Source organism: Zingiber officinale, unplaced genomic scaffold, assembly GCF_018446385.1.
Source record: "Zingiber officinale cultivar Zhangliang unplaced genomic scaffold, Zo_v1.1 ctg224, whole genome shotgun sequence".
In the NCBI taxonomy this organism is placed as follows: domain Eukaryota; kingdom Viridiplantae; phylum Streptophyta; class Magnoliopsida; order Zingiberales; family Zingiberaceae; genus Zingiber; species Zingiber officinale.
Genome location: NW_024589900.1, coordinates 411,008 through 483,096, shown reverse-complemented (window position 1 = coordinate 483,096; position 72,089 = coordinate 411,008). Strand labels below are relative to the sequence as shown.

The window sequence follows — 72,089 nt, the reverse complement described above, 5'->3', positions numbered from 1 at the left end:
AATTCGACTGATCTGAATATCAGTTGATTGATTTGAATTGGCGTTAGACAAGTTTTTAAAGCCAACTAGTGTATTTCAAAATCCATTTGGCGGCTTGCCCTAACTCCCGATTTCTTATCCCTTCAAACCCTAAATGCTTTCAACCTTCTTCAGCGACTGGTGTTGGTGCTCCTTTTCCCTCCGACGCCTAATGCTCTAGCAACTTAAGGTAGGAATCTATACTGATTCTTCTCTTTACCAACCCCAAACCCTAACCCTACTATTCCTCATTGCTCTCTCTCTCTCTCTCTCTCTAACATCTATTAGGATTTTAGCATCTTACCATAAGCTCCTCTGCTCATCTCTTGTGTCTCCTGATCTGACCGTGCCCACTTCATCATCATAAATTCCATTACCTGATGATTCATATCATTGTTACTAATCATCATTGATGCATTCATGCATATATATGGACCCAAATGTAGGCAGATTGAGGCTAGTGAAGGTCCCTCTAGGACTTCCTCTAAGGGAAAGAGTTCTAGTGGCCGGTCTCACTCATTCAAAACCATTTCTGCCTGATATCTACATATAGAGTTCTTTTATGACAAGAGTCTTGATATCTTAGAAATTGTAGTCCATTATAAATTTAAAAAAAAATATGTTTTGCAATACTCCTATCCATCTAGACCTAGTGGCCAAATTCTATGATAATATGCATTTTGTTAATGATGGTTCGGTCTCGCGTAGGTAAATACTATCTCAACTTTACACCAAACATTTAGAGGTCATTCTTAGGTTGTTGTCCAACCGACAATAAATTTGTGTTCTATCCTACCTATAGAAAGCTCTTCTAGAGCTTTTTTTTTCCATTTGACCATAAATGTCATGTTTGAGCACTTTTACAGTCAGTTTAGACAGTTCAACAAGAGAATTTTCACTACTCAAGGCCTATAAGCTCTTGGCAATGTCCTTTATAAAGTCATTGTCGAGTGCATATTGCCGATAGTCACTCGTGCTCTAGCCTGTATTAGACTGAATTATCTATTTCTGTTGTATGCATTTCGTCATAGGTTAGATGTAGATGTGGGTCTGAACATGTTTCATTACATTGTGCATTACACAAAACCCATCCAAAAAAAGATCTACGTGCCTTTCCCACACCTCATTATAGCATGGCTTGCATCCATAGGCATTGATGTCACATCCCGGGGAAGTCCCTGTCCGAAGAAAATTTCGGCAGCACCCCCCTGTACGGGTGACAATCTGAAGCATTTCTACAAACACAATATACATCAGCCACATGCGGCTGGAATATATACACAACCATGCAGTTAATAATCTCAGCCTATACGGCTAGACAAATATAACAACAACCACGCAGTTATATATGTTTTTATCAACCCACTCGCTTGAAATCAAAACCAACACAGCGGAAAAATATAAATACAAGCCTATATAAAACAAAAGAAAACACTGCTAGCCGGCTAGGCTTACACCACATAACAACATAACACTCCGGAAACAAAATCGGAACACAAAGCCAAATACACACATTCATCTACCAAAATACAAATAAACAAAAATGGAGACAGGTCTTCTGATGTGACGTGGGGACCAGCAGGCAGGATACTCCAAGTGACTCCATAAACAACTTAGTACCTGAAAAAGATAGTGTCCACGGGGGTGAGTTCAACAACTCAGCGAATACCAATAGGCACGTCTAGTAAGATATATCTAACAACAATAAACATGGAATACAGCTTCCTAATCATATATAGGAAAAATGCAAAACTGAAAGGTAACTGAGGAAGCTGTACTCACCAGGAACTCCTATCCAGAATAAAAGGGTTATCAAACCGAGAGTGTCATAAATCCTGTATGCATGTCACACATATGCATCCAACCAAATGAGCAAATAAATGCAGCAAGCACAAGCAATAAATGCATCAATGCGTATGATGCCAATGACATGGTCACCCCTGACGCAGTCAGCCATCTCACACACAATGGTGGGACCGAGTGGGTAGAGCTGTGACAACCGTGCACTCTGACGTCACTACTCTTGATGAGTGACCGAGTGGACGGGATGCTGTCGGAGTACACCTGTCCTCCTACCCCAAATCATAAATGGGGGAGCTCAATGCTCTCATCTCCCGGTACACGGTGACGGGGAGGAAATCTCTGTCGGCTACCACGCTGCGTCACACTACCCATGAGCGGACCAACGGAGCCAAACAGAGTCCAACCGTCTGTCGGCTACCACGCTGCTATACTAAACCAGCGGAGCCAAACAGAGCAGAACCGTCTGCCGGCTACCACGCTGAGTCACCAGACCAACGGAGCCAAACAGCAGAACTGTCACACACCTGTCTGATTACCACTAACCCATGAGTGGTGGTGTGTACATATACATGTAACTAGCGATGTGCTCGACAATAATGGAGCAAACTATCACACAACATACAATCATGCGAGATGATGCATGACACTAATCTTGGCAATATCCTGAATAGCATAGCAATATGCATACATAAATAAAAAAAGGTGTACCATAGAACAATGAATCAAATCAAGGTACACAGACCAGATAAGGTATCAAAAACCCTAGGTCCTGAACATATCCACCTCCATAAAATATGTACCAACAATATACATGGATCAAAGAAAAAGGGTCCAGGTACACAGATCAGATTATAAAAATCCAGAATCTAGTCCTAAACTCAGTAAAGCATGGTATGTCACTTACTCTAGGAACTAAGGTACTCATGGCAATAATCACGAGGTATAAACATGGATACATAACAAGCGACAAAACAAAACATGCTATGGGTATCAAACCGTGACATACCAAAGGCAAACATGATCATTGCTTGTAGCTATAAAATACTATGCATGTTCAATTGACAATATCATAAAAGATAAGTCAAGAGGTACCCTCCTCCAATGTAGATCGAGCTAATCAACCTCTATGTCGATGTGCTCGTCCCAAATCCGAATCCTCGTTCCAATGAAGATTTCTAATTGGATCAACTCAGATGTAATCTAATAACATATACAGAATCTGTACAGAACAGACCATCCTCAATAGGAATCTAAAGAAAATCACTGAACATGCTCACCTAAGTGTATTAATAATGATCAGATTCCTCATCTCTGCAACAGTTTAATCCTATTGATACCAAACATATCCATGAGTTGATTATACATCCAACTAGTAGGCAATTAGGGTTTTGAAACCTTAGAGATCAAGAGCATAACTTACCCAAATTCGCAATTGGTGGATGGTGGTACAAGCCAGCCACAAAGGTTTACAATTTCTTCCTCCCTGCCTTCACGTCCTAGCCTTAATCCAGTACAACTTTAACCGTAATCTTACCCTAACACCAGATAGCCCCTATTAACCCACTGCCAAGAGGAGTGGCGGCCGGAAAGTGCTAGCCAGATCGTACTGCTGCCACAGATTTGTTGCCGATGGATCAAGGAAGCTAAATCTTTGTCCCCCAACAGATTTTCCTCTCCGATCCAAGACAATGCAAGCTGCTGTTGAAATCGACATGGAAGAAATCAACATTTGTAGATCATTATCATGGTACAAGATAAGAATAAGGGAAATACCCGTTTGATAGGCCGACCACAGCCAACCCAGTAGAACTAGGGCATGGCGAAGGGGCTCTGTGCGTTGGCGTCATTGCGATGAAGAAGGTCGGCATCAGAAATCGAGGCTAGGGCAACACCAATGCTCTAGCGTCGGCCCACATCAACCGAGGGTGGCTTCCCACAGTAGGTGGCGATGGATTTGCGCCGGCAAGGAAGATGAATCGGGTGGCGCGGCGCTGCTCCGAGTGGGAAGAAAGAGACTAGGAATTAGGGCACGCTGAGTTGGTGTCGACGCGCAGAGGAGAAGAGAAGCGACGGTGTCGGCGCTAGGGCTGTGGAATCGACGTCGCTGGTGTGGAGAAGGAGGCAGCGGTGCGAGAGGGCAAATCGCAGAAGAGTGCTTGAGCGTCGCCAGTGCTTAGGCTGTGAACCGGCGTCGGCTGCAGCACAAAGGGAAGAAGGAACCGTCGTGTGAGAGGAGAAGAAGGTCGCGAGGAGGTTAGGGCACGGCGTCGGGTTCGGCAGGGGGAGAAAGAGGGAAGCACGCGAGAGAAAAATAAGGAAAAAGAAAATTAAAAGAAAAAGGAAATAAACTTTTCCTCGTTAAATCAGGGTAGCCTAAACAGGCTTTCCCCGGACCCCATTTTTATCCCCGTAAACTCGTTCATACGGTCTCCGAAAAATTCTAGAAAAATTTCTAAAAATTCCGAAAAATTCCCTCATCATTATTCACCATTTTTCGGTATTTTACAATTGATGTTGCTAGGGATAAGGCAAACATTAAACCTTTGACTGAGTACAATGGGATTGACCTACACAACTTTTCCTTGGCTGGGATAAAGGAGGACGATGGGACTATGGTGTAGGAATCTAACCATAATTGTCATGCCGACGAGCTTGGTGGTGAGGCTGAGGAGAGCGCACCATGATTGCCAGTTCCAGCGGGCACAGATGATGATCACTCCTCGAAGGATCAAGACGATCGCTAGGAGGCAACCTTCTAGTCCATTGATACGCGATTTCAAGAGTTGAACATGGATCATGAACATGATATGACTGTAGTGCGTACAAAACTTGGGGATATTAAACGCGGATACATTGATCTTCAGACAAGCATAGCTTCATTGCATGACCTAGTGCACTCATGGATGTTGAGTCATTCTCCTCCATCACTTCCTCCTACCGATGATGCAACTGATGTTGCCGAGCATCCACCTATGGACTTAGAATATGTGTCACATGTTATGATTGATGTATTAATATGGGTTCACCTAGTACTTTGTATGTTGACTTGTTCTGATTATGCCTTGCGTGGCACATTTTTGTATGACTATTATATTTTATATCGATCTTTTGGTGGTGTATGTGCCACATCTTTTATAGTGCTTGCTATGTGTGTTATATAGGGGAGTGCCCCGTCTTACATGTTATGCTTGCATGAGTTATGTGGGGGAGTGCCTCATTTTGCATGCTATTCATATCTTCTACCATATTTGAGATCCTATGGATGAAATGACAAGTTTCTATGAGCTTAGGCTAGTCTCTTAAATGTGAAAATGCCCTCTAACATCATTAGGATGCACTTTATCGAGGGCAACAATATTTTGAATATGATTTAGTTACAATAAATAATATCAAAAGCTCAATAAAAATGATACGATGATGATGATCACTCAAACACACCATATTTGAGATTATTGATCTCTCCTCTTTCTTAAGATATGAAAATTTTGATTTTTAGAGTTGGTAAGGTCCATCAGCCGATTTTGACCAAAATTAGTTGATGGAACAAATGACACTTATGAGCTCGAACTGGTCTCCTGAATGTGTAATTGTCCTCTAACATTATTATGATGCCTCGTATAGAGAGCAATAATTTTTTGAACATAATTCAACCACAATAAATGATATCAGAAGATGATCACTCAAACATACAATATTTGAGATCCTTGATCCCTCCTCTTTCTTAAAATATGAAATTTATGATTTTTAGAGTTGCTAAGATCCATCAGCTGGTTTTGATTAAAACTGGTTGATGGACCAAACAATATCAGATTGACATAGGACCAGTTCTTATGAGCACATACTAGTCTCCTAAATGTAAAAATGTCCTCTAACATTATTATGATACACTTTATCAAGAGCAGTGATTTTTTTTAACATGATTCAGTTATAATAAATGATATCAGAAGCTCAATAAAATGATAAGACGATGATGATCACTCAAATACACCATATTTGAGATCCTTGATCTCTTCTCTTTCTTAAGTTATGAAATTTATTATTTTTAGAATTACTAAGGTCCATTAGCTGATTTTAACCAAAATCAACTGATGCACCAAACAACATTTGATTGATATGGGATTAGTTCTTATGTGCTCGGGCTGGTGTCATGAATGTGAAAATACCCTCTCACATCATTGTGATACCCTCTCACATCATTGTGATATTGTAAGAAGATGAATAGGGAGAGAGCAAGAAATAATATGAGAGCAATAAAATCTATTGTTCATTGATATTTGACCTAAGGACAATACAATATATAATATTCAAAAAGTACTTGGTCAATTGACCAATTAATAAATAACAGAATTATTCTAAGAATAATTATGAGAATTATTCTAATAATTATAATAGAATTATTAGAATAATTCAAATACTAATTTGATTTGATTTGGTGATTTGATCCGGTCAATTCTAGTAATTCTCTTTTATCTCTTTTACCCCCCGACAAACTCAACGGGAGATCTTTGACGTTGAATTTGTTTGCTAACTTGTTGAAACGTTATCTAGATAATGGCTTAGTAAAGATATCAGTGATTTGATCTTTAGCAGAAATATAAGAGACAGATAACTACTGAGTTGGCACACGTTCACGAACAAAATGAAAATCAATTTCCACATGTTTTGTATGAGCATGAAAGATTAGATTTGTTGTGAGATATGTTGCTCTAATATTGTCACACTAAATTTTTAGTGCGATATTTGATGCAAGATGAAGTTCAAAGAGAAGTGATTGAAGCTAAATAATTTTTGACGTTGTATTTGCTATAACTTTATATTCTGCTTCAGTGCTTGAACGAGATACCGTAGGTTGCTTTTTCGAATTCCATGAGATAAGATTTCTTCCAAGAAATATTGCATATCTACTAGTAGAGCGTATATCTTCAGGAAAACTTGCCCAATCCATATCACTATATGCATGTAAATCTTGAGACGATTGGCGATATAAAAGAAGACCATGTAGAATAGTACCTTTGAGATAGCGAAGTATTCTTTTTACATTATCCCAATTTTGTTCAGTTGGAGGATGCATGAATTGACAAGCACGATTTACCGCAAAAGTAATATCAGGGCATGCGATAGTGACATATTGTAAGGCCCCAACAATACTTCGATAAATTTGTGGATCAAACAAAGCAGGATAGGATGAAGTTGGAGAGTTGTTTATAGCAATTGGTGTAGAGATCGGACACGCTCCATCCATTTTGGCTCTTTGAAGAAGTCCAGTAATGTATTTGCTCTGAGAGAGAAGATAGTCATCCTCATATGGAATAAGCTCAATACCAAGAAAAAAAATGAGCGATACCCAAATCTCGAGTAGCAAATTCTTGATTGAGAAGACTTAATAAAGTTGTGATACCCTTGTGATCATTGTCGGTTATCAGAATGTCATCCACATAAATAAGAAAAAAAATATGATATATCCATCATTATATTTGTGAAATAGAGATGAGTCAGTCTTTGATCCAAAAAATCCTTGAGCTTTTAACCAATTAGATAGTCGATGAAACCATGCATGAGGAGCTTGTCGAAGACCATATAAGAATTTCTTAAGTTGACAAACATGAGATGGAAATTGTGGATGAATGAACCCAGGTGGTTGCTCCATAAATACAGTTTTCTCAAGATGACCATGGAGAAACATATTTGAAATGTCTAATTGTCATACAAGCCAATTAGAACTAACAGTTATTAATAATAATAGTATGACATATGTAATTTTGATGACTGGGCTAAAAGTGTCATTAAAGTCAATACCTAGTTGTTGACTAAATCCTTTAGTTACAAGTCGAGTTTTGTGTCATTCAAGAGAACCATCAGCTTGATGCTTAAGACAGAATACTCATTTAGAGCCCACAACATTCATTGAGAGAGTGGGTGGAACTAGACTCCATGTTTCATTGCAAAGAAGTGCATCAAATTCTGTAGCCATTGCACTATGCCAGTTTGGATCCTTGTTTGCTTGTGTAAAATAAGTTGGTTCAATAGATTTTGAAGATACTACTAGAGTTCGTGGAAGGGGATATCGAGTTGCATTTGATGGGTGATACGAGCTCGAGTGTCATACTACGGGATCTTATCAAATTACAATTAAAGTTACCGAACCCCTCTACACTAAGGTAGTATAGAGATGACTCGGGTCGTCTCCCAATAAATGTAACAGTAAGTGATAGACTTAAGATCGTAAGTTATTGTTTAGAGGGGGTTTTGATATGAAAACGGGGGGTTTGGATTTTGGATTCTAAGACTAAGAAATAAAATAGCAAAACAAGTATGAAATTTACCCTAACAAAATGAATAACATCCTATCTATCCATTAATAGTGATCTCACAGCGCGTTGTCACTCTGCGCTACAATTTCACCATCAACAGAATTAAACTAAGGAATGAAATAGCAAAACATTAAATGAAATCTAATCTAGTAAATGAAAGACAATGCAAGTAAAGGAAAGCTAACCTAATCTAAATTACAATTGCACTAGAATTACAGAAAACATAAAGTGAACACATAACAAACTAAGCATAGAATAAAACCTAGAGCATGTAACGAAACCTAATCTAATTGCATTCAAATGAAGGCATAAACATAATGGATTCAACATTAACAAAGCAATGCAAACAACTAACTAAGGAATTACCAAACTAAAGTCTAAGAAACATTCCAGCGAACACGTAACGAGCACCAATGAATTAAGGCTAAATGCATGACATCTCAACGTGAGCATAAACCAACTACAATCAATCAACATGAATCAAAGTTAAGCATTCAAATCTGAATCAAATCTAAAACAAGGGGAATTTAACCTATGACAATTCATCCAAAACATGAAAATCAACACATAAGAAGGAGAACTCAATGGTGCTGTCCGGACGAAGAAGATGATAACCAGATTCGGTAGCGCTTTGTGACAAAGGAGATAATGGCGGAGATGACTGAATTGTGACCAAAGCTTGGACATAACGAAAGCGGAATAGAGAAGTGAACCCCATGACCCTACTCCAAACGTGGAAGGAACTCTAGTGGCAGGTGGAAAGCAGATGGAGAAGATGAAGTCGCGTCCTCTCCTGTGCGCGTCTGGACGGTGAAGATGGTGGCTTGCGAATGAAGATGAGGATGGATCGGGACTAGCTAAGAGAACCCCTCTTACACTTCCCGATGGTTGGTGGACTCCGGTGGTCGGCGACGGAAGGTTGAAGAACTCCTCTATTCCGACGATTGCATCCTTCCCCTTCGTCAAAATCGCGACCCTACACTATAGCTTTCTGCCTCATTTTAAATCTCATCACAGATCTGAACGGATGGCTGTGATTTCTCCTGATTGATCTAATGGTGGAAGTTGCTCAAAATCTGATCCAAAGGTTTTGGTCTTCATCAAAGGTACAGATCTACTCCTCCTTAGGTTAGATGGCCCGGATCAGGACAAATGGTTCAGATCTCCTCAAGTCTTGGATGGACAATCCAGATTACTCTAGAGCTTGATCTCTTCATTTAAGCTCAGATTTGAGCCCAAATTTGGTTTGATCTGATCAGGTCCATGGCCCTTTGATGCATGCAAAGAATACATCCAAATATTAACACCAAATACCGTAAATATAAGATAATTTGAAGATCATGTCCATAAATGAATACAACTCATGAAATGTGATATAAACATGAAATTAACACATGAGAAGATCAAATGATATGCTCATATAAATCAAAATATCATGATCGAATGATAGTTATCAGTGGACAATGCTCATAAATGTCACTAATGGGAACCATACGACGAGGAGCATTATCATCTGAATCACTTGTTGATGACGATGAGGAAGTAGGCTGACATGGTGATGTAGATGATAGACTTGCATTATCCAAGGATCCAGAACTAGAAAGCATATTATCTTCGATCGACGAGGTTTTCAAGATTAGAGCAGCAACCTGAGGTGATTTTGATGGTATAGGAGAGTTATTAGAGATCTTCGGAGCAGGACCTAGGATGTCATCACTTCTGACAATGTTAGGTGGCATTAAGAAGGTGCCACTTGTATCTGGAGGAGAGATAGAAGAAGCTACCGAAAAAGGAAATAAAGACTCATCAAAAGTAACATGTCGTGGAATATAAATTCGTCCTGTTGGTATATGCAAGCAACGATAACCATGGTGCAAATTGTTGTAACCAAGAAAAACACATTGTAGTGAACGAGAGTCAAGTTTGTGTTTAGAATAGGGGCATAACCATGGATAACATGCGCAACCAAAAATTCGAAGGAAAGTGTAATCAGGGGGTTGATTATAAAGTTTTTTTCAAAAGGACACTTATGATTGAGCAATGGAGTAGGAAGTCGATTTATGAGATATACTGCAGTGCTAACAGCTTCATCCCAAAATTTACGTGGTACCGATGCATGATGAAGAAGAGCTAAGGCAGTTTCAACTATATGTCTATGTTTTCTCTCAACGGAGCCATTTTGTTCTGGAGTGTGAGGACAAGAAACTCAATGAATAATTCCACAAGAGACAAGATGACGATGGAGAGCTTGATATTCGCCTCCCCAATCAAAATGAAAAGAGAGTATTTTATGATTAAAATATCGTTCAACTTGAATTTGAAAATTACAGAATATATCAAATAAATCATATTTCCTTCTCATAGGATAGAGCCAAATATATTACTAAAATGATCAATGAAGGTAACATAATATTGGAAACCTTGATTAGACAAAATAAGTGCAGGACCCCAAACATCATAATGGATTATTTCAAGTGGAAAATCAGAAACATGATCAGATGAAGAGAAATGTAGCTTATGACTTTTAGATTCCATGCAGGCCCTATATGAATGAGATGGAGAGGAGGTAATGGAATTAGGTAAACCATACCTATTGATAATTGACTGAACAATATGAAGGGGAGGATGACCAAGTCGAGCATGCCAAGCTGATTTATTTGTGCGTTTACCAACAAAAGTTTTGATTGAAGAACTCTGAAGATAGTAGAGGTTATTTTTGATTCTCCCATAAAATACAATAGCATTTATTCCTCTATCCTTTATAAGATAATGATTATGATGAAACTCAAAAATGACATTGTTATCAAGACAAAACTGGCGTGTAGAAAGTAAATTTTTAGTGATAGATGGAACATAATAGATATTGCTAAGGTACGTAGATTATATACACTTTTATGTATGTTTGGACGCACATCTACTTGTATTTCATTGGCATAATCTGTATTTATTGCACCCTATAGCTTTATAATGTCATATTTCTATTATATTTTGTTCGGAGATATGCTCTTCACTTGTTTAGATTGGCAGGACGTGATTTGGAGCAAAAACAGAGCTTAAATGAAGTCTAGAGCTTCCAGAGTGTCACGGGCATGCGAAAACTAAGTTCTTGCAGGTTCTAGCCGTGCGAAGACCACACGGCTGTGTGAAGGCCATGTAGAATTTTTAACACTGCAGACCAAAAGTAAAATAGCCATAACTTTGTGTTCGGTTTGAGTTTGGACTGTTCTTTATACCAATGTATAGATAACTTCAAGATCTACAACTTTGATGAAGACTTCAACCAGAGAAAACCCCATCTTTATGGTGTAAAAGATGTTGCAATGAAATATAGTCATTCGGAGACAAGACAAGAGGTGTGCAAGAGGTGTGCAAGGGGTGTGTGAGCAGTGCATGATCGTGCAACTCTTGCATGGTCGTACGGCCAAACAGAGATGGATTCGTGCATGGCTGTGCAGACCTGCACGGCCGTGCAATCCTGCACGGTCGTGTCCCAGGAGCAGTGCCCCAAATCCACACGGTCGTGCCAATTGGACATTCTCTTGAAAGGGATTGTTTCTTTGGGGCACTGCTCCTGGGACACGATCGTGTGGATTTGGGAATACGATCCTGCATGACCCATTCCCTTGTCACTAGGATCGTATTCCCAAGGGGCCCTAGTGACAAGGGTAACCCATTCACGGACGTCTAGGACATTCTCTTGAAAGGAGAGGCAATTCCTTCATAAGGAAGTAGGAAACTGTACCAAATCTCTACCTTTATCCTTTTTGTTATTTACTAGATATGTATTCCTGTGATCTACCGAGGCGCCCTCGTGACAGGGGTTAATCGTTACAGGATTTCACATGAATCATCTATATTCGATACTTAGGGATATTGACCAATTTAACTTCTTGCAAGAGCATGGACATAGAGGATAGAAACTAAGCAATCTATGTAATATCTCCTAGCATTATAATGAAACTGAAATCTTAGAATCCATCTCCCAAAGCTCATTCCCTCCCAGATCAATTCTCTCTCTCTCCTCTCTCTTCGTCTCAACCTTCTTTCCCTCTCTTTAATCATACTCGTTAGTTCGTAAGCGTCAAAGCCAACTTTCGACCGTCTAGATAACTCACTTTGTGACATCTCTAGTGCTTAATCAACAGTCCCTGTGGTTTGACAATTTTATATATTACTGACGACGAATCCGTGCACTTGTGGAATCGTAACAATTGCGCATCTGAAAAGTTTGATTAGATAAATAAACATATGTGTTTCCAAGATTAGCAATTTGTAAACCTGAACCATCGCTTACTTGAACCGTATCTGAGCCATAATATGACATTACGTCTGTAAGGATATTATAATATGATGTGACATGATGAGTTGCTCCAGTGTCAATTTACCAATCAGTAGATGAAAACTCTGGGGTTTTACCACAAGTAGGCACATACGAGAGGACTTTAGGATATACTTGTGAAATAGATGATTGTCTTGAGGTTGTAGGACCACCAATGAAATTTGAGTCAAATTGACTAGGACATTGAATACCAAAATATCCATTTTCGAGAAAAATATGACATTTTACCCCCATACCAATCAAATCTTTTAGGGCATATGTTTTCAGTATGACCAACGATGTGACAAATCTGACATCTGTTTGAACTTTGCTTTTGGCCTCTTTGATGTCGTTGAGTATTTGACATCTAAAGTAAAAAATAACTTATCCGGTGTCAATGGGAGAAAAATCATGGAGATAGAATTGTTAAGGAAACCTTTTTTTTTTGGAAGAGAAAAAAAACAGAGATTGAGGAAGAGGAAAGAGAAATAAAGGGGTTGGCAGCGGAAGAAAATAAGTATTTTTCGTTTGTTCTGGAAAACAGAGAAGAACAAGAAAATTAAAACACATAGGAGAGAAGAAGAGGTCTGAGGGGAAATTTTTTTTAAAAAGGTATGCCATTTATTGGATCTCCGCCTCGAGAAGTTGAGAGAAGATAAAAAGAGATGGCTCTGATACCATGTAAGAAGAAGAATAGGGAGAGAGCAAGAAATAATATGAGAACAATAAAATCTATTGTTCACTGATATTTGACCTAAGGACAATACAAAAATTAATAAATAATAGAATTATAACAGAATTATTAGAATAATCCAAATACTAATTTGATTTGATTTGGTGATTTGATCTGGTCAATTCTGGTAATTCTCTTTTATCTCTTTTAGATACATCGTATTGAGAGCAACGATTTTTTAAATATGATTCAGCCATGATAAATTATATCAAAAGCTCAATAAAAATGATATGACGATGATAATCACTCAAGCACACTATATTTAAGATCATTGATCTCTCCTTTATCTTAAGATATAAAAATTTTGATTTTTAGAGTTGTTAAAGTCTATCAGCCGATTTTGACCAAAATTGACTGATGAACTAACCACATCGGATTAATATGAGACTAGTTCCTATGAACTCGGGCTGGTCTCCTGAATGTGAAAATGCCTTCTAACATCATTACGATATATCATATTGAGAGCAGCGATATTTTAAAAATGGTTCAACCATAATAATTGATATCAGAAGCTCAATAAAAATGATACGGCGATGATGATCACTTAAACACACTGATCCGGCGGTAAGATAGGGCCCCCGCCCGACAGAGGGTCCTAGGCCACGTGTGACGTCAAAGTCAACAGTCAACGGTCAGCACCTCAGCTCGGCTCGGGTTCGAGCTCCCGACGCTCGGCGGGTGACTAGCACGGCTTAACAGCAGGGGACGAGGGATGAGCGGTTTTCGTCTCGACCGAGCGGGAACCATGACCATCAAGGTTCTCCCGTTCGCCCGGGCAGCGCCAGGGCCGCCGTATGATTGGCTGAGCAGATGTCCCGCTCAACCAACCACGACGTTAGCCGAACGGTTCTTCCGTCCAGCTTGGGACAAGACAAAAGGAGCAGGTAACTCTATCTTCCTCGAGACAAGCGTCGCTGACAGGAAGCATGGTCGGCGGCTGGATCAGACTGAGAATCGTACGACGAAAGTTTCCACTGTCACGTAAGGGATATGCTCGTACTATTGAGGTATGGCGTCAAGCGTGCTTTTCTGACACACTCATTACAGGTATGCTTTGAGAAGCGTGCACGTCTCGGTAAGCATGCACGCACCTTCAGGGAGCCCTATATAAGGACCCCCAGACTCCAACGGAGGTATGCGTTATTCATCACTGTAGCTACAGTTCTCGTCATTCTCTTTCGATTTCTTGCCGTCGGGAGCTGACTTGAGCATCGGAGGGCCGCCGCAGGGAACCCCTTCCCGGCTTGGTTTTGTGCTTGCAGGTTCTCGCCGGAGATCTACGTCACTCAGAGGGCCACACGGAGTCAACGAGAGCGCCACATCCCTAGCGACCATCGACTCAGCACTCGGACAGGATCACACACCATATTTGAGATTCTTGATCCATCCTCTTTCTTAAGATATTAAATTTATGATTTTTAGAGTTTTAAAGTCCATCGGTCGATTTTGACCAAAAATAGCTGATGAATCAAACGAAATCGGATTGACATGAGACCAATTCCCATGAGCTCAGGCTAGTCTCAAGAATGTGAAAATGTCCTCTAACATTATTACAATATATCATATTTGTTGGTGCAACATCCCTCAGGTCAAGGTTGACCTGGTTGACCAAGCTGAGTCTTGGTTTGGGTTTAGATGTTTGACAATAAGATATTGATTGAAGAAGAGTCAAGTAGGTCAAGGTTGACCGGATACTTGACTGGGAAGTCCTAACTGGCATGTTAGGCAGAAGGAAGTCCTAGTGAGTGAAGCTAGGCAGAAGGAAATCCTGGTGAGTGAAGCCAGGTGAAAGTCCTAGTGAGTGAAGCTAGGCAGAAGGAAATCCTGGTGAGTGAAGCCAGGTGAAAGTCCTAGTGAGTGAAGCTAGGCAGATGGAAAACCCTAGTGAGTGAAGCTAGGTGAAAGTCCTGGTGAGTGAAGCCAGACAAAGGAAATCCAGATGGATCAAGGATGATCGGACATCTGGTGTTTGGAAGTCCAAGTAGGTCAAAGGATTGGCTGGATACTTGGCAAGGAAGGAAATCCAGATGGATCAAGGATGATCGGACATCTGGTGTTGGGAAGTCCAAGTAGGTCAAGGGAGTGACCGGATACTTGGCACGATGAGTAAAAGTCCAAGTGGGTCAAAGGGATTGACCGGACACTTGGTGGGGAGTCCTGGCAGGTCAAGGGAGTGACCAGATGCTAGGCATGATGTACCAACAGGTCAAGGTTGACCGGATGTTGGTTAGGGAGGTTTGGGACTTGGTTTTGGGCAAAAACCAAGTGCTGGATCGATCCGTGGATCGATCCAGGCTCTGGATCGATCAGTGGATCGATCCAGATTCTTCCCAGCGAATAGAGAGCTTCTGGATCGATTCGTGGATCGATCCAGAGGTCCTGATCGATCAGCCGATCGATCGGGACGATGCTGCTTCGCGCGATAAGCGCTGGATCGATCCGTGGATCGATCCAGGCGCGTTTCCAGAGCACAGAGGCGCTCTGGATCGATCCGTGGATCGATCCAAAGCCTCCCCGATCGATTCAGAACATTTGAATCGATCGGGTTCCGACCGTTGGCGTCGATTTAAGCTGCAGGCGTGCGATGGCTGCGGCATCACTTCACCGATTCATTCCAGATTCAACACAGCTCCTCCCCAGCACTCTCTAAGCTCCTCACCGCCAGTTCTTGAAGGTTCTTGGAGGTTCATCCAAGTCAAGAGGCGAGTTGCAACGAGAAGAAGAAGAAGCTAGGGTTTTTACTGCATTTCTTGTAAGCTTTTGCTTATTCTTTACTACCCTTTCTTCTTCTTGTACTGAGAGTCTTGTAGGGCTTCTCCGCCCTCGGTAGTTACCGAAAAGGAGTGTTTTCATAGTGGAGGGTGCGTGCGTGGTGTGGATCCTTGGATTAGTCATCTCTGTTGGAGGTGGATACCAAGTAAACTCCTAGTGTTAGCGTGTTTGTGTTTGTTTATGTATTTTTCGCTGCGCATTCTTGAAGAAACAAGCAACACCAAGCAACGAGCACGCGACGAGCTATTCACCCCCCCCTCTAGCTACTTTTGGTCCTAACAAGTGGTATCAGAGCGAGGCCGCTCTTCACCGGAATCATCGCCGGAAGGGTCAAGCATATCAAGAAAAGCTAGAGGGTGAAGAAGTTGGAGCAAATTCTTCAAGTTCAAGACTTTATCAAGCTCAACTTCAAGATGCAATTCCAAGATGGGCTTGGATTTGACACAAGGGTGGCTCCACCATACACTTCTACGAGTTTCGATTCTTGGAAATCAAGAATCGAAAATTTTCTTATGATGGAGATAGAGCAATGGTTTGCTCTAATGGAAGGCTTCAAGGCTCCAAGAAATTCAAAGGGCAAAGTTCTAAAGAAAAGCAAATGGAGCCCGGAGCAAGTCCAAAGGTGCGAGGCAAATGACAAAGTGACCAAGCTTTTGGTCAATTTATTGCCAAGCACCATCCTTTGCAAAATTGGAGAGTTTGAAGATGCAAAGGAGCTATGGAGCAAATTGGCCAAGCTTCATGAAGAGATCCCCTCCACTGTACAAGATCATGAAGAATCCAGAGAGGGTGACTCTTTGGAGCAAGACCAAGAGGAGGACTCCGAGGTTGAGAGATGCTCAACCTCCGAAGAAGAGGAAATCCAAGAAGCTTCATCCTCAAGGGAATGCAACGAAGGGAACAAGGAGGGAGCATACTCCTTGTTTCATGTTCAAGATGATGAAGCCTCCACCTCTAGGATTGAGGGGGAGCAATCCTTGGTGACGCCGGATCAAGAAGAAGGAGAAGCTTCTACATCCGGGTCAAGTGAAGAAGAAGAAGATGGTGCCACCTCCGAAATTCAAGAAATATCAAATGGAGGAGCAAGTGCCATCCCTACACAAGAAGGTATAAATGTTTCAATTAAAAATAAAAATCATATAATATGTTTTGAGTGTAGGGAAAGTGGGCACTACAAGAGCAAGTGTCCCAACTTGGCCAAGAAGAAGGGTCAAGTGACGCAAAAGGGCAAGGAGAAGCCCGAGGAGACCATTCCCGGAACAAAGAAGAGCAAGGAGCATATCATATGCTTCTCTTGCAATCAAAAGGGGCATTACCGGAGTCAATGTCTCAAGGGGAAGAAGATGGTCAAGGCTCAAGGAGGCATTAGTCAAGGGGGAGCCTCCAAGGTAAAGAAGAAGGTAACATTTATTGAGTCTACTCCTTTACATTATGGTAAAAAGCATGATAGTTCTAATTTTTATCATTTTAATGCGATTTACCATAAGAATAGGAAGCATGAGGGCTTTAAGGAAAAGTATGTGGCCCTACATGCCAAAACTACTACACCTAAGGCTAGGAATGTAGGTAAAAGTCTAGGCAAGAACTCTAAGGATTGTAGCTACAAGACTAGAAACAAAAATGCTCATGGACTTAATGGAAAACCAAAAACTAAGGACTTAGTGATGGAAAATCAAGTCTTGAGGTCAAGACTTGATAAAATGGAAAAGACCCTAAGAAGGATGGAAAATATTTTATTAGGCCAAAATGAGCATAGCCTGGGTCTAGGAGCACAAAGGTCATCCAATGGTCATAGAGGTTTGGGATACAAACCCAAAGCTAAAAAGGATGTGCCTAGTTATCATAGGGTTCCATATAGCTATGGAACAAACCCTAAGTCTAGAGGTCAAGTCCAAGATACAAGGGAAGATATCCCTAGAAGTATCTTTGCAACCAAAGTGACTAAGACTTCTAAGAAGTCTAAGAAAGTCACTAACAAGGTCACAAGAGAGGCTATCCCTAGAGTTGACCTAGAAAATGTGACCAAGGCTTCTAAGAAGCTCAACAAGGTTACTAGGAAGGTATCTAGGGAAGTTATCCCTAGTGAGTACCTAGAGCATCCAAGGAGCACCAATAGGTGTTGGGTTCCTAGGAGCATCTTCTCTACCCCATAGATGGGTTAGAGAGTGTCAACTCCGATTAGAAGGGTAGTTAACCCAACTTTGAGGAAATTGACACTCAAGGAGCATTTTCAAGGTTTTTGTTAACCTTTGAAAATGAAATGGAATTATTATTTACTCCTTGAAAGAGTAAAATGTGCCTAATGGTGGAAAATTGATTTTATCTTAAAAAGGCATAAATTGGGAAAACCTAGAGAAATACCAAGTTGGGATTTTGGTATTCTCTTATAAATTTTAAGGCACTCCGGGCCTTGATTTATGTGATTACTCTTGAGGAAAAATGGAATATGCCAACATTTGAGGATAAACTTAATTTCAATTGGCATAAATTAATCAAGAGAATTAGAAATGCCCATTTAGGTTTTGGCACTCTCTTGAAGTACTTTGGGCAATCTAGGGTTTAAGTTTTAGGATTAGCTAAGATTAACGATACTTAGATAGGTAATCTAGGTATATTTTATTTATGCTAAACCTTGCCATGATTGTTTGCTCATAATATGCCATGACATCATATTTTATCTTATTTGTATTTTGCATTCATGACTTATCATGAAAAATACAAAAATACCATGTCATGCCATACATACATCATGTAGTTATAGGAATCTTTCTTTTGAAAGCTATTTTATTTTGATGTATGCCATAACATTATCATGCATTATGTTTATTTCCTTAAAAATTAAGGACATATGACATTAGTTAAACAAGTGGCATTTGTTTACAACAAGTGGAATAAACAAGTGACATTTGTTTAACAAGTAAATCAACAAGTAACATCCTTTGTGGATGTCTACCTCTCAAAATGTCTAGATAGATATGCATGATCCCTAGAATAGGGCAAAACCAAAATCTTACATCTCACAAAGACCTATAAGATGACGTGTATGTGTTTCAGTGCACATTAGATACAGGTGAGATGTTAGGATGATGAACAAAACTCAAGATGTTGATTTAGTGCATTCTTTTGAGTTTTAAGTTCATCAAAACACATAGTTATGTGTTTTCCCATCATTGGGAAAGCTAATGTACAAGTCATGTGCATTATGCCCAAAGAACATGATGGGATATTGGTTTTGAAAATGTTTTTAAAATGTTTTTGGAAAACTTTGGTGAAGGCTATCTTTTGATAGTAATCACCATTGAATAGTTAGACACAAACTTGAAGAAAACGCTAAAGTTTTTGCAAGTTTTCAAGTTTGTGTCAATCTTTGAAAATATAAACTATTTTCATAGAAAGCTATTTTTCCATGATTAAGTATGCCCTAAATAATGTCTACACGAAATTTCATGATTTTTGGATTTTTGTAGAATTTTCTAGGGGTTTCTGAAGTTGACTGAAATGGAATTTCAGCAACTATCAGAACTCCGATCGATCCATGGATCGATTGGAGTTCCTGAATCGATCCGTGGATCGATTCAGAAGGTAAATCTCGCGAGCAGAAGCTCGCTGGATCGATCAGTGGATCGATCCACACATACTGAATCGATCAGTGGATCGATTCGGTTGGTTCAATCGATTGGATCCCAACTCCAATCGATCCAAGTTGCTGATTTTGGCTGGGAAGGCCTGACTTCAGCATCTTTGAACCATGGTTAGTCTATGTAACCATTCCAAACCCTTAAAATACATTTGTATACATAAAAAGGGTGTTTTCGTGTTGAAAACAAGGATGGAATGGTTAAGGAAGACTTCATTGAAGTTTAGGTTGAGGTTTGTTTCAAATTTTGAACATTTGAACCTCAAAACTTCTAAATCTGGGTTTCCTAAAGGTTTAGGGATTCCAAGTCATTGTTGGTGCAATGACAGAAGTTACCACCATGTCTTTAGGGGGAGGGACTCTTTAAAGGCATGAAAATTATTTTTCATGAACCTTGGAAGGTGGTTAACCTTCTTTAAAGAAAATGCTCATGGACGAGCTTTTGAACTTGAAATGGGGAGTGGATATCCTCATTATTTCAAGTGGGAACTCAAGATGTTAGAAAATGCTCAAGGTTGGGTATTTGTCTACATTGAGGAAGAAGTTAAGGATAAATGAAGGGTATGGGACCTTCATTATCATGTTGGTTCAACGAGTGAAGTTGTAACCAATAATGAGCAACTCTTCAGGGGGAGAGTTTTCAACAAATGGATTTGTTGAAGTGTGCCCAAAGAGGGGGCATAGGTTGATGTGTGCCAATAGGGGAGAATGAAAGGACGTGTGAAAGGGAGTAAGTTAGGCTTTCATTATCTAAGAGGGAGTTTTCCCTCTTGGGGGAGAATGAAAAGCTTAACTTATGCTTTCATTACCTAGTGGCATGAAGAATGAGGCTATGGGATTAGCCTAACTTACATGTGGCATTGTAAGTGTTATTGTGGTATTGTCAAACATCAAAAAGGGGGAGATTGTTGGTGCAACATCCCTCAGGTCAAGGTTGACCTGGTTGACCAAGCTGAGTCTTGGTTTGGGTTTAGATGTTTGACAATAAGATATTGATTGAAGAAGAGTCAAGTAGGTCAAGGTTGACCGGATACTTGACTGGGAAGTCCTAACTGGCATGTTAGGCAGAAGGAAGTCCTAGTGAGTGAAGCTAGGCAGAAGGAAATCCTGGTGAGTGAAGCCAGGTGAAAGTCCTAGTGAGTGAAGCTAGGCAGAAGGAAATCCTGGTGAGTGAAGCCAGGTGAAAGTCCTAGTGAGTGAAGCTAGGCAGATGGAAAACCCTAGTGAGTGAAGCTAGGTGAAAGTCCTGGTGAGTGAAGCCAGACAAAGGAAATCCAGATGGATCAACGATGATCGGACATCTGGTGTTTGGAAGTCCAAGTAGGTCAAAGGATTGGCTGGATACTTGGCAAGGAAGGAAATCCAGATGGATCAAGGATGATCGGACATCTGGTGTTGGGAAGTCCAAGTAGGTCAAGGGAGTGACCGGATACTTGGCACGATGAGTAAAAGTCCAAGTGGGTCAAAGGGATTGACCGGACACTTGGTGGGGAGTCCTGGCAGGTCAAGGGAGTGACCAGATGCTAGGCATGATGTACCAACAGGTCAAGGTTGACCGGATGTTGGTTAGGGAGGTTTGGGACTTGGTTTTGGGCAAAAACCAAGTGCTGGATCGATCCGTGGATCGATCCAGGCTCTGGATCGATCAGTGGATCGATCCAGATTCTTCCCAGCGAACAGAGAGCTTCTGGATCGATTCGTGGATCGATCCAGAGGTCCTGATCGATCAGCCGATCGATCGGGACGATGCTGCTTCGCGCGATAAGCGCTGGATCGATCCGTGGATCGATCCAGGCGCGTTTCCAGAGCACAGAGGCGCTCTGGATCGATCCGTGGATCGATCCAAAGCCTCCCCGATCGATTCAGAACATTTGAATCGATCGGGTTCCGACCGTTGGCGTCGATTTAAGCTGCAGGCGTGCGATGGCTGCGGCATCCCTTTACCGATTCATTCCAGATTCAACACAGCTCCTCCCCAGCACTCTCTAAGCTCCTCACCGCCAGTTCTTGAAGGTTCTTGGAGGTTCATCCAAGTCAAGAGGCGAGTTGCAACGAGAAGAAGAAGAAGCTAGGGTTTTTACTGCATTTCTTGTAAGCTTTTGCTTATTCTTTACTACCCTTTCTTCTTCTTGTACTGAGAGTCTTGTAGGGCTTCTCCGCCCTCGGTAGTTACCGAAAAGGAGTGTTTTCATAGTGGAGGGTGCGTGCGTGGTGTGGATCCTTGGATTAGTCATCTCTGTTGGAGGTGGATACCAAGTAAACTCCTAGTGTTAGCGTGTTTGTGTTTGTTTATGTATTTTCCGCTGCGCATTCTTGAAGAAACAAGCAACACCAAGCAACGAGCACGCGACGAGCTATTCCCCCCCCCCCCCCCCCCCTCTAGCTACTTTTGGTCCTAACAATATTAAGAGCAATAAATTTTTGAATATGATCCGACCATGATAATAATATTGGAACCTCAATAAAAATGATACAGTAATGATGATCACTCAAATACACCATATTTGAGACCATTGATTTCTCATATTTCATAAGATATGAAATTTTTGGTTTTTAGAGTTGCTAAAGTCATCAATCGATTTTGATTAAAATCAGTTGATGGACTAAACAATATTAGATTGACATGGAACCAATTCCTATGAGCTCGGACTAGTCTCCTGAATGTGAAAACGTCCTCTAATATCATTACGATACATCGTATTGAGAGTATCAATTTTTTGAACATAATTCGACCATGATAAATGATATCAAAAGCTCAATAAAAATGATACAGCGATGATGATCACTCAAACACACCATATTTGAGATCTTTGATCCCTCCCCTTTCTTAAGATATGAAATTTATGATTTTTAAAGTTGTTAAAGTCCATTAGCCGATTTTGATCAAAATCGGTTGATAGATCAAATGACATTGGATTAACAAGGGACCGGTTCCTACGAGCTCAAACTTGTCTCCTGAATGTGAAAATGCCCTCTAATATCATTACAATGCATCGTTTTAAGAGTAATAATTTTTTAACTTGATTCAGTCATGATAAATGATATCAGAAGCTCAATAAAAATGATATGATAATGATGATCACTTAAACACCCCATATTTGAGATCCTTGATCTCTCCTCTTTCTTAAGATATGAAATTTATGATATTTAAAGTTGCTAAAAATCGGTTAATTGACCAAACAACATCTAATTGACATGAAACAATTCTTATGAGCTCAAACTGATCTCCTAAATGTGTAAATGCCCTCTAACATCATTGTGATACATCAGATCGACAACATCAATATTTTGAACACGATTCAATCGTGATAAATAACACAACACAACAATTTACAACACAACAATTTTACACAATACTTTACACAATTCAATATAGAAATAATTTAGAACACAACAACACAACACAACACAATAATTTATATATCTACATAAAAGAACAATTTAAATTAGTCGATTGGTATTTAAATGAGTCGAATTGATCAATGAATCGATTTGACTGATATAAACAATCAATTCGACTCGTAAATTATTAGAAAGGGAATAGCGATGAATCAATTTGGCTGATATGAGAATTAAGTCGGTCGACTGGTTCAATTTCTGAATTTAATACTAGAAAATAGATTCTATTGATAGCACCATCGATTCGACTAATCACTATATCAGTCAATTAAATGACAAATAGATTCAATTCACAAATGATGTCGAACGCTAAATATAAATGATATGGTGATTATGATTACTCAAACACACAATATTTAAGAACCTTAATATCTCCTCTTTCTTAAGTTATGAAATTTATTATTTTTAGAGTTGCTAAGGTCTATTAGCTGATTTTGACCAAAATTGGTTGATGGACCAAATGATATTGGATTGACATGAGACCAATTCCTATACGCTCGGGCTAGTCTCCTGAATGTATCCATGCCCTCAAATAACATTATAATACACCATATCAAGAGCAGTAATTTTTTGAACATGATTCATCCATGAGAAATGATGTTGGAAGCTCAATAAAAATGATACAGCAATGATAATCACTAAAACACACCATATTTGAGATCATTGTTCTCTCCTCTTTCTTAAGACATGAAAATTTTAATTTTTAGAGTTGCTAAGTCTATCAGTCAGTTTTAACCAAAATTGGTTGTTGGACCAAATGACATCGGATTAACATAGGCCCAATTCCTATGTGCTCGAGCTGATATCCTAAATGCATCCATACCCTCAAACATCGTTACGATACACCATATTGAGATTAGCGATTTTTTGAACACTAGTTTACACAACATACAAATTTTACATAATACTTTACACAATTCAATATAAAATAATTTAGAACACAAAACACAATAATTTACAACAACATAACATAACAATTTTATACAATTCAATAACAATCCATTAGATTGTCTTCATCGTGAATGTTTATCATCCATTTTTTAAACATTGCATCTAATACATTCTAATTACACATACCAACACTCACAATTTATATATCTACATAAAAGAACATATGAATATTGAAATATAACATAGACAACATTACTTTGAGATATTTAAATGTATTTAGCAAAATACACATCTAAATATATTTAGCAAAATACACTTATATGTTTATTCATCACAATGATAGGCTTGTGTTTCAAATACATACAAAAGTTGAGCACTATCACAAAAGAACACCAATATATGTATCAACTTTCTGATGACATTCTACACAATATTTTATTATGACTCAATTGTTTTTAGCCTTTCTCGTGTGCTTGGACGTGATCCTTGACTTCTTCCTTCTTCTAGGTTGTACAAGGCTACTAGGTGGTAAAACAATACATTCGTGTTCACTTATTGGCCAATATTGTTTACTTTTATATAGATAAATACAATCTATGTAAGTACTTTTTCAAGTTTCAAATAAGAAATAATGCTTACAATACTTATACGAGTCCATGTTCTTGCATAAATATACTGTCATATCGTATGATCAAGGAATCCCTGAAATCTTAAACTCACCACAATCACATTTACAAAACTCCATATCAACTATATAGGATGATGAATAAGTTTGTACCTCCATTTCTATTATGGTATGTGGATGAACCTTATAATACCCAATTTTTTGTCTCCTAGTGTCAATCTCCATAGCTAATGGTGTCAATACTCTTGCAAAAGTAGCCATTTTCTCCCTATGGTTATAAAACCATTGAGCAACCTTCCTCCTTATGTTGTTTATTAGTATTGTAATTGGGAGTTCTCGAGTCTTCTTGAATAATACCTTTATACTTTCAGAACAAATCATTGTCAACATTGAGTATCTTCTATCAGGGAAATATGTATTTTCCCATTTTGTAAATTCTATATTAAGTCATTTATAAGCATCTACATGTGTCTCTAACATAGTTTGTATGATTCGATCAAATTGTGGAATTATATCTGCTCTAGCTGCAATCCAAAACAATACTAATGTAGGTCTATTATGAGTTTCTGAAACCATATTACAAGACAGGTTATGACAACATAATCTATGGTAAACAATAGGGTAAACTTTACTCATTGCAAATAATATTCCACAATGTTTATCGATATAATTATTATATGTAATGGATCAACAACAAAAATATCTTTAAATGATTTAAAAACCACTCCCATGCAGAGCCACACTCAACCTCAGCAATTACAAAACCAATTGGAAAAAGATTTCCATTACTATCTACTACTATGACCATCAATAATGTACCAGGACATTTGTCCCTTAGGTGTGTTGTATCAATTATATTTAATTTTTGAAAATATGTTTGACAAACTCTTCCACATGAACCAAAAATCCAAAAACAATGTTGGAGTTTATCACCATTTCAATGCAACGTATCCATCTGAATCTCTATATTTTAGCTCTCGAAATAGTCTAGGGGCATCATCATAATCCTTATCGAAATCACCTACCACCTTATGTATAGCTTTCACATGTGCATAGTATACCTTTTGATATGATATATTCACTCAAAATCATGATTTAATTTCATTCTCAATGTTTATGGGTCTATAATCTTCTGATGCCACAAAATTACTTTCAATCTGAGAAGTTATAAATGAAGATGTACTTGTAGGATGATCAACCGTTGTCATACTAAGATCAGACTGATGACGCTCTAAATATTTTGTAATCATGAACTCAATATCTGACCTTGCAATTATTGTCCATGTGCAATTTTCTTCATCACATATTGCTTTAACTCTATTTTTCCTGGTGTCCTTTATTTTATATGTGAAACATCTGTTCATAGCATATTTAGCAAATGCATCTTTAAAATATTTTTGTGTTGAATATACCTACAATAAGAATAGATATATGTTTATGTTAGCACTACTAAAATTTAGTTAACATTATGAAAGTTTAAAAAATACATTACCTGATCAACACAAAATTTCTCAACAAAGTCATCTACTTCTTCCATTAGAAATGGAACAAGTCTTATGTTCATTTCATATGTATTTTTAACTAATGGAAACTGTTCTTCAAGGTCGCTATATATTCGTTAGTGTTGATTGACTCATCTAATGAATAGTGCATATCATTTGCTAAGAATTTATCCTCAAAAACATCTATTTGAATTTCCACTTCCATTCTATTCCCGTTATATTTTTCTTTAGTCCACGTATCCTCAAAAAGATCTTCCAATCCTGTATTTGTAAGTACTGGGTCATCCACAAAACTAGGAGCTTATTTATTCAAATTGAAATGATAATTAATAATTTCTCTAGTATTGACCACAATGCTACAGAAAGTTAAAGGTGTTATATTGCCAATACTCATATTTATATTTGGAGTAATAGATTTGTTTTGACTCTCTATGTGAATTTAAAGATTGCATCATAACTATGCGCACCTTATCAGAAATTTGATCTTCCTTGCATTAATACAATTATAAATTAACTATATTACAAACAAAAATTCTATTAAAATTGTGAATATTTTTTTTAAAAAATAACCTAGTAGAGGAAGTCAATAGATCATTAAATGTGTATTTTACTAAAATTGTACTATTAATCTTTTAGGATTTATCCTTTTAGAAACAATTAACTTTTAAACTTTTAGATAAAAACAAAATTAGGATTTTGATTTAACGAGTTAAATAAAGACATCTAAAAATTAAAAATATTAATGTTCTTACGAATTGATAATATTAATATCTAAAAAGGAAAAAAGACAAACTAAAATCCAGTAGAAGAATACATATATGTCTCCATTGATTACAGTGAAAAGTTTCGTCCTCGGTTGGATTTTAAATGTTGTTGGTGCTTTGCTTTTTCTTGAATGGTTGCAATTGCCGGAGGAAGGTTGCGTTTCGCCGGTTAAGACTTCGGTGGTTGGGAGGAGAGGGTTGTTTGTCTTCGTTGAGTTGTGGTGTCGTGTCACAAGCCATCAAAAACATGTCGGTGTTGGAAATGACATGATGTTTAGGTTTATATTTGACGAAGAAGCTGCATCGTTGCCCGTCATCGATGTTGGTTCGGATGCCTGTCGCGAAGAGAAATCGAACATGGTTTAGATTTCTCTTTCGGTTTGGATGCACACAACAGCCACGAGAGGAAAGACGGAGGGTAAAATTGTTATCTTATATGTGATTTGGTAATTTTCAAAGTAACGTACGTGAAATGAATATTTGCCAAATTTAGTTGCACGTGGTTCGGTAAAAACCTGAAAGGAAAATTTCTTCCTTACACATTCTTAAAACGACTAATCTTATTTTGTTTTATTATATTTCCTTACACACTCTTAAAACGACTAACCAGATAGATGATATACTGGTCCCTGGCCTTCCCCACAGGCACAATACCCTACAAATTGGTCCAAGTTAATTGGTAATTAACCCATCATTGTGCTTGTTTTTTTTTTGGTTTATGATTCATGATTCAGAAGCACCCTCTTGTTTGTTCCTAATTAGTTCTATCTTCTGATCTAGGTAGCTGAGAGAGATCCATCACGAGTTGGGTTTCCAGTTGTTTGTTGGAAATATTTATTCACTACTGGTTGTTCATTTGCTTCTCGGTTGGATGTCTGTGCTCGGTGAGGAGGGCATTTATAGTCATGCTTATAATAAAAAACTGGATTGCTATATGATGAAGTTGTTCTTAATATATCTCGATTCACATCTTTTCTCCTTACATGACTGGCCAAGGTATTTCTTATTTCACTCTTCTTGACGTATCTATGATACACCAAAATTCCTTTTAATTTAATTAGCTATAAATTTTTGCATCATCTCAAATACGTTTACTTTTAATTACTGTTATCTGTCTAAAATCTTAACACATTTTACTTATGTAAAGTTGACGTACATTCCTATTAGATGGTGGATTGGTCGTACGTAAGACGAGACAAAAATTTAAGCTTCCCCAGTGCAATGCAGAATGCATGAATCTTGACAATGTACCATTTTAGGTGCATCATTTGGTCATAAGCTACATCAGAAACGGTCTAGAATATTATTCTGTGTAAATATGGAGACAAGAAAATTCATAGCTGTTATGATTATATAAATATATCATTTGTTTAAAATTTTATTTACTCATTAATTTTCTGAAAGAAAATAATTTTTATGGACCACTTCACTAAACGCATGGAATAATCTTTACAGATAGACTATACAATAGAATTTTATGGGTAAATATTGATCAGTGGATCATGTAGATGTGTCCATTGATCATGCAGAGGAATTTATAGGGATGTAATCGAGCCGAGTCGAGCCGAGTCGAACTCTTGAATGTTTGAGCTTGGCTCGTTTATAATCGAGTCTAGCTCGAACTTTATTTAACGAATATATTCCTGACTCACGAGCTTATTCGAACTTTTATCGAGTCTAAACGAGCTGAATAAGTATAAATTATAAATTTAAATATTCATTAAAAATTAAATTATATATTTAGAGAAAATTATAATATTCTTATCAAAATTTATAATTTTATTCGAATAAATAAATTTAATATATTTGTTTATATTTTTCATAAATAGAGTGTAAAATCTATAAATTTAATGTCAAAATTATTATTTTTTTAATTTAAAAGTTGATTCATGTGCTTAACGAACGTGTTCACGAGCTAACGAGCTGAGTATTGCGAAGCTTGAGCTTGGTTTATTTATCTTAACGAGCCTCATTAAACAAGCTCAAACAAGCTTTTATTGAATCGAGTTTCGAATAGCTCACGAACGACTTGGTTCATTTATATTCCTAGGAATTCAGTTGGTTGTGTCTAACTTTACAAGGAGTGTGAAGCTGATCATGTCGTATGTGACTAGATCTCTTATGCCGTCATCCCTATACAACTAATGAAGCAAAATTACATAATATTTAACTTGTGTTGGCACATGGGCATCATGTCACCCATAAGTTTTAATAGTTAATAAAAAATAATATATTTATTAAAATATTCAGTAAATTATTATTTAAAACATTTAATTTATTATTATTTTAATTCTTTTTGTTTTTATTAATTTGGCACTATTGAGTTAGGGCATGACATAGGACAACCTTGCTCAAGCTCATAGTATACCATTTAGTTATATATTTATTTGCAGAAGTTCAATGTGGAGAGGCGCCCATTTAAGCTTTTTTTTTTTAAGCTTTTGAAAATTTTCACCTTCAGGTGTCTGTTTGATTGTTGGAAAAATAATAATAAAATTAGAGTATAAAGTTTAATAGTGGGGTAATGTTTGATTGTATTGTTGTTGGATGAAAATAATAAAATTAAATTCATTATGAATAGCATGTTTTTGATTTTTGTATATCATAAATGTCTTTACGCGTTTTGTCTTTATTATATATAGAGCATTATCATTGTCTAAATCATACTTGGGAAAACATGTTGAAGTAGCGATTGAGCCGCCTACGCCACGTCACAGCACCTGTGTGACCTCCTGCGAGCCTTCAGAGATCGCCTTCGACGAATCGAATCAGCCGGCAACACTCCTCCTTCCCCGTCCCTGTCTTCTCCATCACAGCGTCCATGCAGCCTCGTTCATGCTGATCTCGGTTTCTTCGTCTTCAGCTTGCCCTTCCACGCTCGCCACGGCAACACTACTCCTCCTCCTCCGACTCAGTTGCTGCCTTCTCCATCAAAGAGATGAAGTGGAGGCGAAGAGTTTGAGGGAGAGGATCAGTGATTTGCGTCATCAAATTTATAGGTCTCACAATGAAAGTTCATCCTAAAAAAAAAATAGTCTCCTTGGTCATTCGATCCATCTCTAACTACACGTTTCCTACTGTTACTCATTCAAAACATTTACAATTAATGAATGATTTTAATGTCTAGCTACAAGTCCAGTAATTATTTGAACTTTGACGAGTGAAACACCATTCAAAGCAAAACAGAATGGAGGCAAGCGAGAAAAGATACAGTGATAAAAAGGAGATGCAGCAGAAGGAGCAGAACAAGAACTGACCGAACAGAACAGCAGCAGCAGCAGCAGTTGCTCCCATGTGGGCGGGGGACCAAGAACAGAGCAAGGAAAGAGAGTCCCTCACGGTGCTCCAATCTCCACCACTTACTCTTTCCTCGCCTCACTGCGCAAAGCGAAACAGAGTAAGCAGAAGAGAGTGCTTGATTTGGGAGATGTCAGAGGGCAGAGCTGCATCGCATTTGCTTGAAATCTCTGATCGTCTGGGAGTGTGATGTAATTGCACTCGGTGACATGCAGTGTTTAATCTTGGATTTCTGCTTCTTTCTTAGGCGGCTTTGTAAGCAACTGCAATGCAATTCTACAGTGTATCGCTGCAGCAGAGTTTAGAGTTGGAGATGGGAAGACGAACTATTTATGATTTTCTAATGTATCTAAAAACTCGTACTCAAAGTTCTATCAGTGGAGACGAATTCATATTAGCCTTTAAAATTATTGAACAAAAGAGAAAAACTCAGCTCATTTGTGACTCCATCGTGTGTCGCCTAGTCTTACCGTGTTTTCTCGTCTCTTGTGTGTATAGACATATCATCATCGTTGTTAAATTGTAGTCTTAACACAATCGATAAAATGTAACTATATTGATTGCCAAAAAGGCCTAAATACATGAATTCTTAGCTTCTAATGCTCATTGTGGACCACCTAGAGCAGAGATCTAACACGACAAAGATAGAATAATGGCACCCTCTCTTCAACTTTGTTCTTATGCCTCCCCTTCATCGCCGTCACCATCCTTGCTTTCTGGCCATGAGCCTCTAACATTAGCTTTCTCTGTTCTGCCGGTTTCGTATGCCCAGTAACAACGGAGGGTGGATATTGGTGACATTACAGTAGCAGAGGTAGAAAATGTCTGATAGATCAATAGACCACCCTCTGGTAGACCTTGCTCCACCATACCGTTGCACTTGTAAGCGTTGAGGTTTATCTTCCGCCCCCAAGTGCCTGCCAGTCTTCGTCCCCCAAAGATGGTCACCGCGAGTGAGAATTCAAAAGGACCAAAGCACCCAAGAACCTTCTCGACCAGGTCCTGATAAGCCTAGGAGATAGGATTGAAACCCATTGCTTCATAACTAGCACAGCTAAAACCTTCTTCTGGTGTCACATGGATGGTAGATAGCGCCGAACCATGAATTCCATTCATTGAGTACCCACAGGGCCGAAGTCGAAATCACATATCTCCATCTCAGGGATGATATCGGAAATCCCTGAGCGGTTTGTCATATCCTTGGAAGAAGAGACCTGACCACCTTTTTCCTGTGAATTCTTGTAGGAGACTGATGCTTGCTCTGTGTTCAATCCAGTCATGCACATTTCAAGGGTGACCATGGGGAGCTCAGGTTTCTCTGTGGCGTAGTATACATGCCATTGGCGGTTTGAATTGGCAGAATCACTGATAACATATGCATTACCACCCGATTTCAGGTCTCCGAAGAATTGGTCGAGAACAGCTACTTCCTCAGAGAAGCTCCGGTGGGGAGACGGCTGCACATTGGGAAAATTGAAGGTACCACGGGAATACTTTGCCTATAGGACGGATAGCGAGAGCTCCTCTGCAAGTGCCAAGATTCTGGGAATGGACAGGAGTTCCACATGTCTTGAGGATTATCTGGTACGGATATACAAACAAACTCGATTCAGAGAGGACATAGGAATCAAATTCCTTGTCGGAGAGCTGAGAAACAATGGTGCAACGAGCCAAATCTAGGATGGAATCAACTTGTGCCTGTGAAAGGGTTCGCAGTCCCCAGCGATGGGGGTCCAAATGGATGGATTCCCCTGAGAAGGTGATTTCAAGACGCTTCTCATAGCCCTCGAATCCAATCGGGCAGGCAACAGAAGGATAAGGAGAATCAACCAGTGATATCGCCATTAATGAATCAAACAATGGAAAATTTGAGCAACGATGAGACAGACAATTGGAGACCAAAAAGAGTGTGAAAAAAAAGTTGGATTTTTTGAAAACAGCTAGCTTGAGATTGACAAAAGCAGAAGAATCAAGTGGAATATATGGGAAATTATACACTACTGAAAGAAGGCGTTTGTATAAATCTCAAGATGGCTTCCTGGCGCACTGTAAAATCATCAAACAATTGGAAAACCACAAGGAATTTAAGGACTAAATCGAGCCAAGATAACCAATATATATAACAAAAACAAACATATTTAGTTGTGGTTTTGATTCTTACGTTGGAGTAGGCAGAAGATTGGAACTTCTTGATTCCACCGTGTGGTCGAACGTCTTCAATGATGTAGCCGAGGGGAGCTTCGCAGTGCAATGAGCTACTACTACTGGATTTCTTTTTCCGGCCTTTGGATTCCATTAAAACATTAAAACTCGCTGTAAAAAAGTGCAGAACAGGTCAATCAAGCCTTGAAATAAAGTGCAAAATGGACACCACATTCTTCTGAAAACCAAGAAAAAAAGGTAAAAATTGCATTAAGATAATAGTTAAGAATTACCACAATCCTCCAAGACCAGCAAGGAAACTACATAATACTTCAAATTCAACAAGAACGAATACAAGAAAGAGTACACTTAAAAAATCGTGTTTTATGCTTCTATGGAATCTCGTTAAGTGGAAAAATTGCAAGAAGAAGAACAAAAAAAAGACTTTCCAATGAATCGAAACCATTCAACTTTACAACATTTGTACAATTTTATACATTAGGACATTGAACACTGCAACCTGCATAGAAGATGCGGATCCACAGCCCCATAAGGAAGAAATTGTTCAGCGACGCGACAACAATCAAACTAGAAGAAGAGTACTACTTACAATCGAAGGGCGACCCGTTGCACCGACGGCGATGAGAAGCTACGGATCCGAGTAACTCAGAATGATCCGCAGAAACCCTAGCGCGTGCTGGCGAAGGGGAGTCGAGAGAAGGAAGCGGCGAGGAATTGGGAGACGAGAGCGCAGGGGGTGGTGTAATGGAGCCGAGCTGCTCTTAATGTTTATAATCAAATGGTCTAGCTTTATTTAAGAAATATATTTATGACTCATAAATTTATTCTAATTTTTATCGGATCGTTTAATAAATATAAATTAAAATTTTAAATATTTATTAAAAATTAAATTATATATTAAAAAAATTATAATATTTTTATTAAAATTTATAATTTTATTTTAATAGATAAATTTAATAAATTTATTTATATATTTCATAGGTAAAATATAAAATCTATAAATTTAATATTAAAATTATTATTATTTTATTTAAACATACGCTTAATGAATATGTTCATAAGTTAACGAGCTAAATATTATGAAATTTGAACTTTATTTATTTATTTTAACGAGTCTCATAAAATGAACTCAAATAAACTTTTATAGTTTTGAATATCTAATAAGCGTCTTATTCATCTACACCCATACAAGAGCAGTTCAATTTATAGGCAAATTAGACGTCGTCGAGGCTCTTGGCGATCACTGCTTCGAAATATAATACGCTGTTTTGAATGTATATTAAATCTGGTTACCAACCAATACAAACTCGTCATTTTGGTGGGGTCAATCAACTCATCGCCACATCGGTGGACCTGTGTCCTCTCTCTTCGCGGAATCTTCATCCCGACATAGAGGGAATATCCGCTGGAAATTAAAAAGAGAAAATATATAATAAGCCCCTGTCTGAAAGTCGATAAGATGAAAAGTTGGGATGTAGTGTTCTCGCTGACTGCCTATGGACTTCGTTTCGCCCTGTAAAACAAATGACGTCAATGCCGAGCCAGGGAAGGGATCCCCGGCGTTGGCCCTCCGACGCTCAAGTCAGTCACCGATGATTAAATAGAAAGCGGAGCAATAAGAACGAAGACTGTAGCGCAAATAGTGTATCCCACGTACCTCCGGCGATACTTGGACCCCTCTTTATATAGAGTTCATGTAATGTGCATGCACGATTCCCCAAACGAGCACGTGTCTCGAAGTTCCCCTTGAAAAGACTTATCAGTAAATTGTCCTTGACACAATACCTTAACGAGCCGAGCATATCTCTGATATGGCAGTGGAAGATTCCGTTGTACGATCTTCTTGTCGACCATGCCCGGTGTCAGCGACACTAACTCCGAAAATGATGTCGAAAGATAATTACAGTGGATCTTCAATGGTTGTCTGGCCGACCGACTAGCTAGCCCGCTCGGTCGAAGCTTCTTCGACCGATCGGCCTCAGATGGCCCTCCCTGTGCCAGCCCGAGTTTGGTAAGCGGCGATCTCCATCAAAATAGCTTCCTGGCCTGCGGCCAGCGTCGAGTCCAGTATCCAAGCCAAGCGGGGGTAACTGCTCGACCAAGATTCTACTTATAGTCTTCTCCTCTGTTTGGCGTCCGACAATAGACTCGAGCGTTGATTGTCTATCATACCTCTCTAAGTCAAAGGTGGAGTCAGACCGGAACCCTCTCCTCTCGGTCGACCACCTGATCTCCCGATAGGTTATATGATACCCGAACGTTGATCACCTTGACTTGGACCTCCATCATGGCAACTGCCCCTGCTAGGTGGGCCCCTCCTTATCACCGCATCACATGCCTCTTCCCCTCAAGTCTAGTCGAGGGAAGCTGCAAGTCCGACTGACTGGACAAATTGTTAATGAGCGTTCACCCGATCGGCTTGTGATACTCCTTAGCTTTTGATTGGACCGTCATAACTCGACAGTCGACTATGTGACCGCTCTAACTGAATGCCCGTGTTAGCAACTTTCTTTTCCGATCGACCTGTTGAAGATTTTTGTTCAACGATACGCTTGCTTCCTTACACTGATAAATACACCAAACACCCACACTTTGAAACTTTTCTTTGCGTTTCTTTGGGTGGGCGTGATCTGGGCTTGCATTAGTCGTATATCTGGGAGACCGTGCAAATCCTTGCTCATGATGGCTGAGCGCGCTTCCATGCCTCTTAATTGCCTTCATTAAATGCTATCCCGTGGACAAGTGCCACGTGTCTCGCCGGTTACCGACACACGCCTGACGTGACAGGTGGATATCCGCTAGCGATGTGACCTTTGGCGCTTCGAATTCAACAGCCAGATTTCTGCATGGGTTTCTGCGACCTAGATTGGATGGCTCCGGTCGACCAACCCAGAGGTTTATAAACCTGTGTGCGTTGCCTACTCCTTTTGCGCATCTTCATCCTCGAGCTCTTCGGTGATAACTCCTTGTGTTTCTCAGCGACTTCCTTCCTCCGGCGACATTCTGTCCTTGCCCCTACGTAATTTTTCTTCCTCTGTTGCTCTTCAACGACATCCCAGTAAGCTTTTCTTCCTTCCAATCGCATCTTTTCACTACCTTCTTTGCTTTTTCCGATGGCAAGCTCTTCACAGCCTCCCGACGGCGTCCCTAGGCCCTGGTACACCTCTATTGAGTCCAGGTTTGACGCCGGCAATGTTGAAAGCTTGACAACCGCCTTTGAGTTTCCTTTCGATTACCAAGTTCTTCTTCCTTCTCCTTCCTATCAGTCAAACTCTCCACCACACGACTGTCTTTGTTTCTTTAAGGATCAGTTTACCATCGGTCTGCGGTTTCCAATCCACTCATTCTTTCCTGCAGTATGTAAATATTTTCGTATCTCCCTTTATCAATTAGTGCTAAACTCCTTTTGGCTACTGTGCGAGTAGTGGTTCTATTCTGCGTGCACGACATTCCTCTAACTTCTCAACTTTTTCACTATTTTTATTATTCGAAATTGTCTGAGCCGGGGACTTTTCTTTTCCAAGCTCGAGTGGGCTTAGTTTTTTTCGACAAAATGTCGACCTCCAACAAGCATTGGAGGGAGTACTTCATTTTTGTGTGTCTTCCCGAGCGGCCAGACTTTCCGACCAACTAGCAACTCGAAGTGACGAGTCAACCTCCCTTAAAATAGTACAAGAGTCTATCGGACTACCTCAATGCAACTTCCATGTTGGCCGGTCAGAAATATGACATCCATAAGTTGCTGGAGGGTGTCCTCTACATTTTCAGCTTGAGTCTGATCCACACCCGGCTTCCGTCTAGTCTAGGTATGCAACTTCTTCACTCCTTCCTTTGATTCTAACCGATTTTTCTTCCTCTTTTGCAGCTGAAGTTATGCTATGTGCACATCTAGTCAGAAAGGCTAAGCTTGCGGATGATCCGCAGCGATCAATGCGCCGGCTGTAGATGAGTTGGAGAGCCGCAGTCTGCAGCCGGTCGGCTCTCAAGAAGATCCGCAAGGCGAGAGCGAAGCGGCTCTAACTTTGGTGAGCGAAGGGGCAGCCAGCCGGACGCCTAGTGGTGGAGCGGTTGGTGGATCACACCCTCCCTCCGAACGGCTCCCGGTTGTTCGGGTTGAAAGGGCGTCGAGCTCGGCCTCCTCAGGAGAGCCACTGATAAGGCATAAGAGGCGTCGAGCAGAGACTTTATCGCGCTCCGCTTCCTCGGTGGTGCGGACCCCCACCGGAACTAGCCCACGTCCTTTCGCCGAGCGGGTTGAAACTTCGACCCCAGCTCCAGTTCAAGAGACTGCGGCCCCCACGTCGTCTGATCGGATGCCATCGTTATCCGGTCTACTGTAGGGAACTCTCTACGTGCCACCAGTGGCCTTCATGCCATCATCGTCGAAGGTCAAAAAGTATAGTATCCGTCCAGCGTCCTAATCTCGGCCTTCCGACCGAGCGACCTTGGCCAAATCAGCCCCGAGCGGCCAGTGCCATATAACGGCAATTCTCCACCTCTCGGTTGAGGAATGGCGGAGTCGACCAACACTGAATCCCGAGCCCCCGAGCACCAAATAATTATTCAGGGGACACTCGCACAGATATGGGCTGACTCCCGAGCCCGCGCAGCGCTTATGTCTCCGGGGGCGCTCGCGGATAGCCACACCCAGATGCCCACTGGGATAAGTGTTGTGTTTTATTGTTTTCTTAATTTATCCCCGATCGACGCTTATGTTTTCCTGGTTATTCGTAGTATTGGGTAGAGAGCATGGTCATGTGCCAAAGGCTTGCCTTTCTGGAGCAGGAGGTCAAGTAGCTGAAGGCGTCGAGCGGCCAATCATCCACCTCTCAGGAGTAGCTGGAGCAAATGAATTCTGAGGTGGCTCAGTTGAGGGTCGATCTGGCGAAGAGCACCGAGCTGCTAGAGGCCGAGCGGGGAAAGATAGCATAGCAAGCCTCTCTACTGGCTCGGCTTAACAAGCAAGTCAACACTTTTGGTGCCAAAATCGAATCGGCTAATGTGTGGAAACTCCGGGCTATTGAAGACCTGGACCTAAAGAATAAAGAGGCTCAAGCTCTCGCTAAGAAACTCAAAGAAGCTAAAGATTTTCTTATTGCCGAACGGAAAAGCCGGTCGACCGAAGAAGTTGTCCTTCGAGGTCAACTTTTCATAAAAAATGATGAGCTGGCCACTGCGAAGGACGAGCTAGGGGCCTCCCAAGCGGCTTTGAAAACTTATCAAGATGTCGAGCGTAGCCGATTTGAGGCTATGAAGGAAAACTATATCTGCTCGGGCGTTTTCAATGATAAGGTCGCCGACCGGGCACTTTGTCTGTTCGACCTAGCGATCAAAGGGACGTTCGGCCAACTCTAGGCAGGCGGCTACCTTCCTGCTGCTCTATCGAACAAGATCATCAGTCGAGATAAGCTGACTGTATCGATGCCCGATGATGCCTTGGACTATCTGGAGTGATCTCTACTTGAGTGATTTTCTATTCACCCCTCTGTTTTTAATCTTTATGTAAGATGTTGGTAATCCTTCATAGTAATGAATGATCACCCGTTCGGCAGTTTTTTCTTATTCGTTCGTCCCTTTGCCGTCATTCGGCTTGTTGATTTGACTCGCACTTTATTTCGTGCACTGCGGAAAATCCCGAGCGAGATCGTGAGTTGCTTATTGCGACTTAGTGGCCTTCCGATCAGTGACGAGGAGTCATAGCAGAAAAATCTCGAGTGATCATCGTATCTTGAAGACTTGGAGCTTTTTTTTAGTGCCGTGTATCCATAGTTGGTTGTTCGTCGTTCATGCTTGACTGCTTATCGGGACCAAGGTTTAAGGTCACCACTCGACCACTGATGACGACAAGGGTTTAAGGTCGCCGCTTGACAGTTGGTGTATACGAGGATTTTGTTGGAACCCCAAGGTTGTTTTGGTGTGATCAACAAGTTAAGTTAGGTCCTGTGTGTTTTTAACCTTGTGTCTAAGTGTACAGGAACATAGGACCGCAGGTAGTCGAGCGGAAGACACAGCTAGCGAGAAGGACGGCACGCGGTGCGTCCGAGGGACGAGGCGCTGCGGAAGAGTACACCGACGGATGAGAAGGAAGCGTGTGGTGGTTCCGAGGGATGAGAAGCCAGAGCGGAAGACTACTCGGGGAGCAAGAGATGCAACTAGAGAGAAGGTCGGCACGGGGTGCGATCGAGGGACGAAGACTGCGGATGAGTACGCTGGCGGACGAGAAGGAAGCACGCGACGATTCCAAGGGACGAGAAGTCAGAGCGGAAGCCTGCTCGAGAAAACCAAAAGTTGGGTTCGGGTGAGCCCTATTCCGGATGGCAGAGATCACTCAAGCAAGGGAAGCCGGAGCGGAAGACCCGGACCGAAGCGAGCAGCACCAGAGCATAAGGCCCGAACCAGAAAGTCATCCTGGTTGACTTAGTGGTCCAAGCGCCCGGATCCATTCCTAGCGCTCGGACCGTCCGGGCGCCCTGAGGTTGATTTTTGACCGGATCACGTCAAGCCCGATCCGTTTCATTGGGGATAAAGTTTTATCCCCCCGAGGGCGCCCGGAACCCCTTCGGGGCACCCCGACCAAGGCTATAAATATAGCCTTAGTCCATAAGCTTTTCAATAATCCAAGCAATTCATTCATTCAACACTTGTGCGCTTTATTTGTAGTTTGCCTTCTCTGTTTTGCGCTTCATTGCTGTAAGAGGTTTTTCCGCCTGAAGGAGATATTTAGTGCTACACTTTCCTTGGATTAACAACCTACTCGGTTGTAACCAAGTAAATCTCTGTGTGCCTCTTTCTTTAATTTCTTTCTGCTCATTTATTTTATGCAAGTGTTAGTTTAATAAAAGACAAGAAGAGTTTTGTGTTTTTATTTTTTGCAGGCTATTCAACCCCCCTTCTAGCCGGTCGTCGCGATCCAACAAGTGGTATCATAGCCAAGACGCTTCAGGAGAACTAACCGCTGAACGAAGCAACGAAATAATGGTCGGACCAAGTATCTACCCGCCGAAGTTCGAAGAGGAATTCACTAGCTGGAAAAAGCGAATGCAGGTATTCTTTAAAACTGATTTTGATTTAATGTTAATTATGGAGTTCGGTTTTACAGCACCGGAAGGTAAGGATAAATACTACTGGACGAAGAAGGAGCAGGCCGACTATGTGGCAAAAGGCAAAGCAGAGTACCATCTGCTAAGTGTTCTTCCGCCACAAGAAGTCAACCGAATCGGCAACTACGACTCTGCGAAGGAACTTTGGGAAAAGTTTCTTGAGCTGTATGAAGGAACGTCCGAAGCCAAGCTCGCAAAATGAGATTTACTCCGGAACCAGCTCACCAGCCTGCGACTTGGGGAAGACGAGACAATTGCACATCTGCACTCAAGAATAAAGGAAATCATCATCGGACTTTCTAATCTCAGAGAGACGGTAAGTAACCGAGATTAACTAAGGTACGTATTAAATTTCTTTCCTAGAAATTCAAAATGGGCGTCACTAGTAGATGCCTTTTATATTTCAAAAGACTTAGAAAAAATTACGTTAGAAGAATTCTTTTCCACATTTGAAGTGCACAAATCAAGATGTGCAGGTACGAAGGAGCCCAAGAACAACGTCGCCTTCAAAGCATCGAGAGACAAACCTGAGTCGGGGTCTTCTCTCGACGACGAGGAAATGGTAATGATGGTAAGACGATTCAAGAATCTTTGTAAGTCTAGAAAAACTAACCATTCGCAGGGTAAAAATAAAAGGACCATCTGCTGCTACCATTGCGACGAAGAAGTGCACGTCAAGGACAACTTCCCTAAGCTAAAGAACAAGGACAAGGATAAAAGCAAGAAGGTTGTCCAAAAGCGCAAGACATTAAAAGCGACGTGGGATGACACGTCGTTCGAATCGAAAGTCGAAGCCTTCTCCGGACTTGCACTAATGGCGAGTCATCAAGACGACGACTGCGAGTCAAGCTCTTCCCAAATGAGCATCGAGAGCATCAAAGAAGGGGGAGCCACGTTGGAAGACAGCAGCAATTCAGGAGGAGAAACGGACAATGAAATTGACAAGGTAAGTCAGGTACGATCTCTTCCTCCCGATAAACTCTTTAAGTTTGTTAAATTGTTAACTAAAGACTGTTGTAAGTTAGAAAAGGAAATTAAAAATTTAAAAATAATATTAGCTAAATCTTGCCCAATAGAAGAATTCGACAGAATTAAAGTAGAAAATTATAATTTAAAAGTACAAGTAAATAACTTGAAAAATCATGCATGCTCATCTAATACCAATGTTAGAAAATTTAACAATTTAAATTGGCATTTCAAATATCATAAGGGACAAATTAGGAACATTTCAAAAAGATATGTCCCTAATAAATTTTTAGTCAATCCAATAAGCTGGAACCTATATTGGGTTTCAAAGTCCTGTCTGACTTGCACTTGAACTAATTAGATTTAGAGCTTTCAACGAGAAAATTAGACATTAAAATTTCTTTATGAGGCTTTATCTAAGAAAGTGGTGGTTGCTCCAATAACCAAGAAGGCCTAGTGTCTCGCCACGACCTGGAAGTCAAAATATTGAAGTAAAATGTTTAATTAACTCTCTGATAAAGCATTAAGGTTGAAATTTAATAATACTTTAAAAAGATTTTAAACATTTTTTTACTTAGAATTTTTTTTTAAAAAAACTTTTACTTAGAAAAATAAGTTAAAAGTTCTTCTGAAGTTAGAAATTTCTGTTTAAATTTTTACTTAGAAAAATTTTCAAAAATATTTTTGCAAAGTTGGCTAAGTCAGGATTTTTTTCCCTTACTTAAAGTTTCACTTAGAAAATTTTCTTACTTAGAGTTTTCTTAGAAAAATTTTCTTACTTAAACTTTAGAATTGTTTAGAGACTCTTTATGTGAAAATTATTGCAAATTTTTTTTCAAAGTTACAAATTTTTTTCCCTTAGAGTTTTTCTTTGAACCCCATTTTTTTATGTGATCAAAGGGGGAGAAGGAAAAGAATAAGTCTAGGGGGAGGTAGACCAAAATTTAAATTTTCTATCTTTTTGTACTTTATTACAAAATTAGTTAGTTTATTTTTATGTCTATTTACCCTAACTTAACTTGGGTTCCTCACATCAAAAAAGGAGAGATTGTTGGAACCTCAAGGTTGTTTTGGTGTGATCAACAAGTTAAGTTAGGTCTTGTGTATTTTTAACCTTGTGTCTAAGTGTGCAGGAGCTTAGGAGCACAGGTAGTCGAGCGGAAGATGCAGCTAGCGAGAAGGATGACACGCAGTGCGTCCGAGGGACGAGGCGCTGCGGAAGAGTACACCGGCGGACAAGAAGGAAGCGTACGGTGGTTCCAAGGGACGAGAAGCCGGAGCGGAAGACTGCTCGGGAAGCAAGAGACGCAGCTAGCGAGAAGGTCGACACGGGGTGCGACCGAGGGACGAAGACTGCAGATGAGTACACGAGCGGACGAGAAGGAAGCACGCGACGATTCTGAGGGATGAGAAGTCGGAGCGAAAGCCTGCTCGAGAAGACCGAAAATTGGGTTCGGGTGAGCCCTATTCCGAATGGCAGAGATCACCCAAGCAAGCGGTACCGGAGCGGAAGACCCGGACCGAGGTGAGCAACACTGGAGCAGAAGGCCCAGACCAGAAAGTCAACCTGGTTGACTTAGTGGTTCAGGCGCCCGGATCCATCCCGGGCGCTCGGAGGTTGATTTTTGACCGGATCGCGTTAAGCGCAATCCGTTTCATTGAGGATAAATTTTTATCCCCCCCAGGGTGCCTGAAACCCCTTCGAGGCGCCCCGACCAAGGCTATAAATACAGTCTTGGTCCAGAAGCTTTTCAACAATCCAAGCAATCCATTCATTCAACACTTGTGCGCTTTATTTGTAGTTTAGCTTCTCTGTTTTGCGCTTCATTGTTGTAAGAGACTTCTCCGCTTGAAGGAGATATTTAGTGCTACACTTTCCTTGGATTAACAACCTACTCGGTTGTAACCAAGTAAATCTCTGTGTGCCTCTTTCTTTAGTTTCTTTCTACTTATTTATTTTATGCAAGTGTTAGTTTAAGAAAAGTCAAGAAGGGTTTTGTGTTTTTATTTTTTGCAGGCTATTCAACCCCCCTTCTAGTCGGCCTCCGCAATCCAACAGGTTTAAGGTCACCACCCGACCGTTGATGAAGACGAGGGTTTAAAGTTGCCGCTCGACTGTTGATGAAGACTGGGCGAAGACTAGGGTTTAAGGTCACTGCTTGACCGTTGATGAAGACGAGGGTTTAAGGTCCCCGCTCGACCATTGGGGAAGACGAGGGTTTAAGGTCGTCGCTTGACCGTTGGTGAAGACGAAAAACACATGTATTCACTCGTACATCTCACCCGACCCTGTAGGGTTGGAGATGATTCGTGTTCCACAGCCGCTCGAGCTGCCTTCCCCCCTCATCCTCCAAGTAGTAGTCGCCTGAGCGGAGCTTTTGCTTAACCTTGAAAGGTCCCGCCTGTTAGGATCCTTCGTACGGCTAGAGAGGGGGGGTGTGAATAGCCGCCCCAAATCGCTCGTTTCTTCCTACAATTCGTTAGCGCAGCGGAAAACTAAACTAGAAACGAAAGGAAGAATATCAAACCTTAACACAGCGATGTACGAGGTTCGGAGATGATACTCATACTCCTCGGCGTGTCCGTAAGGTGGACGAAGCCTATCAATCCGTCGGTGGATGAGTCCCCGGAGAACCGGCTAATATATACTCCTTGTGGGTGGAGAAACCTCGCCACAATAACTCTTGCAACAGCAAGATAGAAGTACACAAAATACAAAGAAGCACAAGACAATATGAATGTAAAACAAGCACGCTTGCCTTCTCGTCGACTGGTTGAAGCAGCAACTTCACGAGATGCCTACAACAGCAGGAACCCAGTCGGAGAAGCTCACACGAAGCTTCGGAACTCAGCAAAGCTCAAGAGCACACCAGCAGCTCAGTCGAAAGAAGAGAGAAGAAGAAAAATTGTAGAAGCAGAGGCTCGATCTCCTTTTATAACCTGCGAAGAAGAAGACACAGACACTAGCCGTTGTGTCGCAACGGCTAGGACCTGGACCGATCAGGCTCCACCCTGATCGGTCCAGAGCCTCTCTGATCGGTCATGGGACCGATCAGGCTCTAGTCTGATCGGTCCCCAGACCGATCAGCCATATCTTCACAGAGCCACTGATCGTGCTCTGATCGGTCTGTGGACCGATCAGGCTCTAGGCTGATCGGTCCCCAGACCGATCAGCCAACTCTCTGTGAGAGTTGGCTCGTCTCTGATCGGTCTCCAGACCGATCAGAAGAGCCTCAGTAAGCCACTGATCGTTATCACCGGACCGATCAGATACCCAGCGTATCGCTGGATCGATCCACTGATCGATCCAGAGCTTGGTTTTTGCCCAAACCAAGTCCCAAGTCTCCCACACCGACCTCCAGTCAACCTTGACCAGTTGGTACATCATGCTTAGCATCCGGTCACTCCCTTGACCTGCTAAGACTCTTCACCAAGTGTCCGGTCAATCCCTTTGACTCACTTGGACTTTCTTTTCGTGTCACGTATCCGGTCACTCCCTTGACCTACTTGACATTCTCAACACCAGATGTCCGATCACCCTTGATCCATCTAGATTTTCCCTTGCCCGGCTTAACTCACCAGGACTTTCACCTAGCTTCACTCACTAGGGTTTTCACCTGGCTTCACTCACCAGGATTTCCAATCTGCCCGGCTTCACTCACCAGGACTTTCCAACTGCCTGGCTTCACTCATCAGGACTTTCCAACTGCCTGGCTTCACTCACCAGGACTTTCCCACTGCCTGACTTCACTCACCAGGACTTCCACTTTCACCTAGCTTCACTCACTAGGATTTTCACCTGGCTTCACTCACCAGGACTTTCCACACTGCCTAACATCCCAGTTAGGACTTTCCCACTTGCCAAGCTCCCTGCTTGGACTTTTCCCGTGCCAAGCTCCCTGCTTGGACTTTTCCAGTGCCAAGTCTCCATACTTGGACTTTTCAGGTCAACCAGATCAACCCTTGACCTAGGGTTGGACCAATAAACTCCCAACCATCTATTCTTGTCTCACATCAAGAATAGAACTCTCTCACGAGTGTCAAACATCAACATGCAACTCAACTAGGTCAACCTTGACCTAAGGTTGCACCGACAATCTTCCCAAGTCAAACATCAAAATACAACTCGAGTCAAGTCACCTCGAGTCGGGTCAACCAGGTCAACCTTGACCTAAGGTTGCACCAACAATCTCCCCCTTTTTGATGTTTGACAAAACCCATAATCAAGTTAGGTTAACCCGATAACCTAACTTAGGTTTTCCACTCATCTTCCAATGTCCAATGTTCTTTCCTTGAACATTCTCTGGACATTCTCCCCTTAGGTTAACCCGATAACCTAACTTGGGTTCTCCAATAATTCTCCCCCTTTTTGACACACATCAAAAAGAATTCCAATGTTCTTCCTTGAACATTCCTTGACATTTTTCCCCTAACTTGGGTTAACCCGATAACCTAACTTGGGTTTCTCCAATAATTCTCCAATGAACACTCTCCCCTTTTTGACACACATCAAAAAGAAAAAGAGGGTATCAAGTTCAAGAGTTTCTTCCTAATGAAAGTCCCATACCTTTCATTGAAACTCTTAATTTCCCCCCTTGATACTAAACTCAACAATCAACTTAGCGATAATCCCATATCACTAATCCTCAAAAGTCTTAAGGAGTAAAAACTCCCCCTAAAGGTCAACTCCCCCTTGACAATTAGGTAAAACTCCCCCTAAAGGTCAACTCCCCCTTGACCATTGCACCAACAATGTCTTTGAGAGTTCCAAACCTTTAGAAATCCAAAAACACCATTTCCATAACTGAAATTTCAGACAACAGCTGAAGAATCAGAAATTCGGCACGCCCTGATCGGTCCCCAGACCGATCAGATCGGTCCTAGTGACCGATCCACACTTTCCTGGACCGATCCACACTTTCCTGGACCGATCAGAATCCTCTCTGATCGGTCCCCAGACTGATATCAGAATTTCTGAAATTTCCTTCCCGAAATTCAGAAACTCCTAGAAAATTCCAGAAAATTCGAAAAATTGTGAAATTTTGAGGATACATTCCTCATAACATATACTATCATGGAAAAATAGTTTTCTATGAAAATAACTTCCATTTTTCAATCTTGATACAAAGTTCAAAAACTTTGAAATAGTTTAAGTTTAACTCAACTTTGTATCACAATGTTCAATGATGAATGCTATCACTAGGAAAGCTTCATCAAGGTTTTTCAAATCAATTTTAAAATGCTTTTAAACCTTTTAATTTAGGACCATAATCTTAGGGCTAAATGTACATGACTTGTACACAAGCTTTCCCTATGATCCTCCATTTCTTGAATTAGGCTCATCTAGGTACAAAAACTATGCACCTTGATCCTAACTCATGATCCTAATATCTCACATACATCTAAAGTGTATCAACCACATCCAAGTCAATGTTGATGTGAGATATGGGTTTAGGTATCTTAGACTAAGGTCTCATGCATTTTCTAAACACAAATTTGATCTCAATATCAAAATGTGTTTTTCATCCTTAAATGAATTTCATTGATTATTAATGCAAGAGATGATGACATGGCATAAAATGATATCATAAGTAAAAACATGTGCCAATGTCATGATGTCATGGCATAAAGTTTGAAAACTTAAATAAACATGACATATAGATAACCTAAGCATTATCATGACATTTCAAATGATAATAAAATAAATATGATGTCATGGCATGGCATATGGCAACCAATCATGGCAAGTTAGCACAAATAAAATACCTAAATTCCCTATCTAAGTATCCTTAGCCTTTGCTAACTTAAAAACTAACCCTAGATTGCCCATATATCCCTAAGAGAAAACCAAAATCCCAATTATGGTATTTCTCTAGGTTTTCTTAAATTTTGCCAAATAAGATTAAAATCGATATTTTTCAAATATGGCACAATTTACTCTTCAAGGAGTAAACGATAATTCCTTTTCATTTTTCAAAGGTTCACAAAACCTTGAAAATGCTCCTTGAGTGTCAATTTCCTCAAAGTTGGGTTAACTACACTTCTTATTGGAGTTGACACTCTCTAACCCATCTATGGGGTAGAGAAGATGCTCCTAGGAACCCAATACCTATTTGAGCTCATTGGGTTCACTAAATATTCACTAGGGATGACTTCCCTAGCAACCCTCCTAATGACCCTCTTAGGCTTTGAAGCCTTGGTCATTTGGGTCTCGTCAAGGTCAACTATAGGGGTGACTCCCCTTGTAACCTTGGTAATGGTCTTCCTAGCCCTAGGTTTTGTTCCATAATCGAATGGAACATTGTGGTAAGTGGACTTGACCATTTGGGACTTAGGTTTGTGACTCAAACCTTTCTTGTCCTTGGACTTGAAATTTTGACTCTTAAACCCTAGAGATGACTTCTCCATGTTTTTAAGAGCCTTTTCTAAATTATCAAGTCTTGACCTCAAGACTTGATTTTCTCTCTCTAATACCTCAAGTGTTAATTTGTCATTTTCTCTTGAGATATTCCTAGGCATGTGTCTAGTCTTCTTGGGATTTCTACCTAGGTTTTCCTTAACTTTAGAAGCGTTAATCCTAGGGTTGGTATTTCTAGAATTATCCTTATCTAGACTCACATGTTTAGCTCCTAAGCTCATGTATTGATTCCTAAGGTTATCATGCCTGTTATTATCGACAAGTGCAATAAAATTCCTAGCATGCATTTTATTAGAATTGCAAAAATGAACCTTAGAGGTTACCTTAGGGTTTGCCTTAGCTCCCCCTATCGATGTGCCCGGTCTCTTGCCCTTGTGAGGTTGCCTCCCCCTCGGACAATGGCTCCTATAGTGTCCCCTTTGCTTGCATTGGAAACACACGATGTGCTCCTTGCCCTTGCGTTTCGGGACTCCGGCTTCCTTGACCTTTGGCGCCGGTGGAGTCTTTCTTACCCTCTTTGGACATTTACTCTTGTAATGTCCATACTCCCTACACTCAAAGCACATTATGTGTAATTTGCTAGAAATTAAATGGCTTGAGTTACCTAGGTCTGAGGATGGATGAACGCTCTCTCCTTCATCCCTTCCGGAGATAGAAACTTCTTCTTCTTGCTCCGAACTTGAAGAAGAAATCTCCTCCTCTTCTTCTTTAGATGTTGAGTGGCCCTCAACTTCTAAATCCACATCCCCATGGTGTGAACTACTTAGCTCACTTGACTCCTCTTCATGACTTGAAATGGAGCTTTCTTCATGGAGCTTGGTCAAATTGTTCCACAATTCCTTGGCATTGTTGTAACCACCTATCTTACACAATATATCATTAGGTAATGAAAATTAAAAAATTTTCAATACCTCATCGTTGACTAGGGATTGGTGGACTTGTTCCTTGGTCCACTTCTTCTTCTCTAGGGTTTCTCCTTTCTTGTCCATCGGAGGCTTGAACCCTAATTGAACACAACTCCAATTTTCAAGATTAGTCATAAGAAAATATTTCATTCTTACCTTCCAAAACGCGAAGTCGTCGCGATCGTAGAAAGGTGGAATTGTGACATCTTCTCCGAACCGATCCATTCTCTAGCGCTTGTGCTCCCCCGGGTGTTGATCCGTCGAAGAGCAACCTGGCTCTGATACCACTTGTTAGGATCCTTCGTACGGCTAGAGAGGGGGGGTGTGAATAGCCGCCCCATATCGCTCGTTTCTTCCTACAATTCGTTAGCGCAGCGGAAAACTAAACTAGAAACGAAAGGAAGAATATCAAACCTTAACACAGCGATGTACGAGGTTCGGAGATGATACTCCTACTCCTCGGCGTGTCCGTAAGGTGGACGAAGCCTATCAATCCGTCGGTGGATGAGTCCCCGGAGAACCGGCTAATATATACTCCTTGTGGGTGGAGAAACCTCGCCACAATAACTCTTGCAACAGCAAGATAGAAGTACACAAAATACAAAGAAGCACAAGACAATATGAATGTAAAACAAGCACGCTTGCCTTCTCGTCGACTGGTTGAAGCAGCAACTTCACGAGACGCCTACAACAGCAGGAACCCAGTCGGAGAAGCTCACACGAAGCTTCGGAACTCTGCAAAGCTCAAGAGCACACCAGCAGCTCAGTCGAAAGAAGAGAGAAGAAGAAAAATTGTAGAAGCAGAGGCTCGATCTCCTTTTATAACTTGCGAAGAAGAAGACACAGACACTAGCCGTTGTGTCGCAACGGCTAGGACTCGACCGATCGAGCTCCACCGATCGGTCCAGAGCTCTCCGATCGGTCATGGGACCGATTAGGCTCTAGTCTGATCGGTCCCCACCGATCAGCCATATCTTCACAGAGCCACCGATCGTGCTCTGATCGGTCCGTGGACCGATCAGGCTAGGCCGATCGGTCCTCAGACCGATCGCCAACTCTCGTGAGAGTTGGCTGCGTCTCGATCGGTCTCCGGATCGATCGAAGAGCCTCGATAAGCCATCGATCGTTATCGATCGGTCACGACCGATCGATACCAACAGATCGGATCGATCCATCGATCGATCCGAGCTTGGTTTTGCCCAAACCAAGTCCCAAGTCTCCCACACCGACCTCCAGTCAACCTTGACCAGTTGGTACATCATGCTTAGCATCCGGTCACTCCCTTGACCTGCTAAGACTCTTCACCAAGTGTCCGGTCAATCCCTTTGACTCACTTAGACTTTCTTTTCGTGTCACGTATCCGGTCACTCCCTTGACCTACTTGACCTTCTCAACACCAGATGTCCGATCACCCTTGATCCATCTAGATTTTCCCTTGCCCGGCTTAACTCACCAGGACTTTCACCTAGCTTCACTCACTAGGGTTTTCACCTGGCTTCACTCACCAGGATTTCCAATCTGCCCGGCTTCACTCACCAGGACTTTCCAACTGCCTGGCTTCACTCATCAGGACTTTCCAACTGCCTGGCTTCACTCACCAGGACTTTCCCACTGCCTGGCTTCACTCACCAGGACTTCCACTTTCACCTAGCTTCACTCACTAGGATTTTCACCTGGCTTCACTCACCAGGACTTTCCACACTGCCTAACATCCCAGTTAGGACTTTCCCACTGCCTGGCTTCACTCACCAGGACTTTCCACACTGCCTAACATCCCAGTTAGGACTTTCCCACTTGCCAAGCTCCCTGCTTGGACTTTTCCCGTGCCAAGCTCCCTGCTTGGACTTTCCCAGTGCCAAGTCTCCATACTTGGACTTTTTGCGTGCCAAGCTCCCTGCTTGGACTTTCCCAGTGCCAAGTCTCCATACTTGGACTTTTCAGGTCAACCAGGTCAACCCTTGACCTAGGGTTGGACCAATAAACTCCCAACCATCTATTCTTGTCTCACATCAAGAATAGAACTCTCTCACGAGTGTCAAACATCAACATGCAACTCAACTAGGTCAACCTTGACCTAAGGTTGCACCGACAATCTTCCCAAGTCAAACATCAAAATACAACTCGAGTCAAGTCACCTCGAGTCGGGTCAACCAGGTCAACCTTGACCTAAGGTTGCACCAACACCGCCCATGGGGCTTTGAGTTTGGTGACGTCGCCGACCGACTTCACTTTCTTCCATACGAGATCGTCGACCTGGAAGGACCACGGGATCACCCTCCAGTTGTAGTTTTGCTTCATTTGTTGCCAGTACACCGTTAGCCAAACCGCTGCTTTTGCCAGCGTTTCGTCTACCAAGTCGAGCTCCATGAGTCTCTGTTTGGCATTTCCTTCATCGTAGTACTACACCCAATCGGACTCTACTCCGACCTCTACGGGGATGACTACTTCGTCACAGTATACCAAGTGGAAAGGAGTTACGCCGGTTCCCTCCTTCAGGGTCGTGCAAAGGGCCCACAACACACTGGAGAGCTCGTCGACCCAGCTACCTCCGGCGTGATCGAGCCGAGCATGTAGTGTAACACCCCGCCCTCCTCGCTACTAGACTGTGAGGGTGGAGCGCTACTGGACTACTAACTTTACTTAACTATCCTTGTTCACATGTTGATAGTAATTCCTAAAACTCTCGGAGAACTCAAAACATACAATTAACTAGCAGCGGAAGACTAAATTACTCATCTAATACATTTTTAATACATGGCAATCTTAATAAATTCTTATGCTAGGTCCCAAGGCTTCTATAGTCCAGGCATCACATATACATCCGCACCTCCTTATCGCCTTCTTTTGCTATAACTTTTCCTTTCCTTTATCTGCAGTAAGAGGAAATGCAACTATAAGCAAAATTGCTTAGTAAGCGCTATCTAACTCACAAAACTCGAATATGCATGTGAATAAAATAAATCTAAAATTGATTGCTTTAAAGGAAATACTACTCATACTCATCTAACAGGAAAGGAAACAAAGCATACTGGAATACTAAACATGTAAAGCAAATCTAAACAAACATGCTAGCATAAAAGAAAACTAAACTTGCTGGATTTTAAACTTATGTGAAGCTTGTTTTACTTGTTTAAAAATTTATACTTTAATACTTCAAAATAATAATCAACTTTTCTTGGGCCCGGCAACTGTACTTGCTATGCGTGCATCCCTAACTAGACCCGAGGTAGCTAGTCCCGAATCTAGTAGGGTTTACTAGGTTATCTAAACCTACGGACGACTATGGGAGCCCAACCTAAGGACAACTGAGAGTCCAGCATACTAGGTTATCTAAACCTAGGGACGACTATGGGAGCCCAACCCAAGGGCAACTGAGAGTCCAGCACAGTGCCACTGATAAAAGTAAAATACTGATTCATAAGCTGATTTATCTTAATTACTTCTTTTTTAAATGCCTTGGCATTTTAACGAGCACTTTGTGTGCCAAAATCCCTAAAGTCTTGACTTTGGGATCTACTTAAGGCCTTGGCCTTTTTCTTTCTTTTCTTTATCTTGCTTATACTTGTTAATACCTCTATTAAAAGATGTCTCATACAAAATTGCACTAAAATGCTTATTAACTCTGCACTGAAATGCTTAACAGAATTGCGTGGAAATACTTAATAGAATTGTACTGAAATGCTTATTGAACTGCACTAAAACTAAATCTGCATACAAGCTTAATCAAATCTGCCTACAAACTTAATCAAAATTCTGCACTATAAGCTTAATCAAATCTGCCTACAAACTTAATCAAAATTCTGCACTATGACCTTAATCAAATCTCCCTACAAACTTAATCAAAATTCTGCACCATAAACTTAATCAAAATTCTGCACTATAAGCTTAGTCAAAATTCTGCACTATAAGCTTAATTAAAATCTGCACTATAAATTCCACCAAAAATCTGCACTACAAGTTCCACAAAAAATCTGCACTATAAACTTAATTAAAATCTGCACTATAAGCTTAATTAAAATTTGCAAATCTAATTAAGCTACTAGAGATCTAATTGGATCTTCCAATGCTAAACCATCACAAATCTGAAAGTAAAGTTTCCATCCTTAATTTACGTCATCAACATTTGATCATCATCTTTTCTGAATCTAATATTCCCTTAAATTTATGCATTCTCTTCCCATAAATTAATCAATATGATATTTGTCTCATGCTCACTACATAACAAAACAATTTACTCCTTTCCAAATCTAAATGAACTAAATTTAGTTTCATGGCAGCAGCACCAATCAAACAATAAGGAATAAACTAAACCACATATTCAAATTAATTAAAACCTCTTCTCATCTTCTTTATGAAACTCATGGCAGGAAATCTTCAAAATCATCAATCTTTGCAGCATGCGTCGGAAATCAAGAACACATGAATCCGAAACTACTCTACTGCAGGTGAGGAAGCACTTACCTTGCTTCTTGGACTCACAACCGAACAAGAAGGGCTTCTAGGACCATGGTCGGCCGCCGGAGACGATGCCCTACTCCCTTTTGTTTTCTGCCCGAGCTCCGCCATCGTACGTAGAAGAGAAGGAGAGAATGGTTTAGGTCACGGGAAAACAGAGCATCAACTTATCCCTTTTTATAACTTAATATTTCTGTTAACTCCTTAAATAAATTTTTCTATCTTTTCTAAACAGATCCGTCCGCTTGGATTCTTGGTCCGCTGGATTCTGACCGGGTCAGAGGTCGCGGGTTCAATTCCTCAGCCACCCCTTTTTATTCCCATTTATTTTATGTCTCCTATTAACTATTACTTAAATAAATTTCATTCCCCTTTTTAATTGGCAACGCTCGCTGGGCCACTTGGTCAGCCGCATTTTGCTTAGTCTTTAACCGGGTCGCGGGTTCGATTCCTCAGCCGAACCCTTTTACTCTTATTTATTTCTTATTTATTAACTACTGCTTAAATAAAATTTTCTCTTTCTTTAATCAGCAACGCTCGCTGGAACACTTGGTCAGCCGTGCTTTGCTAAATCTTGAGGTCGCGGGTTCGATTCCTCAACCGAACCTTTTATTCTCCTTTTATTTTCTATTTCCTAACTACTGCTTAATTATATTTCTTTCCCTATTTGATCAGCACGCCCGCTTGGGTTTCTTGGTCAGCTGGATTCGCTTAAGGCTTGGCTCGGCCGGAGGTCTCGGCTTGAACATTTTTTTGTCGAAACTTCTTTCGTTTAGTAAAAATATCAAACGACCTCCAAAAATTGCATAAAAATACTCTAAAAATTTCTTAAAAACTCTAGAATATTTCTATAGAATTTTCAAATATTTTTAACCACTATTAGAACTCGTAATGAGGACTTTTGGGTCGTTACACGTAGGACCCTAAGGATTTCCCTATTGGCGACTTCTGCTTGTCCGTTGCTCTAGGAGTAGGTCACTGAGCTGAAGGCTTGCTGGATGTCATAGCCCTCACACAACTCCCTGAGCCTCTGACCGACGAATTTTCTCCCATTATCTGATACGAGCCGGCGTAGGATGTCGAACTGGCATATGATGTTCTGTCAAACGAACTTAATGACCATATGCTCGATTATTCATGCAAGCGGCTTTACTTCCACCCACTTCGAGAAGTAGTCCACCGCGACGAGCAAAAATCTCCGCTGCCCTGTCCATGCCCCATTGGTCAAACGGGCAAGATACTGTGGATGCCTTCATTTCTTCGGTCTGCCAGTGCGGAAGGTTACGATACTTTTAGCAGAACAGGCAGGTGGTTACCGTCCGAGCGGCATCTTCTTGGAAGGTCGGCAAAAAATATTTGGCTAAGAGTATCTTTTGGGCCAATGACCGACCACTCGGATGGCCTTCACAGGAACCTTAGTGCACTTCCCGCATAATGTATTCAACATCTTTCGATCCAATGCACTTGAGTAGGGGTCTAGAGAAGGCTCTCTTATAAAGATGGTCTCCAACCAAGGTGAACCGTCCAAGAGAGCTTCTTCATGATCGACCGGTGTGACTTCCGACCATAGGAACTCTATCAAAGTCATCCTCCAGTCATTCGGGAAGGTTATTTCTTCCATTCGGTCAATATGTGCTATGAGTGATACCCATTCGATCGGTTGCCTTATGATGATCGGTGACAACAAACTGACTAATTTTGCCAACTCGTCCCGCTGCCTGGTTCTCCGATCGGGGGATCTTTTGTATAAGGACTTCCTGAAAGTTGGTCTTCAGCTTCTCGAAAGCTCCCGCATAGAGCCTGAGTCAAGCATTGTTTATCTCGAACGCCCCTAATAGCTATTGAGCGGCCAATTGAGAGTCTGAATGAATGAGAACTTTAACGGCTCCTACATGTCGGCTGCCTGTAAGCCGACTATCAAGGCCTCATACTCTGCTTCATTATTAGTGGTGCAATAGTCAAGCCGAATGGATAGCTGAATCCGATCTTCCCGTGGTGAAATGAGCAAGATGCTGATCCCACTACCTTGTCGAGTGGATGAGCCATCAACGTATATATCTTCCATATAGCCTCTGGCTTGACATTCTGGACCTCTGTGATGAAATCCGCCAAGGCCTGAGACTTGATTGCCGTTCGAGGTTGATATTGTATATCGAATTCGCTTAGCTCGGTCGTCCATTTGATTAGCCTTCCTGATGTCTCGGGGTTGTGAAGGACTCGCCCCAAGGCACTGTTAGTTAACACGATGATTGTGTGCGTTAGAAAGTATGGATGAAGCCTCCGAGCGACGAGTATCAATGCATAAGCTAATTTTTCCAGACTAGTATAGCGAGATTCTGCATCCTTCAATATATGGGTTAAAAAGTATACAGGCTGTTGCTCTTGGCCGTTCCGCCTGACTAAAGTCGACCCAACCGTATACTCATTGGATGATAAATAGATGCAGAACGGCTCACCAACAATTGGTTTGGCTAATATAGGCAAGGAGTTAAGATATTCCTTAAGTTCTTCCAATGCCCGATCGCACTCGGTGTCCCATTGGAATTTTGTAGCTCGGCGAAGCACTTTGAAGAATGGCAAGCTCCAGTCAGATGACTTGGATATGAATCTGGACAGTGTCGTGATTCGATCGGTCAAACGTTGAGCTTCCTTCAAGTTTTAAGGTGGTGGCATGTCTTGTAGCGTCTTAACCTTGCTTGGATTGGCTTTGATGCCCCGCTCGGTGACGATGTAACCCAGGAAGTGACCACTCTTCATGCCGAACAGACACTTACTCGGGTTTAGCTTTATGCCATAAGCCCTCAGAGTTCAGCAGGTCTCCTTGATATATGCGCACAGGTCAGCAGCTCTGAGGGATTTTATTAATATGTCGTTGACGTATACCTCCATGTTACGACCGATCTACCGTCTGAACACCTTGTTCATCAACCTCTAGTACGTGGTGCCTGCATTTTTCAGTCCAAACGGCATGACGTTGTAGCAGTACGTTTCGTCGGCCGTGATAAAGCTGACCTTCTCTTGATCTTCTCGGACGAGCGGCACTTGATGATACCCTTGGTATGTGTTGAGCATGCAGATCAGCTCACAATCCACCATTGAATCCACGATCTGGTCTATCCTGGGTAATGGATAGAAGTCCTTCGGGCATGCCTTATTCAAGTCACGGAAGTCGATGCAGACCCGCCATTTATTGTCTGGCTTGGAGACCAGCATCACATTGGCTAGCCAGCTCGGGAATTGAACTTTCCTAATATGGCATACCTCCAGCAACTTCTCTATCTCCACCCGGATGATCAAGTTATGTTCTACGCTGAAGTCTCTTTTTCTTTGCTTCACCGACCGAGCGTCCGGTCGGACATGGAGCTCGTGCTGAGCCACACTCGGGGAGATACTGGGAAGCTCGTGCGTCGACCAGGCAAATATATCATGATTATTCCTGAGACATGTGACCAGCTCTGCCTTCTTCTTAGGTTCCAGATCGGCCGCGATGAAAGTGTTGGCCTCCGTCCAACTTGGGTGAATTTGAACCTCCTCCTTTTCTTCGTAGACCAACCCAAGAGGTTTCTTGATGGCGGTGTTCACCTCCAAGCGCGGATTCTTCTGAGCGCTTCTCGCTTCAAACTTAATAATCTCGACATAGCATCGCCGAGCGGCCAGCTGGTCGCCTTTGACTTCACCCACCCGATCGTCCACTGGGAAATTTATCTTTTAGCAGTATGTAGACACCGCCGCCCAGAATTCGTTGAGGGTCGGTCGGCCCAATATTACGTTGTAAGCCGACGGAGCATCTACCACTATGAAGTTTGTGGTCCTGGTTCTCCTCAATGGCTCTTCCCCAAGTGAGATGGACAGCCGGGCTCGTTGCCCGTGAAGTCGTAGAGCGAGGTTGTCATAGGCAACAACTCGCTTCGATCGATTTGCAATTGATCGAACGCCTTCTTGAAGATGATGTTCACCAAATTCCCTGTATCAACGAAAGTTCGGTGAATAGTGTAATTAGCAATTACCGCTCGGATGATCAGCGTGTCATTGTGAGAGATCTCCACTCCCTCCAAATATTTGGGGTCGAAGCTTATCTCGGACCATTCGACCTTCTCCCTGCTGCATCCCACGGTGTGGATTTCCAGTCGCCGAGCATTCGCTTTCCTGGCTCTGTTGAAGTCGTCACCGGTCGGCTCCCCGTCGATCATGCTTATTTCTCCTCGGGAGGCATTGCCTCTATTCTCTTCTTCCTAGGCGGAGAATCTATTCTGCTCAACCGGAACGTAGGAGGGGTCGGTGTTATCCCTCCACTGATGCTGATAGCGTCGCTCGGGCACCCTTCTTTCGTCCTCTTGCTGTCCAGTAGATCAAGGTCTATGTCACCGATCAGGAGATGGAGATCGGCGGTGGTATCCTCTTGGAGCCGGTCGGTTGATTATTGGTGTCAGACCGCGACAATCGCGTGTGTTATGTGTTGTCTACTGGTGAAAAAAGCATAACATTGGCGTTCATATCTTGCCTTTTGGCGTATTCTGCCAACCGGATGCCACATGTTGCATGGCATGTGTTCTGGCCTCCTAGTGTGGTCGTGCTCCTTCTGCCCTTGGCCCTTTGGGCGGCTAGTGGTTGTTCGATGGTCAGCGCTCGGTTGCTGCCGAGGGTTCGATTGGCGCCTCTTTTCTTCTCTCTGTCTGGGCTTCTTCCACATTTATGTATTCATTAGCCTTCTTGAGCAGGTGGTCGAAGTCCCTGGGAGGCTTCCCAATGAGTGACCGGAATAAATATCCTTCAACCAGCCCTTGAGTGAAGGCGTTCATCATCGTCTCGGATGAGACCTAGGGGATATCCATGGACACTTGATTTAAACGTCTGATGTAGGCTCGGAGCGCTTCTTTCCATCCTTGCTTCAGGGAGAAGAGGCTTACGCTCGTCTTCTGATAGCGTCGACTGCTGGCAAAATGGTGCAGGAATCCAGCTCGGAAGTCCTTGAAGCTGCGTATGGATCCGTCCGACAATCGTCTGAACCAGCGTTGTGCCGATCCAGAGACGATAGTAAGAAAGGCTCAACACTTTACCCCATTTGTATACTGGTGCAGTATGGCTTCATTATCGAACCTATCCAGATGATCATCTAGATCGGTCGATCCGTTGTATTCCCCTATCGCCAGTGGGGTATAGTGTCTGGGCAAAGGGTCTTGTAAGATCTCCTTGGAGAACTGTCGATTGATCCATTCAGGTGAAGCGTGGCTTCTGGGTGCCTTGCCTTTTCGTGCGTCCCGAATGAGCGCGTCACCCAAAGATGATCCTCGTTCTTGGTTCGCATAGGCTGTTTCGGAGGGGGTTTGGAATAAGGCACGGTGGAAGGGGATCGGTGCGAGCGGCGCTTCCCCCTGTGTGCTAGTCGGCCTCCTATTCTGCCCCCATACGGAGACTTGCTCTACTCAGTCTTCCTGCCCCGCTCGTCTCCCGGCTGCCGACGTCACAGGCTACGGTGCTTGTCGATCGGCTAATGCCTGTTGTTGCTGCTGCTCAGCCACCTTCACCGCTCGGGCTTGCACGAGCATGTCGAGCTCCTCCTGGGTGAGTGTTATGGTAGTGAGTCATCCAGCATTCTCCATCTTCTCGATTCGGATGCAAGTTAAGTTCCCACAGACGGCGCTAATATGATCTTATCCGAAAGTCGATGAGATAGAAAGCTGGGGATGTGCCATTCCCACTGACTGCCTATGGACTCCGCTCCGCCCTAGAAGACAGATGACGTCAGTACCGAGCCAAGGAAGGGGTCCTCGGCGTTGGCCTCCGACGCTCAACTCAGTCACTGGCGATGAAGTAGAAAACAGAGCAACAAGAACGAAAACTGTAGCGCAAATAGTATATCCCACATACCTCCGCTGATACTTGGACCCCTCCCTTTATATAGAGTTCTTGTAGCGCGCGTGCATGATTCCCCAAGCAGGCACGCATCTCAAAATTTCCTCTGAAAAGACTTGTCAGTAAAGTATCCCTGACACAATACCTTAACGAGCTAAGCATATATCTGATGTGACAGTGGAAGTTCTCATCGTACGATATTCTTGTCGACCATGCTCGGTGTCAGCGGCACTAACTCCCAAAAGGATGTCGAGAGATAATCATAGTGGGTCTTCAATAGCTGTCTGCCCGACCGGCTAGCTTGCTCGGCCGGAGCTTCTTCGACCGATCGGCCTCAGATGACCCTCCCTGTGCCAGGTCGGGTTTGGTAAGCGGCGATCTTCGTCCGAACGACTTCCTAGCCTGCGGCAAGCATCGAGTTCGATATCCAGGCCAAGCGAGGTAGCTGCTCGGCCAAGATTCTACCTATAGTCTTCTCCTCCGAACTCGAGCGTTGGCTATCTGTCATACCTCCCTAAGTCAAAGGTGGATTCAGACAAGAACCCTCTTCTCCCGGTCGGCCACCTGATCTCCCGATCGACCATATGATACTCTAACGTTGACCGCCTTGATTTGGATTTCTATTGTGACAACTGACCCCTACTGGATGGGCTCGTCCTTATCACCGTATCATTAATTTTGCTTAAAATGGATCTTAAATTATTTTTAATATAAAATTCAGAGAAAATTCTAATTTATTATAATTTCCAAAAGTAAAAAAGTGATCAACTGAATAAAATTTCTAATTAAAAATAAATAGAATTATCTAATATCCACGGAACAAAGTTAAAGAAAAAATAATAAATTAATTTGAAAAAGTCTCATTTCACTTGACCAAAACCACTCATCTACCATTAGAGAATTTATGCATACAACTATTTATGGAATTCGACGCATACAATTCGATTAGGCCCACTACTATTTTGCAAAAGTATTATTTGAGATAATATTTCAAAAATTCTTAGAGGTGGCCAAATAAATTTTTTTGCACTCTCTTATTAAGTATTAAACTTGTTGAATAATCATGTAATTATTGATAAATGATTCATACTTCCACTTTATATATCAAATAACCTATATAAAATTTTTATTTGGCCATTAAAATTCATCCGTTCTAAGTTCACAGTCCATATATATATATATATATATATATATATATATATATAAAGTAAAAAAAAGACAGTTCAATGCACGAAGTTTCCGTCATACGAAGTTCCGAGGAAAAATTTATTATATGCAATCTTACGTTTTACAAGAGGTTATTTCCAGGATTTGAACCCGTGATCTTTTGATCATATGGTAACAACTTTACCGTTGTGCCAAGATGTGCACGAGGTGTGTATGGTAAAGTATGCAGAATATCAAAACTCTCTATATATTAGTTACCGTATATACGCATTGCATGTGTAATATAATATATGAATATACGTAAAAGTACTCTAGACCCATAACTTGGATTTGATAAGGATGTGTCAGGTTGATAAATAGTACAACACAAGAGCGACGCTCCAGAACCCCAACAACAAGCTACTATAACAAACTCTCCCTTGTAAAATATGTTAAACCGATAAGAACATATACTATACTTGATCTTAACCAAAAGATCGAGAAAGATATACTTTTTAATATCATCGACTCAAAATATTTATAAAAGCTTCTCTACTCACAGTGTGATCAATATTAAGATGTGTAACTAAAGAGAACAATCGTAGTGCATACTTTTTATGTAAAAAATAAGTTAAGAAAAAATCTTAAATTTATTTTCAATGTAAAAAAAAATATTAATATAATTTAATTTTGGACTTAATTTAGATTAATTAATAAAGGATCCCTATTATTAAATCTATAATTGTTATAACTAATTAGTTATCTATTTGTTTTTTAATAATTTAAATATCTAATTCTTCAAACCTGTTCAATCTTATAAAAAAAATTTATCGGCGATCGAAATAAATTGAGAAGCGCTAAGTGATTTGACAATGCTAGATGAACTTTTTAGAATTATTCACATTGGACAATTGCTCTTATTGAATGTTCTTATTGATGTCACAATTCTCTTACCACTTGCGCGGCGCTGGGCAATAATTAGTTAATTGTGTCACTTTGAATTAATGGTCCATTCACAAGTTGGTGGCATAAGGACTACTTGCTCACCACTTCCAATTCATTCGCACGATTCATTCAAAACAAAAAAAAAAAAAAAATAGAATCATCATGATTGCAAACTTTTATGTGGAATGACTTTTCTTGTACATATCTCACAACTTGGCAATAAAAGAAAATATTAAAAGAATATTTAAGTTATATTTTATGCACACTTGAATAAAATAAAACAATAGACATGTGAATTTATCTTTATAGTTCATGTCAATAAGATATTTCAAATCTTAGTTAGGTACCACATCTTGCGTGATGTGCCCCTTTTATAAAAGCAAATGGGCAATAAAATTAGCCATTAGATTTGACATTACAATATTTGTTTAATAATTCTCATTATATGAAAATTGTTTAAATGAGAATCCCTGTCCATTTAGAGAGGCAAATATCGAATATCACTGTGAGATTCTTATTCACTTGCCCAGCTAATAGAAGCTTATTCTCTACATTTCAAAGAATGTGAATCTTACATTTAGGATCATATCTTGATCGTCGATGATCTTTCTTTTTTTTTAACAACTATGATTTAATTTGTGCAAAATTAGATAAACTGTAAGAGGGTCCTTTATAGGAAAATCATCACTACAAGGAATCCATCTTCATGTATTTGCACTAGTAGATGCTATTCTTCACGAGGAGAATCTAACTTCTACTCTGGACTACTTTATACTTACTGTTTATGTTTTCTTTCGATAAACCTTGTTAGTTAACAAAGGAATTTTAAAGAACTTTTATGAAATAAGGATTGCCATCGCATCCTTTAATCATTTATTTATTTATTTATACATCCAATTATTCATACTAATACTTGTGACAATTCACTGCCCCCCTTCTTTTGTGGATCCACGGGCAAGCTTCGAATCAGAGCTTGAACCAGCGCCTGAGCCTGCGCCGGATCCCGATCCCGATCCCGATCCCGATGCGCTTGGCCCGGAGCCTAACAGACCGGGCAAGGTGACTGAAACTGAACGTGACTCCGACCGAGATTCCGATCTCGACTGCCCGGAGCCAGACTCAGATCCTGACTCCGACCCCGAACCAGAGATGGACACACTGGCGCTACCATCCGACCCGAGTCCGATCCCCGTGCCAGCTCCCAACCCGACTCCCGTGCCGTCTCCAAGGTCCATCCTTGTAACCCGGCTCTCGACCACCGAGGCCACAAAGAGAGTAAGGAAAAGAGTAGCTAAGAACTGAAGCTCCAAACGAGCCATGGATCGATCACCAATTACTTACTTGCTCACTTCTTTTGCAATTCAACAAACACCGCGATACTCTATTTATATCCCCAAAAAGAAGAATGATAGAGCAGAAAGTGGTGGAATGCAGTGCTGTCTCTCATCAAAAAATTTAAGAAAAAAAAAAAACCTAAAGCAATTTGTTTGTAGTGGAGCTAACAACTATTTCTACTTCAAAAATGACACGTTCCATCCACTAAATAAGCACAACCTAATTAAGTTCATCTAAAGAAAAAGTGATGAACACATTGAGTACAGCTCCCCAGCAGAACTCGTACAGTGAGGATCTCCAGCTCCAGTATCCATCACCTTAAATAACTTTATCTCGTGTGGTCACTTGTCAGAAACATGAAAACATTATTATCATTAACGTGGTAGCATGAAGAAGATATGATGATGCAGTGCAGGGATTCTCTGTCCGCTTGAATCATTACATCTAGGCAACTATAGGACAGTAACCCTAAAAGCCCATGATGCATGTAGTGTAACCACTGCGATGGAAATATATGTTCTACTGTGCCACTACTGGTGCGACTTGGCAGCAATTTACTGAGGCTAAGTTTTCATGTTACGTGTCTGACCTGTTGTGCATGCATGGGGCCATCGGCCATGGGCCATGCACCAATTTTACCCTTCACCTTGACCCATTTATGAACTCCTGCCCCTGTAAGTTTCCAGTAAAACTCAGTCCATCCAAAAGAAATGGCAGCTCTCTCCCCTGGCCTGGCCTGGCCTCGCCCCGCCTCAGCGTCACGATGTTGCGTGAGGCAGCTGCCAAGAGATCGATGTGATATCACTGTTCTGTGAGTGAGGCGGAAGTAAAACAGAGGCAGGCTTCACACAGTTGCCTGGTACTACTACTTCCTCCCCACACAAGGAAGTTTTAACTTTTGGTTGCTCGTTTGTACCATGTTTGACTTCATTTTTTATTTATGATAGGAATAGGGTTTTTAATCTTATATTTTTTTTCACAAAAATGGAAATCTTAGGATATAATTCTCGTAGCTCATCACATTTAATCCTCGTGGTCACACCTTGGTGGTTTCCTATATAAGGATCCCCTGATTCCTCTGTTTGCTACACTACTATTGCTCAGTTGTCTTTGCTTTCCCTTTCCCTTGCAGCTTCTCTTCGACCTTTGCAATGGACTTCTCATTGGAGGGGGCTCCTTGTCGCTGGTGTTACAGGGAAAGAAAGACGATCTGCTTAGGGAGAGTTTCATTGGAGGTGGTGGCTTCTTGTTTCTGTTCTTATAAGAAAAGAAAAATGGATGGAGTTGATAGAATTGATTTTTGATTTTGGTGCTATCTTTGCTGAGCTATCTTTCTTTTTTTTTTTTAATTTTTTTTCTTGATTTTATTTTAACTTTTTTTCTTGACCTTGCAAGACTTTTTAATCAAAAAATTAATTTTATCTTTGTGCTTTTAATTTTTCTCTTCTATTGCCCTGCCTCTCTTCTCTATCTGTTGCTATCCCTTCTGAGCTGCTCCTTGATGCATAATTTAGATTCTAAAATTATCAGTTTTTGATATTTAAAATACATGTTGTCTACAAATTATGAACAATGTATGATTATTATTCATGTACAATGAGCGTTTCAGTTTCTGTATTTTGTCTACTTCGGGCAGAGAGTCTGGTTGTTAAAGCTTTCTTGGTTGTCTGTGAATCATGAACAATGTTGACGACTTCATGTACAATTAGCATTTCAGTTACAGATTTATTCAACTGTAGGCAGATTATGGTTGTCAATTTTCACCAGTAAAAGGTGTCCGACCAACTTATCAACTTGTCAAAGTGAGAAACTTCAATATGATAAGACTCATTCTGGATGGCCGTCTAAATCAAGTAATGGCTTACTGGCGAAATAATTCAAACTATTAAGTGAAAACCACAATCGTTTTAATTATTATTATCAAAGAAACATCCATAATTCACGAGATCATATGTAATCAACACAGTAGAAGGTGATCAAGTCTACATAGCTGAAGGTCAGAGCCAAATCAGAAATACAGTGGAAAATCAACATGAAATGAAATATCCAAAACAGTGGGGGGAAAAAAAAAATCCAAACTAGTTCATTTCCAACCGTGGCAAGCAATCAGCGCCTACTTCTAGCCGAGATACTGAACGAGCTTACTTTCATTGGGGTAGCAACAACTAGAGGAGCTTCTGGGGAGTTGCTGATGGCGAATTTCTCGTGCATGAAGCGGCTGTCGACAATGGATTCCTCTTTAGGTACGATCTTGTAGCAATAACAGGTCTTCAATCCTTGCTGGTTCTTGTAGCATTCGTGGTTGCTATCCTTGACTTGCTGAAAATTCCAGACAACGCCAAATTTGCCCACGGTTGCAACTAGATGCCTCTCCTGTTTACCGTGCTCAGTCACCTGCAATTGAGACGAGATTGACATTTTGGAACTAGAAATGGAAGAGCAATGAACAGGAAAAAAAATCAGTGTGTGTAATTAGCAAGGCGAACAATCTAATACAGCCTATTGTTTGGTAATTATAATGAAACTTAAACTACAACTAATATTGGCTCTTTTTTATTTTCAACCAAGCAAACTCTGTTCACCTGGCAAATAAAATCGTGGCCAATTAATCATCAGAGGTTTTTACGTCTCCAGCTATTGAAAACAATCAAGAATGTCAAACAAAAGGTCTAAATTTACAAAAGTATGGAAACAGATATGCTGATTAACAGTAGGCACATTTCTTCATGCTTGCCAGTTTCTTTTACACATTGAGGGGGATATATATATATATATATCAGACAAGTTAATTTACATAATCCATGTTAACAAACACATTTGCAATAAAATTTTCCAGTAGTTTTTGCAGATGACAGGATGTGATAAAGTAATGATAAGTGTCTCATTGATGATTTAGTTCAACGAATGCTTCAGTTAGAATGCAAATATTGATCAACCTCATAAATTCAAGATATTGCCACAAGAATCTCAATTTTAATTCTTGATTTAAAAACATTAGCGTATCAAAATTTTGAAAAATGGCCGAGATTGAAAGTCCAGCAAAAGTTATCGAGAATAGGAGGATTTGGGCTTCGATGACAAAGACACAAAGAAAAGGAATAATTAATTGTCTGATCGACAAAAAAAATCTGACAAAATAGTTGATCACCATTGCAGAACAATGGTCTTTTGTTGCCAAACTTAACTAATTAGCTATTGAAGATCACCAGAGCAGAGACAAATAGCTAAATTTATGCAAAAGAATGACCAATTTAGCACATACATTAAGGGCTTCCATATCATCAAACTTAAAATTGTGGCCCAACATCACATACAGGTGCACAAATGAAGCCTCTCAGTTCCAGTTAAAACTACTGAAATTTGTTTAATTGAAGAAGGAACAAAGCACAATTTGAATATAACAGGCAATCCGAAGAGCAGGTTCAACTAATTTGACTTTCTACATATACATCTGAGATTTAGAAACATAACAAAATTAACTTTAAAGGGAAGGCTTTCGGAAGGTGAACTACTACAGAAGCTCTAATCAACAAAAAAAAAAAAAAGGAAAACGAAAAGAAAACCTCGAGCAAGCATGAATGATTTCAATTAGCAGAAAAAACAGGAAAAAAAAAAAAGAAGCACAGATCCAATAGACATGAAATATATCTAAAGTCAATTAAAATTTAGAAGGGAATGAAAAAGTGGGTGATAAATTATAACAACAGAGTAAAGTATGAGGATTTGTGACATACCCATGAAAATTGACCCTTGTGGAGCTTATTGTTCGAGCCTGCAAGATGTGAGTCCAATGGAGTAAGCTTCAGTAACCTTGGAGCAGCAATTCGTTGCCCCATTCTCCCACTAAAACCAGTCTTCTCCTTTCCATCTTTGTCCTTGAAAACTGTGCTTATGAGGATTAAATATGTGTCTGTCGTCCCCAAAATCCACTTTCCATCAAAAGTGACATCAACATGAGTAACTGGTGATCCAAGTCCAGGGAATGCCGTCTTTGCCATCCGCATAGAACTTTTTGAATAGAGACGTATCTTCCCATCCAGAGACCCAACAACAATTGAACCATCACCAGTGGAAGCAAAACATTGGAAATTTGTACCCCTAGAGAACTGGTGACCTTGTGTCCAATCCAACACTGGGGTTTCCATTGCATTTGCAAGGTTCTGAACTATCCCTCTGCGGTCTCTCATATCCCAACGGCAAAGACGATTGTCATCTAGGCCCAAGAAGGTTGACTCTGATGGGTCCAATTGAGCACCCTTGGAGTCATTTGTGATATCTCGCATGGTAATATCAGTTCCATCCTTCTCAAACTTCCACTCAGAAACAATCTTTCCAGTCTCAATGTCCAGTTGATGAACCCCGGACGCATGGGGTTTCCCAGCTTGTGCTGGGCTCATTAACAACATATTGGTTTCCGCCCTCATCAAAAGTGCCTTCTTTGGAGTCGAATACCTGTCCCTTTGGTTTCCATTCCCAGAAATCTTCACTGAAACCCCCTTCCCATGAACCCCATGGCTAAAGTTCCTTAGAACCTGTATTCCAGAATTACCCACCAAGAAACTATTGTCCAGCGCTCCCAGCGCAAGGCTCTGTATGCCACCTTCATCTGCCTCCTCCTCAAACTCGTTCATCAGGTCCTCGTTTACCCTGCTCGGGGTGGCCAATCCTGGACTCTTCTCACAGCTTTCCTCCGCATCCACCCAAATACTGTCCTCTTCCACCTCCGGCTGCGCCCACGCCATGAAATCCTTCCCAAACACCTTCACCTTGTTCTGCTCGGTCGCCTCGAAGCCATAGGTGTTCTCAAAGAGGCAACTTTGGTATTGTTCCTGGAACCCCCGGTACGCTTCGGGGGTGAAGAACTTAATGGCCCACACCCCATCAGCGACAAAATCCACTCGACGCTGGTCACAAAAAGTCTTAAGCTGGAGCTCCGGGGCGACCCTGGCACGGACCTTGCTGCCGATCCGCAAGAACCAAGGCGACGAGGACGGGATCTCCTCGTCCCCATCGGAGTCGTCGGAGTTAGAAGGACGGAAGAACGCATAGGAAGTGAGTTTGTCAGAGACGACCCAACGGGCGGCCGGGGAGTGGCCGCCAATATGGAGGTACAACTTGACGCCATTATTAGAGCTAGGGTTGTAGGAGGGAGACGAAGAGATAGGCTTCGAGTACTTGAGCTTCAGCGATTGAAGCTTCCGATCTACCTCCTCAAGGGAGGCGGAGGGGGCTAGGGTTTCACCGGATCGATGCACGCCGCGGCTTCGATCAAATTGTTCTCCTCCACCTTCTTCATCCACTTCTCGTTCTTCTCCTCCCTCTACTTCTTCTTCTTCCTCGGACTCGGAAAGCTCCAAGCCCTCACGGCTGTGAGATCCACCCATGGCGAAGCGAAGGCGGAGAGAAAGAGAGAGAGAGAGATTTGAATTCGAAATGACGAAGGGGCGGCCGATGGAACTTCCAAAAGGGTTTAATGTTACCGATCGGTGCGTCGAAGACACGCGTACGCGTCGTGTTATTTCTCAAAAATAATTTTCCCACTGCACGTACCCTCTTTGTAATTGGTCAATAACGCGGCCATAATCAATCTGTAAACGTTTTAAATAAAAAATATATTATTTATCATTTTTTTGAAATCTTCATCACTAAGTATGTTCGAATTGTAATGGTAAGCCTTCCGTGGCCCTGTTATTTAGACGGTATTTTAGGGAAATAACCTAGTGGAGTTCAATTTTTGAATATTTGAGTTTGGTTTGTTTTTAATCAAGTTGAATTTGAGATTTATTTAATAAATATATTCATGGTTCATGAATTTATTTAAAATTTTATCGAGCCTAAATGAATTTAATAAATATAAATTATAAATTTAAATATTAATTAAAAATTAAATTATATATTTAAAAATAATAATATTTTAAATAAAATTTATAATTTTATTTAATAAAAAAATTAATATATTTGTCTATATATTTCATAAGTAAAATGTAAAATCTATAAATTTAATATCAAAATTATTATTATTTTTATTTAAAAGTTGATCATAAGCTTAACGAATATGTTCATGAGTTAATGAGTCAGAGATTGTGAAACTTGAATTTGATTTGTTTATCTTAACGATTCTCATTAAACGAGCTCTGACAAACTATTATCGAATCAAGTTTCAGATAACTCATAACGGTTTGATTCATTTACATTCCTAAGTATTTTTATGACTAAAGAAGGCTGGGGTGGGCAATGAGAATCCGTGTCATTTCAGATTCGGGTCTAATTAATTAATTTTTTAAACGGTATTTATTTAATAAATTTTGATACCAATTTTATAAAATATTTTGTTAGACGTTAACATTCTAATAAAAAATATCATAATTGGATTCCGATAAATTTTTTTTTTTTTAATTTATCTGCTATATTTTACTATAAAACTGATGATACTAAATTATTTGGACAAGCGATATAACTTTTTATTCAAATAATAAACCTTCAATCCTTACAAGTGTAACTGAATTGATATTTGGATAGACTTGCACTAGTTAGAAGGCCACTTGGCTAAAATTAATAAGCTCTTATGTTTTATCCTTGCGTGAGCTGTATTCAAAAGATGATTAAGACAAAGAATTCACCTTTTATCACCATCTAATTGTAAGCTATAATTCATTTATAGATAAAAACAATTACTCTATTCTTTTCATTTATTTGAAATTTAGGTAACAAGTAATATCAAAAATAAATTTATTCCAATATTTATTACATACAAAAATTATGAATTTAATTTATCTTTTTCATAATAATTTTATTTTGTAAGCACCATATAATTTACTCCTCCCTAACCAAGCCAACTTGCATATGAATCGCCACTATGCATTCCAAACAGAAGCTCTTACACTATTTTCAAGATTATTACATAAAATTTGTTAAATTTTATATAATATGTATTTGCCTAAACTATTCTATATGGCTAAGTAAATATAAAAAATAAGTTGACTAAAAATAACTAAATCTCAATTTTAGTATTCTTATTTGGGTTTTAAACTTTCGAACATCAAATCTACACATTTGAATAATTAAATTATAAATAAGAGATAGTAATATAATATTTATATTTATATTTATATTTATATTTATATTTATATTTGAGCTTTAAATATTTAATGGGCTAACCTTTGCCCCTAAAAGGGTATATATTTTTTGATATCGCATGTTTAATCCATGATTTTTGTACATCATTAAGGTTCATGCATTAATACAAAAATGGCTCTTTCTTATTTTTTATATCTCACTAAATATGCATGGACTATATATCTTTTTAGATATAGTGCCATCTCAAAAGCCTAACATAAGAAACAATAATCTACTATTTATACGTGTATTTTTGCTAAGTCTTTACTCTTAAAAGATCGTATATTTTTCTATATAGCATGTTCTTACCTTACCCACAAGATTCATACACTAAACTAAATGCCCCTTCTTTATTTTTTTTTTTTAAATTAAATGAACAAACTTAAACAATTCGTTAAATAAAATAAATAAACTTGAACACATGTGTTTAGCTTGTTAATATTCATGAACAACTTTCGTGAATAATGTTGGTGAACACTATTTGTGAACCATGTCAATTAATAAAATTTTTATTAACATGCTAAATACACAAAATAAACTTTTAAAGTACACAAACAAATTTAAATTATTATGCTCAATAACCAATCAAATTAGTAAAATTTTTAAACAATCAAACAAGTTTAAATTGACAGTTTGATAGTATCTAAATGAACCAAACTTAAGTCAAACTTGAATTGAGAGTTCGATAGTATCTAAAGGAACCAAGCTCAGACCCATAAAAAATAAACCAAGTCAAACTTGAACAATCATTTCAAAAGTTTGTTACATTTTAGACTCGTTTTGTCTTAACTCAGTTACCTTATCAAACAAATTTGAATACCCCAAATCTTAACTTGACTTGACTTATTTACAACCCTATTTATATTTGTGCTTTACAAATTTAATGAGTAAATTTTTGTATTAAAAAATCATATATTTTTGATAGATCATGTGTTGTCATGTCTCTATATACTTGTTTCTTTTTTAAATTCAAGTATATAGCTTTTCAAATAAACTAATTTTGGAGATGATCGATCTGATCTTACGAAAGTTTTTCCATCAACATAAATCGAAAAGCACTCGTAGAGGTACTTCTAAATAGCCAATGTTCTTAGAATTATTATCTCACTGGAACCATGTTACTATATACTTGTGATTCATGCTTCTTTACATCACATACAAGATTCATGTACTAATCTAAATATCTCTTCCTTATTTTATGCATTTACCATATCATTTTAGATATAGTCTTCTTAAAAACTTTATATATACTACGTAACCTCATGTAGTTCGCCAACATATCAACACCAACTTTTCCAAACAAAAAATGGCACGAGTAACCGTTCATTTTCTTGCTTTAATGATCTTGGTGCCATACTTTTGTGGTATCCATGGAATGAGGGTGCTTTCAACGAGTCTTATAGGAGGAGAGATTCACAAATCTATGCTACAAATTTTAAGAGAAGCTCCTAGTGGTCTAGATCCCAATTACCATAAAGAGAGTCTGATGCAGCAAGTTCAAGATTCTGATCAATCATATAAAATCAAACAAGAAGATTCTAGCGGCCTGGATTCCATTCACCATAAAGAGAGACGGATGCAACAAGTTCAAAATGGTGGGTCATTTAAAATCATACGAGACGATCTCAGTGACTTAGATCTCATTCATCAAAAAAAGAGCATGATGAAATCAATTCAAGACGGCGAGGCATATAAAACTATTCAAGAAGCTCCTAGTGGTCCATATCTCATTCACAATAGAGAAAGTGTGATGCAACAAGTTCAAGATAGTGAGTCATACAAAATCATGCGTAAAGTTCCTGGTGGGCCAAATCCTCTTCACAATCGATAGAGAGTACTAACGTATTAAGTTCAAAAAGATGAGTCATATATATGAGTTAGGCACCATGAAGTAACAAGTTCCTTGAACTATGTTGTAAATCAATCCAATAAGACATTCTAGTGAATGTTGAAATAAAAAATTTAATGGCCATATGAGATAAGAGTTTTTGTATGAGTAACTGTTATGTTGCAAAATAGCTCATTTATGCCAACTCTCACTACAACAAAACTGCTAAAAGATAATACCATAAAGATAACGATTTTAGAAAAAATTATTGTAAATTTGATAAAAGATAATGATTTTTGATAAAATCGTTGACTTTATGGTGTTATTAAATACAAAAGACAATAATTTCACACCATCTGTTGTCTTTGTGAGTTATAACAGTTTTCTCAAATTGTTGTCTTTAAACATTTTTTTTATCTTAACAACAGTTGGGATAATGGTTCAATAAACTATTGTTAATGAAAATATCATTTTAATTAAATCACAATGCTTGGAACAACAGTATATAAACTGTTGTCGTTGAGTGAGTTGTGATAATAAGACAACGCTTTATAACTATTGTCAATGAAATTATAGCCATTGTGTTAATCCCACCTCACAACTCCACCAGAAATTGGGAATAACTATTTGTCTATTGAGACACTTCAGAGCTAGAGGAGGAGGGGATGGGGGGTTAATAGCACTCGTAGCTTTGTCACTCATTTCGGAAAACACAAAGTAAACCCAACAGAATAAAGAACAAGTGAGATAAAAGTAATGCTAACACAAATTTTTTTTTACTTGGTTTGGAACCTATGATGACTCCTACTTCAAGGTCCGCGATCGTTGATTGCTTACATTGGGCAATTACTATAGATCCGAAAATTCTTTACATAAAACAAGTACAAGTAATAAGCTTTACAAATATTAAAATATTACTTGTTACCGACGACTTGGTGAAATCAATTTTCTGGCTTGGTCGTCGTTGGAGCAGCGTTTAGACGTTTCCGGAGTGCACGCAAGAGCTCGAATTATTCTCAATTGATCGTTTTGAATGTGTTGTAAGTGTTCCGAAGCTGCTGGTTGACCCTCCTTTTATAGCCGAGACAGACCTGATCTAAATCCATTGATCTCGGGATCAGTCTTTAATTCGAAGTCGATCGGTCAACCGATCCAGGTGTTCTGTCGACCGAACCTCCTGAACCTGCCCAACTTCTCATCCACATGCTCCTACTCAGATAATAGTCTTCGTTCGATCGACCAATCCCACCATTCGGTCGACCGATCCCCAGCTCATCTGGTCTAATCAACTCGGCTCGACCACGCCTATGCCTATCCATTGTTTGGTCGACTAATCCCTTGGTCGAACTTAATCAGCTCGCTAGAAATATGATCCTTCTATTTGAGTGTTCAATCGACTGATCTGGACATTTGGTCGATTGATTAAGGCCGAATCTAACCCTGCAAAAAGTGTTAGTCTCCTACAAAACAGAGTTAGACAAATAGCAGCTAAAGCAATATAAAAGAATAACTTTTGATAGCCTCCGGACTATCCGGTTCTGACTTTCAGATTTCCTCCAAAAACTTAGGTCGAACCGACACCTATTGTTCCCTCAACGAGGATGCCTCCTCACCTACTCCTCTAAAGAGAAGTTACCTGTTGTCAGACTGGTTCTCTAGATCGACTGGACTTTTGCTTAACGCCTGAGACTTTAGGTCTTCACACTGGATGTCCGCTTCACAACCCATTCAGACTTTCACCTGGTCCACGACCACCACGATTTCCACCTAGAGTCCCCGACTCTAGGAT

At 40.5% G+C, this 72,089-nt stretch overlaps 1 protein-coding gene and 2 pseudogenes across 1 annotated transcript; all 3 read right to left on the bottom strand.

Annotated features, from left to right (window-relative positions):
• Positions 1 to 30,320: 30,320 nt before the first annotated feature.
• On the bottom strand, positions 30,321 to 32,091 carry LOC122036912 (annotated as a pseudogene).
• Positions 32,092 to 59,431: 27,340 nt separating this feature from the next.
• LOC122036932 lies at positions 59,432 to 59,586 on the bottom strand (annotated as a pseudogene).
• A 3,708-nt stretch (positions 59,587 to 63,294) lies between these two features.
• On the bottom strand, positions 63,295 to 66,821 carry LOC122036931 (protein CYPRO4-like). The gene is made up of 2 exons (XM_042596381.1): positions 65,091 to 66,821; positions 63,295 to 63,750 (listed from the first exon to the last, which is right to left on the bottom strand). Exons 1-2 carry the CDS (start codon positions 66,738 to 66,740, stop codon positions 63,463 to 63,465), a joined length of 1,938 nt encoding a protein of 645 aa, XP_042452315.1. The 5' UTR covers positions 66,741 to 66,821; the 3' UTR covers positions 63,295 to 63,462.
• Positions 66,822 to 72,089: the final 5,268 nt, after the last annotated feature.

Excerpts from the sequence above, each read along its gene's own strand:
- LOC122036931 (XM_042596381.1), bottom strand. The coding sequence starts at position 66,740 with ATGGGTGGATCTCACAGCCGTGAGGGCTTGGAGCTTTCCGAGTCCGAG. Across the intron at positions 63,751-65,090 it reads ACAAGGGTCAATTTTCATGG|GTGACTGAGCACGGTAAACA; the intron begins GTATGTCACAAA and ends TCTCAATTGCAG.